Consider the following 72,089-nt stretch of genomic DNA (forward strand, 5'->3'; position numbering starts at 1 on the left):
GTGACAAGTCAGACACAGAATGAGAATAAATGAGCATCGGTAGCAGCCTCAGGCATAGTAGGAATATAACACTAGGATCTGACATTGATTAAATGAAATGTACGTGTTTTTGGGGCTGTATTCGCGAGAATAGTATGTGAATGGAGAAAATAGCAAAAAAAGAAAAAAAAAAAGGAAAGAAAAATCTTGAGCATTAAGAGAAAAATCTATAACGATTAATGTTACTCCTGGAAGTGCTACATTTACTAAAATTATTTTTATTTTCATCACGGCAGCGACAACAGCAACCGTTACGAACTTGTATCAAATGAAAAGCAGCCCACAGTTGCACTAAATTGTGTTTATTTTAAACCTTGACCATGGTAATAATATAGCCTTCTTAAGAGTGGTCGGTTTCCTGACCGATTAAAGTACTCGGTAGTGAAGCCACTTTATAAAAAGGGAGACAGGGATAATGTTGACAATTATAGACCTATTTCTATGCCATCGGTGTTTGCTAAAGTTATCGAGAGGGTTGTATATACAAGGTTACTGCAGCATTTAAATTCACATAATTTGCTGTCAAATGTACAGTTTGGTTTTAGAAATGGCTTAACAACTGAAAATGCTATAGTCTCTTTTCTCTGTGAGGTTTTGGACGGATTAAATAAAAGGGTGCGAACGTTAGGTGTTTTCTTTGATTTAACGAAGGCTTTTGACTGTGTTGACCACAAAATATTACTGCAGAAGTTGGAACATTATGGAGTAAGGGGAGTAGCTTACAATTGGTTCGCCTCCTACTTTAAGAACAGAAAGCAGAAGGTAATCCTCCGCAATATTGAGAGTAGTAATGATGTTCAGTCCCAATGGGGCACTGTTAAATGGGGCGTTCCCCAAGGGTCGGTGCTGGGGCCACTGCTGTTTCTTATTTATGTAAATGATATGCCTTCTAGTATTACAGGTGATTCAAAAATATTTCTGTTTGCTGATGACACCACCTTGGTAGTGAAGGATCTTGTGTGTAATATTGAAACATTATCAAATAATGTAGTTCATGATATAAGTTCGTGGCTTATGGAAAATAATTTGATGCTAAATCACAGTAAGACTCAGTTTTTACAGTTTCTAACCCACAATTCAACAAGAACTGACATTTTAATCAGACAGAATGGGCATGTTATAAGCGAGACGGAACAGTTCAAGTTCCTAGGCGTACGGATAGATAGTAAGCTGTTGTGGAAAGCCCATGTTCAGGATCTTGTTCAGAAACTAAATGCCGCTTTATTTACCATTAGAACAGTATCTGAAATAAGTGACATTTCAACACGAAAAGTAGTATACTTCGCATATTTTCATACGCTTATGTCATATGGTATTATTTTTTGGGGTAATTCTTCTGATTCAAAAAGGGTATTTTTGGCTCAAAAACGGGCTGTTCGAGCTATGTGTGGTGTAAGTTCGAAAACCTCTTGTCGACCCCTATTCAATAGTCTGGGAATTTTGACATTGCCCTCACAGTATGTATTTTCTTTAATGTCGTTTGTTGTTAGCAATATTAGCTTATTCCCAAGAGTTAGCAGCTTTCACTCAGTTAATACTAGGCAGAAATCAAATCTGCATGTGGAATGCACTTCCTTGACTCTTGTGCAGAAAGGAGTGCAGTATTCTGCTGCATCCATTTTCAATAAGCTACCACAAGATCTCAAAAATCTTAGCAGTAGCCCAAACATTTTTAAGTCTAAACTGAAGAGTTTCCTCATGGCTCACTCCTTCTATTCTGTCGAGGAGCTCCTGGAAGAGCTAAAAAATTAAGCAAATTCCAGTGTTACATTCTTGATTTTCTTTATTTAAACTAACGACTTGTCGCCTGAATATATTTCTTATATTTCATTTTATCTGTTTTTACAATCGTGTTATAATTTCATGTATTGACTCGTTCCATGACCATGGAGACTTCTCCTAAATGTGGTCCCACGGAACAATAAATAAATAAAAAAAAAAATAAGAAGTCATACACACTAATACATGAGAAATGTCTTAACCCAGCGGCTGCGTCAAGATCAATAAAATAACTTCAACAGACATAAGCCTGTTTCGAAGATAAGTAAAATTACATATGGTTACATAGAGGTAGTGGTGGAGAACATTCGGTGCCATATGCAATTTTACTTATGTTCGAAACAGGCTTATGTCTGTTGAAATTATTTTATTGGTCTTGACGCAGCCTCTGGTCTAAGACATTTTTCATTTATTAGTGTATATGACTTATGAAGAAGGCTATATTATTATAGCTGAAACCATGTCAAGGTTTAAAATAAACATAATTTAGTGAAACTGTGGGCTGTTTTTCATTCGAGACAATTTATTGAAGTCATGTAATAGTCCCATTACTTTCATTGATAAACCCGATATTTCTTCTCCGGTGTACTGCGGAAGAAACTCTCCATAATAATTTTAATGATTGGAATTGCCGCTTTCATCAAAATTCTCCGGGCAGTTATGTGGTGGTTCCACTGATTTTCTTGGTAAGACCGAGGTTTCGTCTCTACACAAGCATAAAATCTTGGCTTGTATATGCGATCGACTCACACAATGGCTCACTGCTGACTGAAGCTAACGCACCAACGGGAAAAAAATCGCAACACTAAACAATAATTCATGTAGAGTAGTGAAATTTCGGGAATACATTTGTCTTGGTAACACATTAAAGTGATTAACATTGCAGGATCACAAGTTAACGAAAGCGCGAGACAAGCCGTTGAAAATGCAAAATACTGGTAATTTATCACCGCCGTAAGCCCCAGAATGTTGAATGCAAGAAAGCAATTGTTCATGCACTGTGCCGGGTGTGGATGGAGTTCCATGCCTGTAGCACTTGGTTAATACAGGGACGGTTAATACTGTTTATGGAAGACGCTGGAGTTGTCATCTACGATGTCCCATATGTGCTCTATTGGAGACATACCTGGTCTTCGAATAGATAAAGGCAATATGTCGACACTCTGTAGAGCATGTTTGATTACAACAGCAGTACGTGGACGAGCGTTATTCTGTTGGAAAGTACCCCCTGGAATGCTGCTCACGAATGGCAGCACAGCATGTCGAATCACAAGACTGACGTACAGTTTTGCAGTCAGCGTGCGTGGGATAACCACAAGAGCGCTCCTGCTTTTATATGAAGTCGTGCCCAGACCGTAACTGCAGGTGTAGGTCCGGTGTTTCTAGCATTCAGACAGGTCGACTGCAGGCCCTCAGCTGGCCACCTCCTAACTGGTACCGTAGAACCAGCTTTCAACGGAAAACACAACAGACCTTCACCCTGCCCTTCAATGAGCTTTCGCTTGACACAAGTTGCATATGACCGTAGTTTGCAGTCAGAGGAATGCACACTACAGGGTCTCTTGTTCGGAGCTGTCATTAAAATAACCGATTTGTAAAGATTCGTTGAGTCACTGGTGCCAACTGCAGCTTAAATTGCACCTGCAGATGCAGTACGATCGGCTATTGCTATCGGTAGTGCCACGTGGCCGTACCGAGCCCGGTCCTCTTGCGACTGTACATTCTCGTGACCACCACTGTCAGCAGTCATGTACAGTAGTCATATTCCTCCAAAGTCTTTCTGCAATATCGCAAAAGGAACATCCAGCTTCTGGTAACCCTATTGCACGATCTCGTTCAAACTCAGTGACGTGCTGGTAATGGCGTCTTTGTGGCCTGAAAGATGTTCTTGACGAGCACAACTAATAACGTCCAACCTCAAGGGTAACTAATGCTGACGACCGTTACATCGTGTATTTAATGCAGATTTGCTTCCTCATAGTGGCGTTGCTAACCCCATTCTTATGCAACTGGCGCCAAGTTTGGATAAACATTTTTCAGATGTAGGAAGACTTTCGTTTATGGCGCACAACTACTTGGTATTACGATCTTTTTTTCTGTCAGTGTATTTGCTGCCGCGAACCTAAACGCAAGGACGTGACGTTGATTGTTTCTGAATTTCGAGATGGTCGCTGCACTTGTAAATACTTTTGATATCGCACAGTGGTGGGAGGCTGGTCACTGCTGCACAACCTTTTTCGATTTAACAAGAGCCAGGTAACATTAAGCTTCGCATTTGTCTATGCTGGTGTGTGTGTGTGTAGTAATCTCTATTGCATTCCTGTACAGTCTCTCGTAATATCAGCTCGTGTTTGCAAGGTCATAGGTCTTATCAAACGGAAGCTTGTGCTTTCCTTTCTGGAATGCCTCTCCCACAACAGCTCGTGTATCCAGTTCTTGCCTTCTTCAGTTGTGTTTACGGTCCTTTTTTCGAAGTTTTCTTCATAGTACCTACCACATCCTATATAGTACTTGATATGTCCACACTGCTTCTCATGGTTGGCCAGTGTTCTTGAACGACCTTAGATAATCTTATATCTTACATGAAAAAATTAGATACACAAGCAGCCACAAATGTTACGGGGCAGGATTTAACAAAAAAATCGTGAGTACAAATAACGCCAAAGCCGCCAAACCCGACCCTTTGGTCGCCAACTATACACTCGAACTGTCATTAAATTTCTTAAGTCTCTCACACTCAAATTCGTTACGAATAAGAAGCAATTAACGAAAAGTAATAAGGACTAGTAAACAAAAACTGGAACCTACGCACTCGAACATCGCAACGCACATACTGAAAATACAAAAATGTTTCTAACAAAATTCCGTCCTGTGCATATTTCCGGCAGTAAATGGACGTTAAAGATTGACAATCTAGTAACACTGTAATCACATGCACGGTAACTACGAGTGTCAGCAAATCTTTACCTTGCTTATAAGCAGACTAAAAATTTAGAAAAATATTTCCACCTCCATTGAAACGAGAATTTGTCCAATCTATAGTCCTGCCAAATATGTATTTACTAATTTTATAGTTCAACACGGCACACACAGGCTGATTCAGCTGCCCTTACCAATGTCGTTTTATGCAACCCTCAATGATAAAACTGCCCTTCAAAAACCACTTGGGGGATTATCATATTTTCTCTCTCGCTAGGCGCAAAGTATTAGTCCTACAGGAAAAGTGAACAACACCTTTTTGTAGGAAATTTAATGCTGTTATATTTTGTAGTGAGATACATTTCTGCTAGAGGCCATAGTTTTCGATTTATTTGGCAAAAGCGTGCAGAAGTGATCTCCAAACGCATCTACACTCCCACATTCAGCCCCCACCGGTCAGGATTTCTAGTATGTTGCTTATGGCACTTCTTCCAACCACTGTACTAAAATTAACGATTGTATGCATTGTTTTTCGCATTCAGCCTTTTCAGGTCTTCATTTACTGGCCTTATTACGCCACTGGCTTTCTCGAGTACTTACAAATTGTAAAATTGACGTTTGTGTAAATTTTACCTAACAATTTTCAGACTTGTAACAGCATAAAAAAGCAATTACAGTGTTGTATTAGCCAGGCCTTCTGACTACGAAACTACTGTGCTTGTAAGGATGAAGTTTAGATAGAATTGTCAACGTAATTAGTTTTAGCGTAACGTTTACAAAATTCAGTTTTCTTTCCTTACCCTCACGGGCGCCTTTAGATTAATAATGTTAACGAAATAGCCGACTATGTTGGTGGCGAAATAGCCCAGCCAATAGAGACCAAGAAACGTCAAATACCGGGTTAGCTCACGTTGTCGGATATTTTTGTACAGTGGTAGGAGGGAGTGCCATGAACAACAAAGTAGAAATCATTACTAGTGAGGGATGAGTAGAAGATGAAAATGCGTTTGAAGGCCACTTTTATACGGCTTTTTTTAATACATGGAAAATCGTGGCCTCCATCCAGAACTACATTAAATTTCCTACAAAAATGTCCTACTCATTTTTCTCTGTAGGACTACCAGTTTCTGCGTAGCGAGTGAGAGAATATTAAAAACAGGTGGATGGTTTTTGAAGGCCGGATATAACATTGAGAGTTGCATAAAACGAGATCGATAGGGTAATTGAACTGTACAGTGAAAATTCCAGAAGACTCGAGGAAACGACGAATCCTGCCATACGGTATGTCTGCACCATCCGGCTGTTTGACTGTATCACTCTTTCGTACGCTCAGGTCGGACGCGACCGGATAGGCGGCGAGATTTTCACACCCTCTGTTTACCCCATCTGTTTCTTAGCCACTGGCGTTCTCAATACCTCTACTCACCTATTAAATACTTGTCATTATTTCACAAATGCAATACCAGGATCGGATCCGTCCAATATCATGGATGTACTTTTGCGTAACTCTAAATTTTTTTCTCCATCTGCTTCTGCATTTCAGCCTCACGAGTGTGGATCAAATTAGCCTATAACCTGCTCCTTCTCCAAGACCTCTTCACATTCAAGAAGGTCAGCCTGCACACTTTTATGCTGTACGTGTCGCTTCACGTTTCCAGTTCACTATCACATCGGAAACAGTGGACCTAGGGATGTTTAGGAGTGTGTAAATCTCACGTACAGACGTATCAAACAAGTGACACCCAATCACCTGACCACGTTAGAAGTCCGCGATTTCCGCAGAGTGGCCCATTCTATTCTCTCACGATGTCTAATGACTACTAAGGTCGCTGATACGGAGTACCTGGCAGTAGGTGGCAGTAGAATGCACCCTATATGAAAAACGTATGTTTTTGGTGCTGTCCGGATACTTTTGATCATAGAGTGTACTTGTCTAGGGCATGTTGAATAGGCCTTTGAATTGTATGTTCTGAAATTTGTATCCTGTCACCCTTGCTGAGCAAATATATCTTCCTAGTGTTCTTAACATTCCTTGTAGGACCCGTCATCATAGATGGTGTCACAGCCTTATGATCACTGATACCTTCCTCTATGTCAATTGATTCAGTAAGTTCAGGTCTGTTCGTTGCCAGGAGGCCTAAGACGTTACCCTAACGAATAGGTTCTCTATCTGCTCAAGGTAATTTTCGGACAAGACATCCATAAAAATGCCACACAAATCCTTATCTCTGGACCTTGCTTACCTGTAACTCCATGAAATTAAGTTTTTGCCTTAGTTTGGCGTTCTATTTCAGTTGTATATGATAAAAGCCAGAGGACTTTTACATATAATTGTAATTAATTTAACATACGATTTACTACAGCTGAATGCTTCTAAATTCCGTTTACATAACTGTGGTTATGAGCCTGATAGTCTGCCTGCCCATGGATGCATGTTTGGTCATTAGGTTAAGGTCCTTTATAGTAATTATTCATAACCAAAGTTCGTGTAAACCCTAAAGCACCGTCGCCCATTGTAAAACTTGTATGCACGGCCGCCGGTAGTTGATTCTGTTGTCTTGCGTCTGTCTTAAATGCTTTTAAAGGTTTTTGAGTTGTGAAATTTTGCTCACTTAAGATTGGTCTGTGCTGCGTAAGGTGGTCTTTATGTGCTATTTAATTAGTTGGAAGAGCTCCACCGTGGTAAACACTTATCATTGGACCTTAAGCCGTTTGTACAGTTGCTAAGTGTAATTATTTGTTTGATCAGCTGAGGTTCATGACCTGTAGTAGTGTGTTGACGAGCAGGGCCATGTGGAAATTAATAATTCTTGCTGCATCTGCTTAGTATTTTAAATTATTTGGTAGGAAAAGAAAAGGGGTTTTGTTTTGTGATTGCAAAAGTACAGCGTTCTTCGTCTTTTTTTAAATTGTCATCTTTGACCAACGCATTTTAAAAATTGTATGTATTGACGTGGTGAGCCTCTGTCTTTAACAGCCTTATTTACTAATCAAGAGTGCTCCCACTGTTAAATTGCGTATTTTACTAATTGTAAAGTATTCAGTCGCTAACTGATAATAAGCAACTGTTTAAGAATGATACATACAATTTTGTTAACCCAGCAGCTTACCACTCCCCAACCAGCTTCGCACCGGCTCAACATTATTGTTATAAACGATTTTCAAAACCATTACCGTGGGTATCGATACACTTTTTTGCTCGACCGATCGTATTGAGAGTCGTCTGACGCAAAAAGTTCTTGTCGATTGCGTGATTTCTCGTAGAATATCCACCTTTACTTCATCAATATCGTGGGGATTAGATGCATAAACTCTCCCGCTTAAGTAGCCCCAAACGACAAAATCACAACCTTTGGGGGAACGTTCATATCTTTAAGTGAAACGTTTCATGTGAGGCACTTTGCTCCGTCTTGTTGGAAGAAGCTTTATTCTTTTTAATTGTCAGTTGGCGGACACGGATGGAGCCTCCCTGCAGGGTGTGAATATATCTGATCTAGAGCACATCCGGGCGTCCCCTGATAACGGTGTAACAGCCGGCTAATCCTTCCACTCCGAAGACATCAGCCACCGAAATGGCAACCCAGCGTGTTTCAAAATTGCCCATATCAGGGCCAGCTTTGACTATAGTCTCTGTTAATATAGAATGCTTAACCAACCGGTAGGAGGAATTCCTTAAGGAGCTGTGCCAGCGCAGTAGTCGTGACATACTCTGCATCCAGGAGACACATCGGGGCTTTCAAGCCAGGCGCTACAGAGTACTTGGCATGACGTCGCAGAACGATCCCATGGACAGTATGGCAGCACCATTTTTGCAAAATCCAGCTTAAATATTAACTCTACTCGAATTACTGCAAATAACAATATTGAAATCATAACAGTTGAGCTGCATGGTGTCACGGTAACATCCGTTTATAAACCTCCCACAGAAGACTTCATTTCTCAAGAAACACCTAATTCACATAGCCAGCCAACTAAGTGTGAAATAGACTACTTTAACAGCCATAGTACCAGTTGGGGTTATAGTGAAGATGACGACAATGGAGATGCAGTACTAAACTGTGCGGATTCTGGGTCTATGACACTTATACACATCTTTTAACTGTGCGCAATTGAAGCGTGGATACAATCCTGACCTCATATTTGCCAGCGACACCATCACACAACTGTTCAGAAAGACAGTATGCTCGCCGATCCCTAAATCTCAACATAGACCAATCATGTGTCAGATCTTGCCTGCAATACGTCTACAGTCTGCTCCGCAGCTGGTATAACTTGATAAAAGCAAACTAGAAGTTTACAACTCTTCTTGATCAAGAGGTAACACCTATCAGCCCACACGCTGAGCAATACGATCGTTTCGTAAGAGCTGTGAGCAAATGTTCTAGAAAGTCCATCCCTCGTGCATGTCGAACTAAATACGTGCAAGGACTCTCCCCTGAGTTAGCATCAGGTCTTGATCGCTACTACACAGTATTTGAGCAAGACCCTTTAGGCGAAGAAACAATATCTCGTGGATTGCAATTACTTGAATCAATATCAACCGCCAAGTTGGATAAGTGGATCAAGCTTATGGAGCAAACTGAATTCAGTAAGAACAGCCAGAAAGCCTAGAAACTTATGAGACGCCTTAATAATGACCCTGCTAGAACGACCCTCCAAGAAAAAATAACAGCCAACGATATTGCCCATCAACCATGGGAAATCGGATAACCGAAACATCAAGCCAAAGTCTAGTCACATGCGTACTTCTGTTACCGACCTGTGTAGATCTTCCTTTTCAGAAGAGCTGCAGAGAGCGATTAGTAAGTGTAAAACATGAAAGGCTGCTGGGCTAGATGATCTTAGGAATGGACAAATAAAATGGTTTGGTCCTGCAATACTAAAATGGATTCTAGATCTTTTCAACAACTTCGTATAATGTGGTAGGATCCCCAAAGCCTGGCGGAAAGCTCATGATATCGCTATCCTTAAACCTGGCAAAGAGAGCAATGACCCTAAGAACTACCGCCCCATATCTCTTCTTTGGCATTTGTATAAAATCTTGGAGAGAATGATTGTGTACCACTTGACAGAAGCAATTGACTCTGCGCTCATACCTCAACAGGCTGGCTTTAGCCCGGGTAGAAGCCGCACATTACAGATACTCAGTCTCACCCAGTACATCGAAGACGGTTTTGAATCACGTATGGTAGCCGGCGTGACCTTTGTTGACCTGTCTGCTGCATACGACACTGTGAACAATAAATTACTCCTGAAAAAATTTTATGACATCACTAATGACTCTACTTTAACCACCTTAATAGCCAACTTCCTTAGCAACAGGAGATTTATCGTGGGATTTTAAAGGACGACGCAGTAGATGGAGACTACAGAGAACTGGGCTATCCCAGGGTAGTGTTCTAGCCCTTATACTCTTTAATATGTATACGAACGACCGACCACTCCCACTGTACACCAGGAGTTTTCTCTATGCGTATCTTGCATCGATCACCCAGGGAATGGATTTACATAACGTCAAAAATAAGCTGTCTGAAGCACTGGTAGAACTAGGACGGTTCTACAAAAATAATAGCTAAAGGCATAACCCTACGAAAACGCAAGTCTGTACTTTCCACTTAAGAAACAGACAGGCCAACCAACAACTAAATATTTCACGGAATGGCAAACAACTTGAACATTCATTTTCCCCAGAATATCTTGGGGTGACCTTAGATCGGACCCTATCGTTCAAAACGCATTGTCAGAACACCAAAATGAAAGATTCCGCAAGGAATAATATCATACGAAAACTAAAGGGATCTAACTGGAGTGCGCAGCCAGTCAGTATTCGGACTTCGGCTCTGGGGTTGTTCTACTCTGCGGGCGAATATGCAGCGCCTGTCTGGCATAACGCCTACCATGCTATACGTGTGGACACCGCTCTGAATGAGACGTGCCGCATAATCACTGGGTGCCTGAGACCCACTAAAGTGGAGCAGCTGCATCATCTAGCAGGTATAGCTCCACCCTACATCAGGCGTGAAACAGCTGCTCAAGCAGAAGGACGTAGAGCCCTGACATCTGACGCTCACGCATTATTTGGCTATTCGCCATCACCGTCTTGCTTGAAGTCTAGAAAAAGTTTCGAGAGGGTCTATGTTAACAACAACAACACAAATCAAAGGCTAGACATGTGGAGAAAAAAAGAGCTCCTGGTGTACCTGGAAGTCTCTCAGTAGATTACGGTGTTGGGCGGTGTAAAGAAACTCTTGAAAAATGGGGATACGCTAGAGGACGCTCAACTTGTGAGCGTGGAGAGGAGCAGACGATGTCTCTCCTGCGCAACTGTCGTCTGTGCCCGTCATCATGCACCGAAGAAGTGTTTAAATGAAATAGCTCTGGGCACTATGGGTCTTAACATCTGACGTCATCAGTCCCCTAGAATTAGAACGACTTAAACCTAACCTAAGGACAGCACACACATTCATGCCCATGGCAGGATTCGAACCTACGACCGCAGCAGCAGCGCGGTTCCAGACTGAAGCGCCTAGAACCACTCGGCCACAACGGCCGGCGAAGAAGACTTGATGCTGGCCAGTTCTAAAGCCTTGGACGTTGCCCATTTCTGGGCGAAGACAATTTACGAGTAATTCAATGCCTGTTAGTCTATACTTAAGTGTATTTATGAATTTTCATTTATGTACAATTACTTCTAACTGTTTGATTACAGTAATGCTTCGAACGAAGCTCACTTTTGGGCAAAAGCAAGTTAATTATAGATCTCTTTGTCCTTTTTAATGTTTAAATGTTAATGTTAATTGTGCCAGGCCGCGGTGGCTGAGCGGTTCTAGGCGCTTCAGTCCAGAACCCCGCAACTGCTACGGCCGCAGGTTCGAATCCTGTCTCGGGTATGGATGTGCGCGTTGTCCTTAGGTTAGTTAGGTACGTTCTATGGGACTGATGACCTCAGACGTTGAAGTCCCATAGTGCTCAGAGCCATTTGGATCAATGTTCACTGTCTACTTGCATGTTTTATAACTGTTAATTTCTGTTAATTCCCTTGTAATTGACGTCTTTGACACGAATAAAAAAATTGTCAATTGATAGCGCATACAGGTCTTCGAGGATTCTGAAGTATGTTCGGGTGCCGATAATCCGATCAAAAAATATTATTCTCACTGTGCGGTTACGACTGTACCCGTGGTCTAGGGGTAGCGTCTTAGATTCATAATCGAAACGTCTTCGGTCCCGCGTTCGATCCCCGCCACTGCCTAAATTCTGATAAATAATCAGCATTGGCGGCCGAAGACTTCCGGCATAAGAAGTCAGCCTCATTCTGCCAACGGCCTTGTCAAAGAGGGCGGAGGAGCGGATAGAGGTTCAGGGCACTCTCTTGCCCTAGGGGTGGGAAATTGCCCCTAAAGGCGGAAGAATCAGCAATGATCAACGACATGAGGATGCAGAAGGCAATGGAAACCACTGCATTAAAGACACGTAACGTGTATCCACAGGATATGTGGCCTGTATTTGAAGAAGTGTCATGATGATCTCTCCATTGGCAAAAGATTCCGGAATAGTTCCCCATTCGGATCTCCGGGAGGGGACTGCCAAGTGGGAGGTTACCATGAGAAAAAGATTGAATAATCAACGAAAGGATAACGTTCTATGAATCGGGGCGTGGAATGTCAGAAGCTTGAACGTGGTAGGGAAACTAGAAAATCTGAAAAGGGAAATGCAAAGGCTCAGTCTAGATATAGTAGGGGTCAGTGAAGTGAAGTGGAAGGAAGACAAGGATTTCTGGTCAGATGAGTATCTGGTAATATCAACAGCAGCAGAAAATGGTATAACAGGTGTAGGATTCGTTATGAATAGGAAGGTAGGGCAGAGGGTGTGTTACTGTGAACAGTTCAGTGACCGGGTTGTTCTAATCAGAATCGACAGCAAACCAACACCGACAACGATAGTTCAGGTATACATGCCGACGTCGCAAGCTCAAGATGAACAGATAGAGAAAGTGTATGAGGATATTGAAAGGGTAATGCAGTATGTAAAGGGGGACGAAAATCTAATAGTCATGGGCGACTGGAGCGAAGTTGTAGGGGAAGGAGTAGAAGAAAAGGTTACAGGAGAATATGGGCTTGGGACAAGGAATGAAAGAGGAGAAAGACTAATTGAGTTCTGTAACAAGTTTCAGCTAGTAATAGCGAATACCCTGTTCAAGAATCACAAGAGGAGGAGGTATACTTGGAAAAGGCCGGGAGATACGGGAAGATTTCAATTAGATTACATCATGGTCAGACAGAGATTCCTAAATCAGATACTGGTTTGTAAGGCGTACCCAGGAGCAGATATAGACTCAGATCACAATATAGTAGTGATGAAGAGTAGGCTGAAGTTCAAGACATTAGTCAGGAAGAATCAATACGCAAAGAAGTGGGATACGGAAGTACTAAGGAATGACGAGATACGTTTGAAGTTCTCTAACGCTATAGATACAGCAATAAGGAATAGCGCAGTAGGCAGTACAGTTGAAGAGGAATGGACATCTCTAAAAAGGACCATCACAGAAGTTGGGAAGGAAAACATAGGTACAAAGAAGGTAGCTGCGAAGAAACCATGGGTAACAGAAGAAATACTTCAGTTGATTGATGAAAGGAGGAAGTACAAACATGTTCCGGGAAAATCAGGAATACAGAAATACAAGTCGCTGAGGAATGAAATAAATAGGAAGTGCAGGGAAGCTAAGACGAAATTGCTGCAGGAAAAATGTGAAGACATCGAAAAAGATATGATTGTCGGAAGGGCAGACTCAGCATACAGGAAAGTCAAAACAACCTTTGGTGACATTAAAAGCAACGGTGGTAACATTAAGAGTGCAACGGGAATTCCACTGTTAAATGCAGAGGAGAGAGCAGATAGGTGGAAAGAATGCATTGAAAGCCTCTATGAGGGTGAAGATTTGTCTGATGTGATAGAAGAAGAAACAGGAGTCGATTTAGAAGAGATAGGGGATCCAGTATTAGAATCGGAATTTAAAAGAGCTTTGAAGGACTTACGGTCAAATAAGGCAAAAGGGATAGATAACATTCCATCAGAATTTCTAAAATCATTGGGGGAAGTGGCAACAAAACGACTATTCACGTTTAGAATATATGAGTCTGGCGATGTACCATCTGACTTTCGGAAAAGCATCATCCACACAATTCCGAAGACGGCAAGATCTGACAAGTGCGAGAATTATCGCACAATCAGCTTAACAGCTCATGCATCGAAGCTGCTTACAAGAATAATATACAGAAGAATGGAAAAGAAAATTGAGAATGCGCTAGGTGACGATCAGTTTGGCTTTAGGAAAAGTAAAGGGACGAGAGAGGCAATTCTGACGTTACGGCTAATAATGGAAGCAAGGCTAAAGAATAATCAAGACACTTTCATAGGATTTGTCGACCTGGAAAAAGCGTTCGACAGTATAAAATGGTGCAAGCTGTTCGAGATTCTGGAAAACGTAGGGGTAAGCTATAGGGAGAGACGGGTCATATACAATATGTACAACAACCAAGAGGGAATAATAAGAGTGGACGATCAAGAACGAAGTGCTCGTATTAAGAAGGGTGTAAGACAAGGCTGTAGCCTTTCGCCCCTACTCTTCAATCTGTACATCGAGGAAGCAATGATGGAAATAAAAGAAAGGTTCAGGAGTGGAATTAAAATACAAGGTGAAAGGATATCAATGATACGATTCGCTGATGACGTTGCTATCCTGAGTGAAAGTGAAGAAGAATTAAATGATCTGCTGAACGGAATGAACAGTCTAATGAGTACACAGTATGGTTTGAGAGTAAATCGGAGAAAGACGAAGGTAATGAGAAGTAGTAGAAATGAGAACAGCGAGAAACTTAACATCAGGGTTGATGGTCACGAAGTCAATGAAGTTAAGGAATTCTGCTACCTAGGCAGTAAAATAACCAATGACGGACGGAGCAAACAGCATTGTATGGTAGTGAAACATGGACTGTGGGAAAACCGGAACAGAAGAGAATCGAAGATTTTGAGATGTGGCGCTATAGACGAATGTTGAAAATTAGGTGGACTGATAAGGTAAGGAATGAGGAGGTTCTACGCAGAATCGGAGAGGAAAGGAGTATGTGGAAAACACTGATAAGGGACAGGATGATAGGACATCTGCTAAGACATGAGGGAATGACTTCCACGGTACTAGAGGGAGCTGTAGAGGGCAAAAACTGTAGAGGAAGACAGAGATTGGAATACGTCAAGCAAATAATTGAGGGCGTAGGTTGCAAGTGCTACTCTGAGTTGCAGAGGTTAGCACAGGAAAGGAATTCGTGGCGGGTCGCATCAAACCAGTCAGTAGATTGATGACAAAAAAAAAAAAAAGCGGTTACAGGAAACCGCACAACTGCACATCAAACAAGTGGACTTTCGAATATCTCTTGAGGATTCCGCAGCATCTAGTACATTTTATTCCCCGATTGACCAAAGCCGGATAACTGAAATAATGCCTCATCTGCCGTAAAATACATCAGGTTTATCTGTCTACCAACAGTGTTTTCGAGAAGCCAGTTGCAATAACTAATTCACAAAGAAGTTTAGGCATGATATGCACAGAGGGGTCCAGAGAAATGTAGATACTTTTTAATAGTCCATATTAAATGACATGTCGTTACAATTCTTGCGCGGGGGGAAGGCTATTTTATCTACTCAAGGTAACCCCCATTGGCAGCTAAACAACGTCGATGGCACTGAACTACTGACTGATCTACGGCTGTCAGTGTTGCCTCACGGGGCGCCTCGATGGTTTCTTGTAGCGCGTTCATTGTCGCTGACTTCTGGTTATATACTTCATTTTTCAAGGTCCCCATAGGTAGAAGTTAAGAGGTGTAGTTCTGGTGGATTTTCAACAGCTCCTTTTCGATATATCCATCGAACAGGTTCATTTTCATCCAAGTAAGCTTTGACATCTCTGTGGTAGTGATGGGGAGTGCTATGTTGAACATAAAATCTTGGATTTCCAAACGCCTCTCGGATGGCAGGTAAATTGTTGTTTGCAGCACCTTACCTGCACGGTACCTTCAAAGAAGAATGGGCCAATCAAACTGCGCGATGGCATGACCACACTACACCTTAACACCCGGTAGAGTACCATGTTTATCCACGTGAACTTGAGGATTTTCAAGAGACCAGTCCTTGCAGTTGTGGCTGTTTACAGTACAGTTCAGTCTGAAATGCGCCTCGTCAGACCAGATAACCAACCTTGCAAATTGTTCATCCACGCGAAGCATGCCTTCAGACCACCCACAGTACTCCAACCTTCGATCCGGGTCGTCCTCGTTCATATCGTGCATTGATCTTCAACTTTGCAGCCTTCAGAATTTGTTGTAAAGTTCATCGGCCGACCCGGCTTTCACGTGCACCCTGTTTTATAGATTTTTGAGACGACCGAGTTAAATGTCACAACACAACGGCCCTGGATGCTAGACTTGTTGATGTCTTTGGTCGGCCAGACCTTTCCTCATGCACATCCTGAATAGTACCGTCGGCTTCAGATTTATCCCTAATCCCATAAACTGTTATACGTGTTCTTTGCTGAGTTCATACACATAACGCCATTGCCGTTGTACCTCTATCATGTTTTGGCACTTTCAGTACCACTTGCGCGTTGCTCAAGTGAAAATCATACATCATTCATTGATGCACTGCCATCTGCTGCAAAACGCGCGTCGAGACCTGTTGAGAAAACAATGGAGTTCGCTACCGCGAAAAATTTCAATGATATGTGACTTTGTTCCAAAGATATTAACTGTCAAAGAGTTCAACAGTTTTCTGGACCCCGCTGTATTTAACACCTAGTTGATGGGATAACTTGGAACTGATGTTTATGGGTTGGTCTTAAGTCTCTTTCTATTACCGGCAGCGGTCTGTGGATCTGTAAAGGCAGATTGCCTATTTAGTTTTGTATTTAAAATCTAACCTGTTGTACACAGTTTTTAGGGTAAGGTCTACGGTCCCTTGGTGATGAAACACATTTTAGCTTCTAAGTCAATGCATCCAAATGATACGGTGATTTATGGCATATATTCTGATACTCGCAAACTCATTCATCAAAACCTATATGGTACTAAAAGTTGACCTAGATTCATGAAATTTGGCGACAAGCAAGGTTCCACAGTACAAGAAAAGGAAAAAATTGTAATATCATATAAGAATATCATTGTACCATTAGAACTTACACCGCAGTTATCCGCCATCAAAAGCATAACAGAAAAATATTACTGCATGCAAAAATGAAGTGTGTTATCATGTTTTAGTAAGTAAATAAAATGTTGTATTACATGTTTTGTATCTTATATGTAAACTGAAGTCCCATGCTCGCTTTTTTTGTATCTTCGCGCTAGTCTGAGGAACTAGTGTAAAGATTTTGATACGGTCTTGGAATTCCCGGGGCCGATATTTTGCCATTATCGATAAAAGAGAAAAATTTTTCAGATTCTTGATTCTCGGCAAGAACAATAATAATGAGCGTATGGCATTGGTGGCCGGGAGACTCCTCGCGGGGCGGTTCGGCCGCCGCTACACAAGTTCTGTAACGCCACTACGGCGACTTGCGAGTGAATGAGGATGAAATGATGATGAAAGACACACAACACCCAGTCATCTCGAGACAGAGAAAATCCACGACCCCACCGAGAATCGAACGCGGGACCCCGCGCCGCGGACTCGGCAAGAATGAACTATATACACTCCTGGAAATGGAAAAAAGAACACATTGACACCGGTGTGTCAGACCCACCATACTTGCTCCGGACACTGCGAGAGGGCTGTACAAGCAATGATCACACGCACGGCACAGCGGACACACCAGGAACCGCGGTGTTGGCCGTCGAATGGCGCTAGCTGCGCAGCATTTGTGCACCGCCGCCGTCAGTGTCAGCCAGTTTGCCGTGGCATACGGAGCTCCATCGCAGTCTTTAACACTGGTAGCATGCCGCGACAGCGTGGACGTGAACCGTATGTGCAGTTGACGGACTTTGAGCGAGGGCATATAGTGGGCATGCGGGAGGCCGGGTGGACGTACCGCCGAATTGCTCAACACGTGGGGCGTGAGGTCTCCACAGTACATCGATGTTGTCGCCAGTGGTCGGCGGAAGGTGCACGTGCCCGTCGACCTGGGACCGGACCGCAGCGACGCACGGATGCACGCCAAGAACGTAGGATCCTACGCAGTGCCGTAGGGGACCGCACCGCCACTTCCCAGCAAATTAGGGACACTGTTGCTCCTGGGGTATCGGCGAGGACCATTCGCAACCGTCTCCATGAAGCTGGGCTACGGTCCCGCACACCGTTAGGCCGTCTTCCGCTCACGCCCCAACATCGTGCAGTCCGCCTCCAGTGGTGTCGCGACAGGCGTGAATGGAGGGACGAATGGAGACGTGTCGTCTTCAGCGATGAGAGTCGCTTCTGCCTTGGTGCCAATGATGGTCGTATGCGTGTTTGGCGCCGTGCAGGTGAGCGCCACAATCAGGACTGCATACGACCGAGGCACACAGGGCCAACACCCGGCATCATGGTGTGGGGAGCGATCTCCTACACTGGCCGTACACCACTGGTGATCGTCGAGGGGACACTGAATAGTGCACGGTACATCCAAACCGTCATCGAACCCATCGTTCTACCATTCCTAGACCGGCAAGGGAACTTGCTGTTCCAACAGGACAATGCACGTCCGCATGTATCCCGTGCCACCCAACGTGCTCTAGAAGGTGTAAGTCAACTACCCTGGCCAGCAAGATCTCCGGATCTGTCCCCCATTGAGCATGTTTGGGACTGGATGAAGCGTCGTCTCACGCGGTCTGCACGTCCAGCACGAACGCTGGTCCAACTGAGGCGCCAGGTGGAAATGGCATGGCAAGCCGTTCCACAGGACTACATCCAGCATCTCTACGATCGTCTCCATGGGAGAATAGCAGCCTGCATTGCTGCGAAAGGTGGATATACACTGTACTAGTGCCGACATTGTGCATGCTCTGTTGCCTGTGTCTATGTGCCTGTGGTTCTGTCAGTGTGATCATGTGATGTATCTGACCCCAGGAATGTGTCAATAAAGTTCCCCCTTCCTGGGACAATGAATTCACGGTGTTCTTATTTCAATTTCCAGGAGTGTATATCCATAATTAAGTTTGTACCGAACACTCAGTGCGCGAACCCTACTCACACTTGGCCAATTTGTTCAGTAAATCGTGTATGCTACTCTTCGCTGGTAACTGACATTCCGAATTTTTCCTACGACGATCACTTGACGTTTTTAATTCAAACGACTGTGGACGAATATAGGCCTCAACTATAGACATCCTCTTCGGGATAGAATAAGACATATTACATGACCACAGCTGCACGGCAGCAATAATCAGTACTAATGTATTTACCCGCAAGTCGCACTACTTGTCTTAGAGTCTTTCATACGTAATGTCAGATAGCGGTTTCATTAGGGATTCGCTTTTATGTTTTTCACTCTGTACTATGTTCTTGTATCTTCACTCTTCTCCATCGAGGGCGACTTTGTCTCTTACCGGGCTAACCATGTAATGTTCTGGACTGTTAGCAATTCTTTCTTCCACTTCGCTCACAAATGTTCTATATGATTTTATGTCACTAGTAATGTGGAAGCTAACAGTCATAGACAGTTCATAGAAGGTCTGAAAGGTTATACAGGATACTCATACACTTGAGGATGGGATGGCAATAATGGAGTATATACTCTGATGTTGGCTTTGAATCCTGTACATTGGTAAGGCATATTCCTCATCAATCTCACGATGCTGTTCTCGGTACTCGTTGAAGTCCTGTAGATCATGTGTTTCCCTCGTTTACGGTTGCAGGCTAGCTAATTGATTTATTCTGCATACATGAAGATGGATAATTCTGAATGTCTAAATCCTATTACTTATTTATAACGGCATATTTTTCAGTTAGCCTTACGTTACATGCTACTGGACAATGTGTTTACTGCATTTAGTTGTACGAATTGCTTTCTTGAGGACGCCATCGTAAACTGATGGCCGTCATGGTCTAGTAGGTAGATTATTGGGCTCCAGCCAGGAGATACCAGGTCGAGGATTTATCCCGTTCCATCCCCTCTAGGACGGCCGCAGGTCCACTAAGCCTGCTGTCAAGATAACTATTGGGGATGTCTCCCTGGGGTAAAAGGCGGCTGGGGTGAGTCGCCCATCACCCCTAACCCTCCTAGTGCCACGGTGAATAGAGAGGTTCCAGGTAACCGACTTGAGACACAGATTTGACCTTTTGCCACCAAAAATAGTCTTTTGGAGCTGGCTTCCCTCTGTGATATCTACCGGAGATTCCTCTATATTTTTCTATTTAATGCAGGCAACTTTTGTTGGTTTTCCACTGGGACTGATATTGAGAGAAAATCACGAAGTACGATATGTGACACACTTTTATTGGTATTTCAACTAGGCACATCAAAGTGTTGGTACAAAATATGTGTTGAGCGAGAGAGAAGTATCTACGTGATGACATTGCACATGGGATCCGTTTCGTCTTCGAGGCAGTCGACCCAGGGCACCCAGGTGTTGTTCCAGCGCTTGGGGTCGGCCAGGTCGGTCTGCGTGATGTTGGCCCCTGGCTGCGGCATCAGCGGCTGCGACAGCGTCTCCAGCCGCTCCAGCAGAGTGTCCACCAGGCCCTCCGGCATGTCAGCAGGCGTACCGTCGCCCGCCTCGCACGGGTCCTGCCTGATGTTGAAGACGCACCAGCCGCTGCTGCTCGTGATGTTGCACAGTCCGTGGGCGGGCCGCTCCGGGCAGGACACGGTCGCCTCAGCGCGCAGCCGCAGCACGTCCTCCGCCTCCGGGGACGCCCCGACCACGCTGGAGAGCGCCTGCCCCACTGGGCTGGCCAGCACCTCCTCTGGGTCGTAGGCTGGCGTAAACAGCGGGTCCTCAGCGCCGCTCGCCCCAGCGTAGTAGTCGTTGTTCTGCACACCTGCCGCACCAACACAGCTATTACTGCTGTTGTCCAAACTACTTACAATATCATGTACATTATCTGATAAAAGTGTCCTGCCACATATTACTGGACATTAATATGCGGCGTGTCCACCTCTACATTTATGACGGCTTGAACTATTCTGGGACCATCTTCAGTGAGGTGTCTGAATATCTTTGTAGGAATGACAGCCCATTCTCCCTCCAGAGCCGAAGCCAGAGAAGGTAATGATGTTGGATGCTGGGGTTTGGAGCGAAGTAGGTGATCTAACTCTAAAAATAGATAAATGTAAATTATTGCAGATGAATAGGAAAAAGAATCCCGTAATGTTTGAATACTCCATTAGTAGTGCAGCGCTTGACACAGTCACATCGATTAAATATTTGGGCGTAATATTGCAGAGCGATATAAAGTGGGACAAGCATGTAACGGCAGGAAGGCGGATAGTCGTCTTCGGTTCATTGGAAGAATTTTGGTAAGATGTGGTTCATCTGTAAAGGAGACTGCTTATAAAACACTAATACGAGCTATTCTTGAGTATTGCGCGAGCGTTTGGGATCCCTATCAGGTCGGATTGAGGGAGGACATAGAAGCAGTTCAGAGGCGGGCTGCTAGATTTGTTACTGGTAGGTTTGATCATCACGCGAGTGTTACGGAAATGCTCCAGGAACTCGGGTGGGAATCTCTGGAGGAAAGGAGGCGTTCTTTTCGTGAATCGCTACTGAGGAAATTTAGAGAACCAGCATTTGAGGCTGACTGCAGTACAATTTTACTACCGCCAACTTATATTTCGCGGAAAGACCACAAAGATAAGATAAGAGAGATTAGGACTCGTACAGAGGCATATAGACAGTCAATTTTCCCTCGTTATGTTTGGGAGTGGGACAGGGAGAGAAGATGATAGTTATGGTACGAGGTACACTCCGCCACGCACCGTATGGTGGATTGCGGAGTATGTAGATGTAGATGTAACTCAGGCTAAAGGTGTTCTATTGCGTTCAGGTTGGGATTCTGGGTAGTAAAATGGATTTCAAGAATGTTATTGTTCACCAGCCATCGCCCCACAAATACTCCTTTACGACATTGCGCAATGTCGTGCTGATACAATCACTTATCATCTATGTCCCCTACTGTACACAATACACAATTCTGGAAAATGTGTTCATATCCTTCTCCATTTAGCGATTGCTTAAGTTCAATAAGGGTGCCACACCCTAACCACGAAAGACACCTCTATATCATACCATCACCTTCTCTGTATTTCACTGTTGGCACTAGATGTCATGGCTCGAAACGTTCTCCAGGCATTCGCCAAATCCAAATCTTTCCACTGGATTCATACAGGGTGTAGCATGATCTATCTCTTTGAATGGCTCGTCATCCAATGTCCAGTCGTGTCGTTCCTTGGACCACCTCAAACTATGTTTAACACTTACTTCGGAAATGAGTTGCCCGCACAAAATCCCTTTCCATCAGTACATGAGGTTTACCTGGTCTTAGTTTAGCTGTAGTTATTCCTTGACGTTTCCATGTCGTTGCCAAAAGTCAACTTGGACAGCTTTGCAAGGGTTGAAATGTCCGCAGTGGATTTGTTTCTCAGGTGATGTGCAATGACTAGTCCACGTTCAAAGTCTCTGAGCTCTCTCGACTAACCCATCGATACCACAATACTGCCCATATCTTTTTATACTGGAGGATCCACCTGTCGTGGTGTCTAGTGGTCAATTCTTCTTTACATAGGGGTGTCCGAATACTTTTTACCAGATTGTGTATACACTAAATGCAACTGCCCAACATCATGTCGCTATTACTTCTTCATATACTCTCGCTTCTTGCTCTCTTACAAGTTTTTGTCTTACATCATCTGAAAATTACGGTACACATTCTATGGCTTGAGATACATACCAACGTCACAAAACTATTCAGTCTATGTTTCGTACTTCCCTTTCTAATTGCTCTGCCAGTTAACTAACTGCTAAAGAAAGTCATAGATGTTTCTCTGTCCTCTGTCAATCGTTTTTCTGGTATTAATTCGAATTCATGATTGCTTTTTCTAGAGCTAAATCCTACAGTATCCTTTCCATTCTTCTCCACACTTTTGGCTGTACGAGCTTTCTTATCTTTCATGGCAGAACTCTGGTAGCAAAATATCACTATCATACAAATACCTGAAGAACTACTTGCATCTAAATATCTCTTGTTCCTGCCGATGTACCGCTGGATTGGGTTCTGGAGACAATTCGTTATGAACTATTCTTCGACCTACGAAATAAAAACTAGCTCTTAACACATAGTAGTTATATCTCTAAAGGACACATCAGAGTTATCTATTCTGGTCTCTATGGTCATTGGAACCACAGATTGTGCAACATATCTCTGAACTTGTCTACTTACTGTGCCTTTGCACCGTTAGTACTGTTGTTACACGTGGAGTGGTATTCCAGATAACGCCAGCGCGGACCGGGCTGCTACTGACCTTTGACGAGCTTCCAGTCGCCGACGCGGACGGCGCCGTTCTCGGCCACCTCGTCGTAGTTGAGGAGTATCTCCGTGCGCTGGCTGGGCTCTCCAGAGACCAGCCGCGGCCACATGTTCACGCCGTCCAGGTCGTCCGGCAGGTCTGACGCATTACCTCCTGGAAAAGGCAGCTCCGTAAGGGTATGGGCCTACATTCAGGCTTCAGTGTGCACATACAGAAGAGCTGCATTGGATCTAGCTGCTATGAAAATTACAATAAAATTTAAGGACGTTTCAATATTAATGCAGAATGAACAGTTCGCTACGATACGTTCACACTTTAACTCAAAGGACCTTTGTTTTTGGTTACAGAAGTTGTTCTTTTAAGAGGTAGTTTGTGGTCTTCTGTTCTAAGACTGGTTTTATGCAGCTCCCCACCCTGATCTCTCCTGTGCAAGCCTGTCTATCTGTACATGACTGCTACCTTCAGCATCCATTTGCACCTGCTTACTGTTTTCAAGCCTTGGTCTCCCGCTCCGCTTTTAATCCTCCCCCCCCCCCCCCCCCCAGTTACTTGGTGCCTCATAATGTGCCTTTTAAAGCGACTCCTATTTTAAATCAATTTGTGCCACAAATTTCGCTTGTCCACTGATTTAATACCTATTTATTAGCATAAAATCTTCAGCATTATTCTGAAGCACCACATTTCAAAAAGATCTGTACTAAAAAGAACGTCAAAAAAGTAAATGAGGGGTAACTGAGTGAGGCTGAATTGAATCATACGCTACTTAGGGGGCTAGGCTGGGAAATGGGAAACTAACAGCAGCAGATTAAGCTTGGTAATTGGGCAGCAAAATAACTGATGCTGGCCGAACTAGAGAGGTATTTGTCAAGTGTAGCATTGTACGGAAATGGAATATGGATGATGCATAGCTCAGGCAAGAAGAGAACAAGAGGTGTCCAAATGGGAAACTACAGAAGAATTCTCGAAAGTAGATTGGAAGATCGAACAACTAATGAGCGCTGTTGAATCGAACTGTGAGTAAAAGATATAAATGGCACAGTTTGTCTAAAAGAAGGGATCGGTTGACATGTTACAATCTGACAAGGAATGCCTTGTGTGTAGGATCGCAAAAGACCAAAGATGTTCACGGCGTTCGTCACTCCACACATTGTCTACCATGAAACCACAGCATTGGTTGCCAATGGCAGCAGGGGGTGGGACTGCAGATACCCAACGGTGAGCACAGCGTGAGACTACGGGAGCGTAGCTGAATTGCTTAATCCACGAGTAACTCGCAGCAGTGCTACAGTGCTAGTGGAGCTGATACAAAGCAGAGCAATGGCAATGATAATCAAAGCAAACATTGCATTATATCTACAAAAAGAATTGTAGTAGTTGACATTTCATCAGAAAGGAAGCCAAGAAATTTCGCTGAGTGGAAAAGAAGTGGCAGATGATGTATTAGTATTTCTTCAAGGTGAGTCAGTGGGATGTGTGTGGTTTCGTATACCCTCGACTGTTCGGACAATATACTGAGGAGTAAAATCACGACGAAACGTGCTTAGCAAGTGAAAGTGATGTAGAAAAATGTGTAGAGCCATTAAGTTTATAATCCTTGTCGGACAGGAAGCCACAAATCCTGTCTCCAGTGAAACGTAGAAAAGGACAGTCGTTGTTCAAGGAGCAGGTACTATAAATAAATACGTACATACAAGGTCATTCTCTGCATAGTACAAAAACAGTTATGAGTAGATTTTGAATAAGTTCGCAGCAATGCGTCATTGTAGTGCGTTAGGAAAATTACGGATGTTCAAGGGAGGACAAGGCGCACTTGTTACAAAAACTGGTGTTTGCGCGTTTCAGGGATGCTCGACACAATTTATAGGATGTGTATGACAGTGACCTGCTACTTTATGCTCACCAAATCGGTTACGACATAGATTATAGTGATTTCAAGGGAAGCAGTGGGTCCGCAGCTGGTGGTCTAGTGGCTAGCATTGCTGCCTGTGGATCACGGGGTTCCGGGCTCTATTCCCGGCCGGGTTGGGGATTTTTCTCTGTCCGTGGACGGGATGTTTGTGTTGTCCTCATCATTCCATCACCATTCATGAATGTAGCCCGTTTGGACTGTGTACAGATTGGGTATGAGTACGGGCGCTGATAACCACGCAGTTGAGAGCCCCACAAACCAAACATCGCCATCATCATCAAGGGAACCAGTGGATAGTTGCATAATAGTGCTACAGAATTGCAAGATGTAAGATAATGACATTTCAAACCAACCGTCAACTTAACGATGCATAGCAAACTGCGGAATCCGCCCGAAGATGATATAAACGAACTTATCGTTCAGTAAAGAAATTTGCTTTCAGTTCTGACCAATCCGTATTTGAAGAGGAAATGCTTATGAAAGGATTCCAGGAAATCTGAGGTACCAAGAGAGTTGTATCAAGATAAGTAGCATCAATGACTTGATGCATTTCTATACATTTATGCCGGCTGTTAATCTGAATGGTAAATTGGCTGGAAAGTTACTTATTGTGCTGCGAGAAGTTGGAGGAGCCCCGCCCCCTACGATTCTTTCTCGTGTGCGTGATCTTGCAAGGGCAGAGAGGGATATTTACCTTACAGCAAGCAATAGTGGGAAAATGGGCGTAAGACAACTGCGACTATGGTATGAGCACTGCTTCTCACCAATAGCTAGTCAAAAAACTTGTTTTTCCTTGATCCCTGGTCTGCATTTAAAAATCATACTTCAAAGAGAAAACTGTCCCTCCTGAAAAGTGTGTGACATTGCAGTTCACCTGGAACCACTGGACAAATTCAGCCAGCTTCCCAATAAGCTCCTCGAGAGACAGTTGCGCATTCGGTCGCATGCCATCCATTCCACCAGTTCTCAGTTACACAAAGTTGTCTGTGTAAGCATTCTTTAACAGTGGATACCAAACTGGACGTCCTGCAGGGTTTGTAACTGCCAAGGAGCACGTCTTCGCTCTTGATGGTGCGAACATTTATGATCACTGTGGCGCGCTATTTTTTATTCAGTGTTCAAGGTGCAAGTTAATGGTTTGTTTCGAACATTGCTTAAACGTCGACGATGTCCATTTTGTGAAATATGTTACATACATACCGTAGAAGGTTGATCTCTTCCCCTTGCGGACTCTCATTTTCTGTCGCCCTACTAATGCACATGGAGACTCATTGGCAGCCAACATTTGTCCTGTCATAAGTGTTTTCTTCAAACGAACCTTACTAAATATTGAAATTTCGATCTGGCATTCAAGGGTTCCTTGTGAGATGTTAATGAATTGTCAGATTCGTATGGAGGGAAGTGTGGGGGTAAAAATTCAAGACCATGATTGGAATACAACAAGTATGTTCAAGTGGATATAGGTTTTAGTAGTAGAGCTCAAGGGGCTTGCACAGAACTAACTAGCATAGGGAGCTGTATCGAACCAGACTTCAAAGTGAAGACGACAACAACCAACCACAAGGATGGGACTCCCCAGTATGGCCAACATTTGTCGTGACCGATCTGGTGGCCAGCTCTCCCAACAAATGAGCTCCACCCCTCCCCCCACACTGCTCTGGACGTACCTGTGTGGAAATACTGGCATTACATGCGAGTGGTATTGACGATTGCATCAGATGCGACCGTTTCCCTGGGTGCCCTCCCAAATGAGCACCCTGCCCCCTCTTCCCACCACCTCTCTCCCCTGGACATACCTGCTGCGGCGTACAGCGTGGGCAGCCAGTCCGATATGTGCATCAGCTCGTGGTCCACCCTGGACGTGATCTGCAGCAGGGGGCTCCACACGGTAGCCACGCCGTGCACCGCACCCTCCCACAGGCTGTTCTTTATCTGCAAACAAAGCAACGCGACACGTCACAGCATGACACGTACCGTATTACAAATTGCATATAATGTTCTATAGCTAAGAAATTAAATGCAGCGTTTCGGGACACAGTACATAAGAAAAACAATTGTTTCACTCAAATACGGCAAGTGTACATCTCTTCAGGCAGACACAGATAGAATGTGTACTGCACATACTGCAACTACATTATTGTTCCGCAAACCGCCGCAAAGTATACGGAGGAAGCTGTGAAGTACGTACACATGTATTATGCATCTCCTTCCCCATTACGCTCTCGAGTGTTGTGTGAAAGAATGTTTTATATCCTTGCATGTATGGGATTCCCTCCAGTCTCCCTATGATGAACACTACTCGGTTACTATATCGTTGAAAGTAATATATTGTGCCTCTCACAAGGAGCCTTCTGGTATTTCAAAATTTGTTCTGTACTTGCTGACCACCTTAGTTTCAGCACATGGAGTTGCAGGCTTCTGCGCATATTTCTGGCACTCTTGTATTGCATATAATGGGTGTTTCAGAGTCATTGCGACAGACGTTTAGGGCCGATAGATAGCGCCATGGGGAGAAATATTTGTTAGCGACAAAATATTCGCTGAAGTTTTCCCGGCTAGGTTAGGCTTCGTTAAGACTGGTTATGCACCTGATAGGCAGCAGGGCACAGGCATTTTGCGGCACTCGTATGCAATGTGTGTTGCCTATCAACCAGACATCTGTTCCGTGTGAAAGGCGGTAGAACGAACATAAATGAAATTACTCATTCACTTCTAAAATATCTTCCCCCGGTTAGAGACACTCACAGATTTTCTTGTTGAAAATCTATGTTTACTGGGGTAGATAGTGTGCTCCACACATGGTTAATAGACTTTATTAGTTCGGTGAAGCTTCTTCTTCACAGTAACAGTGAATGCTAAGGGACTTCTGGCGTCTCTGGGAGGTGTCAGCGAACATTTTCTCTCTAACAAAAGTTGTTTCGCATGACGTGATCTGTCACCCCTTTGAAACACCCTGTGACGAAATATAACATGTACTTTGAACCCACTCAATCTTTTTTTCACAATACCTCTGAACGAAATTTAGGTAGTAGAACAATATCTGAGAAACACACTGCTAAACATTTTTGAAAAATACAGTTGCGTTGGCTTCCGTGGCCAGAGTCAGTCGACATAAAGGTTTCCTGGGTATGGTACCGCGTCATAATGTAAAAACTACTGCTGCTGGAGAAAAAACCAACGTTTCGGCCACGACTGCAGTGGCCTTTTTCTGGGTCTGATGGTTTTTGAAAAACTCTTACTTAAAGAAAATTGATTATGCTTCCAATGAATAGATAACTTGGGAAGAACCACCATCATTCTTAGGAAATCGCCGAATCTGGGGTTTTCTGACCATTGAAAGGACACAAGTTGGCCAGAAAATATAACACCATACTCTTGAAGCAGTTCTCTGTGAACAGCTGTAATTTGAAACATGACATTTTGCAAGGGACAGGTGAGGCAATACGAAAGCGATTAATCTGGAAATTTCAATTCGAGCCACCAGCAGGTTGCAGAAGAAGAAGATCCAACGACAATGTCTTGGGCTTCCTGGAGAAGCCAGCGGCGGGAACGATACAGAAGTATCAACTGAGGAGCGATTGGCACAGTCCGTTCAAGGTGGTTTTCCCGTCTGTTTTGGCAAGTGAGGCCGCTGGGCCATATGGAGGACGCTGATGGCCTCACGTTGGCTCAGGCAAACAGGTACGTGCCACCTGTGGAGAGTTGTCCCTGACGGCAACCAGCCGGCTGGCGTGTCTACTTCAGTTTTCATTCCGTTGGTGCGAGGAACACTGAGCGATTTGGTGCCGGACTTCCACGTGTTGGCGGAGCAGTAATATAACATCTTATTGTATTCCTCTCATGGCAGTTACTTGCTGTTAGGGTCATTTGGTGCTTGGAGTAATATCATTGAATAAGTCATTTCCATAGTCACCACAGTCACCACTTACTGTGGAGAGTAGCGTTTCATTCTGTTGGATAAATTTTGTTCGTGTCTTTGCCGATATTTTTTCGTAATATCTCTAATCCAAGCTGGCCTTTTATATAAGATTATATTGTGATCATTAAACATTATTAACAGAGTCACTACTCAGTGACGCAAATCTTTAAGACAGTGAACTAGGCCACTATTTTCAACAATATAATTTTTTCTGAATGATTTCTTGAAGCCTTTACTTTCCAATTTCTTTATTTCTTGTACGACTGTATCGGCCTTACGCCATTTTCAAGTATTTTATGGATGAATTTTTGGTAAGCTTTCAACAACTGCTCAAAAGTAACGTGCTCCTAAAATAGCGTGAACACCTCGAACTAATTTATGAGCATAACATGATGTCATAGGAGCAAGGACGTATATGGCATAATCTGTTACCAAAAACTTGTCCATAAAATACTTGAAAATGGCCTAAGGCGGAAATTGTACAATCGTACAGGAAATAAAGAAAATGGCAGCTGAAGGCTTCAAGAAATCATTCAAAAATTCATCGCAGCTGCGGACGCTATCGCACTGAAAATTATAAAAAAATATGTAAGATTACTTTATGATTTTCGAATAATTACAGTGTCACAGAGTTCATCATTTTGAATGGAAGTTCTCTGAGTCTCATATTCTGATTTGTTTACTGGCTGAACTCCTAAGTTTAATCAAATGTGGCTGTTTGATACGAGTATTGTAATTACCTTTCGTAATTTTTGCTGTTTAATAAATCAGTTGTGAAATATTGTACGATATATTTCCCTCTGAGAGCGGTTCTCACATTCCTCTTCTGCTCTGTGCCACCAACGTAGACAGGGTTGCCTATAGCTTTTGTTGCATATTTCCAGAGGAACCATCAACAGGAGGAAGAGAGCAATAACATCTTCCTATACCCGCTGTAAGAGTTTTATGGTCCTTCCAAAACCAAGAGTGCAACCACTACGTTGCAATTAGGACACTTGACGCTATAGAGCAGTAAAAACGTAAATGTATGATATCGTAGACCTGAAATCCCACTGTTTCGGCTCAGCCTCCTGTTGAAAATGTTGTTCTTCCTCCACACTCATTGGCGCCTTTCCTTACGGAGAAACGAGAGGTGTTTCACACGTGTCTATATAGAGATTAAACTAAAAAACTAAATTCATTCCGAACAGGCTGTGGAGGCCCAATACTACCGACCGGCCGCCGTGTCATCCTTAGCCTACCGGGGCCACTGGATGCGGATATGGAGGAACATGTGGTCAGTACACCGCTCTCCCGGCTGTATGTCAGTTTACGAGACCGCAGTAGCTCCTCAGTTGGCCTCACAAGGGCTGAGTGCACCCCGTTTCAGAACAGTGACAGGCCGACAGCGCTTAACTTCGGTGACCTGACGGGAACCGGTGTTACCACTGCGGCAAGGCCGTTGGCTCTATATAGAGGTTAGGTCAGTGTAATGCAGGCTTGTACAGCTAGTGTTATATTTATCTTGTACGATGATGAAGAGAGAAGGCAGAAGGTGAAACCTGGTGCCGGCAGATATTTTTCTCTCGAATAGCACCAAATAGACCAGGATTCGAACGAGTCTGCCTCAGAGTCAGCTCCAGGACAAAAACGTGTGTTAGCGATCTCGGCTACGGAGGATGGCTACGAAGGGGATTACATTTCATTAAGAAAATGTGTCCAATATAACACAACACAATTCCGACTTCAGACTGTACGAGAGTATAGGAGGATTTAACTCACGCCTCTGAACGGGAAGTTGGACCCCCAGTTGACGTCGCTGCCCGCCCCGTTGTCGGCGACGAACACTATGATGGAGTTGTTGAGCATGTCGCGCTCGTGGAGGGCTGTCACCACACGCCCCACCGACTCGTCCATCTTTGCCATCACCGCTGTCAACATAAGAATATTCCCACTTATTATACCATAATTTACAGACCTTGGTGTATAACAATATCTGAGTCATATTAATACCATAAGCAATGAACAAGACGCTGAAGTGCCACTTTGGACACCGAATGTTCCGTCCCAGTATCACCTCACTGATGGTGAAGGTGTTCATAGGACGGAAAGCAGTAAGAGAGTGTAACCAGCGCTGCGAAACGGCTCACCTGCGAGTATGCGGCGGTCGGGGTGCGAGATGTAGGAGAAGCTGTTGATGAGGTCCTGCGGGGCGTTGATGAGCTGCGAGTGGTCCCCGGGGTGGCAGGCGAGGTGCGCCAAGTAGAGGAACAGCGGCCGCTCCGTGTCGTGCTCCCGGATCAGCCGCTCCGCCTCCTCGGTGAACACGTCCGTCGCGTACTTGCCGTTGTACTGCCACGCCGTCGTCAGGTTCTCGCGCAGGTCGTACCCGTGGGCACCCTGCCGGGGGAAACGCATCACTCAGCTACCGACGGGACATTGTCTCAGAGAAGCTCGTGTTGTTCTCCGCGTCTTACACACTGCATGTGAAGGACAGTCGGTAGTCAAGAAACCATCTAGTGAAAGGATATCACTCAGCCACAAGTGTGATGTGGTTTTACTCAGAGAAGCTCATTTACTCTCCACAATAACAAGAAATTTTTATAGTTCTTGTAACAATCCTATCAAAAAACGAATTAGTGATCGAGAAAAAAGATCACCTCTGGTCAAGAAGCCATTACCGAAGGATAATCGCCTGTGTCGTCGTAATATGACACACGTCAGTCTAATGCCCACAATGCTTTATAATGTAAGGGAGCGCAATGAAATTACGAGTTCAGAAACTAAAATCACCAAATTCATTACACACCTGGCTGATGTACCAAAAATACACAGAACGTTTTGCATCTTATGGGCGGGCAATAAGATCACAGGTGTTTGTCCATTCATGATATCAAACAGAGGCCATTCCGAGACAATGAAAGTAACGTGGAACTTTTTGTCTAACGCAATGTGGAGATATTATGTAAGTTTGAAACCAACGTTGCACGTATGTACCTGATGACATTTGTCAGAGGCATTGTTCAGTGCGGAGTAGAGACTGACATCAAGAAGTGTCTCGTTATCGCATCAGGAGAAGCGTCTGAGCCTGTAGTTAAGCTGTGGTAGTTAATACATCGTCTCTACAGAAAGCTCAGTGACTGATTTTATTCCTGGCGTATACCCGACGTCAGCTCAATAACTACGGCGGTAGCTTGAACCAAATACTGTAAACAAGAGACGTGTATTCGGCAAGTCGGTTGTGTGCTGACAGAGTTGAACCGTGGACGTGCTACTGTAGTACGTCAACGTTGTTGTATCTCGCAACATCTCTAAATCCACGTTCAAGACATTCTACACAATACTTTGAAGAAGACACAATTGAAAGAAAACAGCCCTCGGTCACTATTTTTAACGAATTAACCGGGTTTCAACACTGTCTTCCTCAGAATTTATGTCAAAGACTGGTCTGTTCAAATGTGTGTGAAATCTTATGGTACTTAACTGCTCAGGTCATCAGTCCGTAAGCTTACACACTGCTTAACCTAAATTATCCTAAGGACAAACACATACACCGATGCCCAAGGGAGGACTCGCACCTCTGCCGGGACCAGCCACACAGTCCATGAATATAGCGCCTGAGACCGCTCGGCTAATCCCGCGCGGCCAAAGAATGGTCTATAACATGGTCACAGAATTATGACTAAAGACGTATGATACAGAGTATAAGAGTATAAGTACAGAATCATCGTGAAAGACTGGCAATTCTTATATGTCATTTATAAAATAATAAATATGCCAAAAGGGCATTAGTCACCAAATCTGTAACCGCGCAGGTAACGAGGAGCCCTTAGTGGCTCGCCATCACAATTTTATCTTAAATATCTTTGTGACTAATGCCCTTTTGGCATATTTATTATTTTATAAATGATATATAAGTATTGCCAGTCTTTTACGATGATTCTGTACTTATACTCTGTACCATACGTTTTTAGTCATAATTCTGTGACCATGTTATAGACCATTCTTTGATTTAAATTCTGAGGAAGACACTTCTAGCAGTGTTGAAACCCGGTTAATTCGTTAAAAACACTGACCGAGGGCTGTTTTCTTTCAGTTGCAACTATTCACGGTCTCTGAACGTGCAGCCATGTACAAAACTTTGAAGAAGAGGAAAATGCGTGCAGAGTTTGTCCAGCACACCTTTCAAACAAAAACAACGATGCATGGATGCCTGCCACGACTTGATTGAAATGTAAAACAAGCTTTTCTGAAAAAAAAAAAATCATCACGAATAACGATTATCAACACGAACCTACCACAAAACAACAAAATGCCGAAATTCACATGAAGGGGCAACGCTTTGACGAAATAACCGACACTCAGGCCAACGTGACGCTTGAGTTGAACAACATCTCAAAGAAGGGCTTTTATAACTATTTCACATGATTCTAAGAAGGCTCAGTGCATGGAGGGCTATGTAAAACGCCAAAAGCGTTAAAACCATCAGCTTAAGGATCTTATACTATTGCGTTAGGGGCCCAAGCGCACAATCCCGTAATCCAAATAGTTTCGAGACTGAATTATAAAAAAAAGAGGTGACTTGTAGTGCAAAAAAGAAGCCGACTGGTTACCTGGTCTGCAAATATGTAGTCGTAGTAGCCGACGCCGGCGTTCCAGTAGCCGAGGTGGGAGTCGAACCCGCGGTATGTGGGCGTGTAGACCTTGGAGTAGTGTCCCAGGTGCCACTTGCCGATGGCCCTGGTCACGTAGCCCAGGTCCTTGAGGTACTGCGGCAGGATCTTGCCCTCGGGCAGCGCGTGCACCTCGTCCCCCAGGATCACGTGGCCCTGCATGCCTGCAACAACACGATGTGTCTAATGTCACAGCGCACACACGTAGATGGAAAACCAGTGGAGCAATCCATCTGCTGGTAACGCAACAGCATTTGCTCTCTGCAGTTAGCTGAGTAAACAAAAGGGGCTTGAACACACAAATATCACAATTACTGACGAGGTCGTAGGAAGGAAGTAGGTTACAATTCTACTTCCAATTGAAGAAGAGGTATCAGAAATTGAGAACCAGAACGAAAACTTACACAGAGGTAACATCAAAGGGACTATACACGAAGCAAGTTTGAGAGACACTAGAGGAGTTTCCTGTGATCAATCTTCTCACATGGCATTATAATGAGAAAGCGCTGGTGCAGTGCTAAGCACGGACCGTCGCTGACGTCAGACTCACCCAGCCGGACGGGGTACTTCCCGGTCATGATGGCCGACCGGGACGGCGTGCAGACTGGCTGCACGTAGTGGCCGTTGAGGATCACCCCGCGGTACGCCAGGGCGTCGATGTTGGGCGTGGGCACCTGGTCCGAGCCGTGGAAGCTCACGTCGTTCCAGCCCTGCAACACGTTTTGCTACGTCACACACATTCTTTAGCTCATGAGCACACGTCTGTAATGAGACTACCATATTTTATTATTAATCATTTGGGCCTATTTTACACAGGTATTACGGTGGATTAACAGATTAAAGATACAGTGGTACTGAGGGAAGCGCCATTAAATATAAAGACAAAATGTCATCGATTACATCTGTTTACCACTGTTCCGTGTCACGCGTTTGAATAAGCTGAAGAAATCTCTGTTTACTCCCTGTTTGGCTATTAAATCGCGAATCCAACAAAGCTAGTCTTCAGCTTCATAAGACGTTCCAAACGTTTCGTACTCCACAATTTCTGTACCGAAAATCCAGACATTCTGATACATGAAATTTTTAAAGCCTTACGTACTACCACCCTTCAAATAGGATCACCTTCTTCTTTCCCCCGTCCTTTTATTGTTCACTTTTAATTTATAACATAATGTTCTCCAAACCTTTATCCTTAATCGTTATTTTAAAATTTGACGCAATGTGTTTATATTGTAGACTACATTCTCATGAAAGATTATCTTCCTGCTCTTTTTCATTTGAAGCATTCATTTCTTCCGAATAATCTTCAAAATTTACGATATTATTTTCCAATATTACGCTACTGGCCATTAAAATTGCTACACCGCAAAGATGACGTGCTACAAACGCGAAATTTAACCGACACGAAGAAGATGCTGTGATATGCAAATGATTAGCTTTTCAGAGCATTCAAACAAGGTGGCGCCGGTGGCGACACCTACATCGTCCTGTCATGAGGAAAGTTTCCAACTGATTTCTCATACACAAACAGCAGTTGACCGGCGTTACCTGGCGAATCGTTCTTGTCATGCCTCGTGTAAGGAGGAGAAATGCGTACCATCACGTTTCCGACTTTGATAAAGGTCGGATTGCAGCCTATCGCCATTGCGGTTTATCGTATCGCGACATTGCTGCTCGCCTTGGTCGAGATCCAATGACTGTTAGCAGAATATGGAATCGGTGGGTTCAGGAGGGTAATACGGATCGCCGGACTGGATCTCAACGGCCTCGTATCACTAGCAGTCGAGATGACAGGCATCTTATCCTCATGACTGTAACGGATCGTGCAGCCACGTCTCGATCCCTGAGTCAACAGATGGGGAGGTTTGCAAGACAACAACCATCTGCACGAACAGTTCGACGATTTTTGCAGCAGCATGGACTATCAGCTCGGAGACAATGACTGTGGTTACCCTTGACGCTGCATCACAGACAGGAGCGCCTGCGATGGTGTACTCAACGGCGAACCTGGGTGCACGAATGGCAGAACATCATTTTTTTCGGATGAATCCATGTTCTGTTTACAGCATCATTATGGTCGCATCCGTGTTTGGCGACATCGCGGTGAACGCACATTGGAAGCGTGTATTCGTCATCGCCACTACTGGCGTATCACCCGGCGTGATGGTATGGGGTGCCATTGGTTACATGTCACGATCACCTCTTGTTCGCATTGACGGCACTTTGAACAATGGACGTTACATTTAAGATGTGTTACGACCCGTGGCTCTACCCTTTATTCGATCCCTGCGAAACCCTACATTTCAGCAGGATAATGCACGACCGCATGTTGCAGGTCCTGTACAGGCCTTTCTGGATACAGAAAATGTTCGACTGCTGCCCTGGCCAGCACATTCTCGAGATCTCTCACCAATTGAAAACGACTGGTCAATGGTGGACGAGCAACTGGTTCGTCACAATACGCCAGTCACTACTCTTGATGAACTGTGGTATCGTGTTGAAGCTGCATGGGCAGCTGTACCTGTACACGCCATCCAAGCTCTGTTTGACTCAATGCCCAGGCGTATCAAGGCCGTTATTACGGCCAGAGGTGGTTGTTCTGGGTACTGATTTCTCAGGATCTATGCACCCAAATTGCGTGAAAATGTAACCACATGTCAGTTCTAGTATAATATATTTGTCCAATGAATACCCGTTTATCATCTGCGTTTATTCTTGGTTTAGCAATTTGCATGGTCAGTAGTGTAGTCTTCAGTTTTATGAGACGTTCCAAACATTTCGTATTCCACAATTCCTGTACCGAAAATCCAGACACTCTGATACAGGAAATTTTTAAAGCCTTACGTAGAGTCACTCTTCAAATGGTGTCACCTTCTTTTTTCCCTTTTCCTTTTATTGTTCACGTTTAATTTATAACATAATTTTCTCCAAACCTTTATTCTTAACCGTTGTTTTAAACTTTTACGCAATTTATTTAGGTTGTGGACTACATTCTCACGAAATATTATCTTCCTGCTCTTTTTCCTTTGAAGCACCCATTTTTCTCAATAATCTTGAAAATGTATGATATTATTTTGCTATCTTAAGACTGTAATGCTCCCATTCCAGTTTTCACGGCTGTTCCGGTACTGTCCTCCGTAACGCTGGAATTGTTCTGTGTTCGAACCACAGAGTAGAGTGCTATTTTCCCTATAGAATATTTCATTTTCTCATTTTCTCTGTTTATTACTAAAGACCTTTTCACTTAGTTTCCGTCCCACAGTTTATTCTTCTCGTCCCTATGTCTATTGCGTACTAGTGTCGAACCTCGTAAACCGATTGAATAATAAACAGACGTTATGGCTAAGGTATTAACATATGCAGTTTTTGTGGGATCAGAGGTGAGACTGTGCCTAGCACATGGACTGCAGAGGATATATGAGTCAGTAGCAGATCTCAGTCAGTTCAGAGCGCCATTTTGTTCTGATCCTCTGAGATATCACAGGATTTTCCATTTAAGGAATGTAGGCCGATGGAAAAAATCAGATTTTCATGATTTTGCGCGTCCAGATTGAAAAACAAAAGGAGTGCTTAGATAGACCAACACCAATGAGGAAAGAAGTGACTAGCCATAGCAAACTACAAGAATACTATCTGCTATGGCGTTACCTCTTACTTAATACGCTGAAAAATGACTTGCACTCTTGTTTTTGGAGGGGCGTCCGCCTTGAGCTACACACCATTTTTTTCTTTCCTTCTGTAACTCAGACGCGTTTCGCTGTAATTTCACCGTCGTCTGTGAGCTTCTATTTCCTTTTTACTGAACACGAAAGATATTCTTTAATATGCATGCAAATATAAAATTGGGTCTTTAAGCTGGTATTTACAAATCTGAAAAACAGACGAATTTCTGTAGATGTACAGGTGCACCTTGTTAACACATGCTGTGGTTTTCTGGTTTTTATGTTCTGGGTTGTACTTGCTTTCCTTTCAACAGTTTGCTATCTGCAACCATATAGAGCTTAAAGTAGAAAAGCCATTTAATTCGAAAGTTTACAACTACAGATGTTGTGGTTGTTGGTAGTTTAACAATAACTTCTCTTTATTATTCAATCGATTTATGACGGTTGTCAGTAATACGCCTCAAACCTAGAGACGAGACGAATAATTTGTGGGATCGAAACTAAGTGAAAGCTTTCACTTTCTATTCCACTGCCAGTACAATCTTTCGATCTGTGCTTAATAATAAGAGAGATCGTAAACTTAACAACTCAGTTCGCTTTGATCCTACCTGGTTCCCAGATAGGCAAAAAGTAAAGTGAACTATTAACTTTGGAGACCATAGTCATGACATTGTGATTCTGATGAGTCGAGTTCATTCTACTCCATGTCACACAGTATAAGGTTGCCTTACATGTGATAAACTTGCACGATCTAATAAACTGCGATAGAAATTTTCAGTATCCAAAGAGGTCATAAAATGCTGCCGCAAAACGTGTCCCATAATTCTAACAACTGATGTCAGTGATGTACTCCTACAGCTATAGTTGAGCGCATCTGTCCGACAGTCCCTCTTGAAAACTTAACAAAAAAGGATTTCAGTGCATGGCGACTCACCATGTCGTCGGCGACGATGAAGACGATGTTGGGCGGCTTGGCCCCTGCCTGCCCCACGGCGGCCACCAGCCACACACTCGCCACCACCACCAGCAGTCGCATCCTCCCCAGATGTCTCTGCCAACAGTCAGACACAGAACAGCTATCACTATAATGCCTTGTTCTGCTGGAAATGTACACATGGCTGTCACAGCAATGACACTCATGTGTAAGTCTCTCAGGGCCCCATTCTGCTACAAGGCACCACCTTACAACATACAGCGAGCAAGGTAGTTGGCAACATGTTTCTTTGTAGCTCCAGAGTATGTAGTTGTTACTGTTAGCTCTCAATCACACATTCAGTGATCTTCGTATTACATAATTACACTCACTATGACCTCTCCATTGGCAGACATCCCACTTTAGTCCCCCATTTGGATCTCGTGAAGGGTACTGCCAAATGGGAGGTGACCATGAGAATAAGATGGAATAAACAACGAAGGAGTAACATTCTACGTGTCACAGCATGAGATGTTAGAAGTTTAAACCTAATAGGAAAAGGGAAATGTAAAGGCTCAATCCAGATAAAGTGGGAGTTAGTAAAGTGAAATGGAAAGAAGGCAAGGATTTCTGGTCAGACGTATATAGGGTAGTATCAATACGAATAGCAAAGCGGGGCATAGAGTAAGCTACTGTAAACAGTTCAGTGACAGTGTTATTCTTAACAGATTCGACAGCAAACCAGTGCCGACTACGATAATTCAGGTATATACGTCGAAGTCGATAGAGAAAGTATATGACGATATTGATCAGGTAATTCAGTATGTAAACGGAGATGAAAATCTAATAATCATGGAGGATTGAAGGGAGTTGTTGGGAAAGAAAAGAAGAAAGGTTTATGGAAAAATATGAGTTGACAGCAAGAATGACAGTGGAGAAGACTAATTTCAGGTGGTAATAGCGAAAACTCTGTTTAAGGATCACAAGCGGAGGAGGTATACTAGGAGAAGACTCGGAAACACGGGACGGTTCCAGCTAGATTACGTCATGGCCATACAAAGATTCAGAAAGCAGATATTTAATTGTAAGGCGTTCCCAGGGACAGATATAGATTCAGATCACGATTTCGTAATGATGAAGAGTAGATTGAAGTTGAAGAGGGTCGTCCGGAAGAATCAGTGTGGGAGGAGTAGCATACAAAAGTACTGAGGAACAATGTGATGCGTTCGTTCACTAATGATGTGCACACTGCGGTGAGGAATGTCAGAGTAGGCAGTTGCGTTGAAGAAGAGTGGACATCACTAAAAATGGCTAGAATAGACAAACATGCTTACAAGGATCGTAACTGCGAGGAAGCGTTTGGTAACAGAAGAAATAATTCTGTTGCTAGAAAAGGTCGTACAAAAATGTCCAGAAAAAAACAGGAATGCAGCAATATAAATCAATTAAGAGAGAAATAAAAAGGGCAGCCAATGCGAAATGGCTGCAGGAAAAAATGTGAAGAAAACGAAGGAAAAAAAAAAGATCGATGCGAGGACAGATTCAGCACATAGAAAAGTCAAAACAACCTACGGTGAAATTAAAAGCAAGGGTGGTAATATTAAGTGCAGTGGGGTTTCTACTGTTAAAGGCGGAGAGAGCGGGTACGTGAAAGGAGTACACCGAAGGCTTCTATGAGTTGGAGGTGGTGTCTGATGAAGCGACAGAAGAAATTCGAGTCGATCTGGAAGAGATAGGGGATCCAATATTAGAATTTAAAAGGACTGTGGAAAATTTGAGATCAGATTGGAATCCCAATTCATTTTTACGAAGAATGGGCCTCTTACTTAGTTTGCATTTATCGCGAAGCTCTCAGCCAGCGCAAAGCGACTGGAAAACGCGCAGGTCACTTCTGTATATTACAGGCTAAGAGAACGGACCTGCAAAATTAGGGACTAGTGATCGTAACATCGGTCCGCTGCAGAGTTCTAGAACATATTCTGAGTCCTAATGCAATAAATGACCTTGAGATCAAAAAGCTAATGTCCACGAAACAGCACTGATTTAGAAAGCATCGCTCGTGCGAAACCCAGAAACGTAATATACTGCGAACTGTGGATGAAGGGCAACATGCAGATTTCCGAAAAGCATTAGACACGGGACCTCACTGTAGACTGTTTACGAATGTACATGCATACGGAATAGGCTCCCAGATTTGTGAATGGTTCGAAGACTTCTGAAGTAATATGACTCAGTATGTTGTCCTCGGCCGGCCTGGGTGGCCGAGCGGTTCTAGGCGCTACAGTCTGAAACCGCGCGACCGCTACGGTCGCAGGTTCGAATCCTGCCTCGGGCATGGATGTGTGTGATGTCCTTAGGTTAGTTAGGTTTAAGTAGTTCTAAGTTCTAGGGGACTGATGACCTAAGAAGTTAAGTCCCATAGTGCTCAGAGCAATTTGAACCATTTATTTGTTGTCCTCGACAGCGAGTGTTCATCGGAGACTGGGGTAACATCAGGAGTGCCCCAGGAGAGTGTGATAGCACCGTTGCTAGTCTCTATATACATAAATGATCTGGCAGACAGAGGGGCAGTAATCTGCGGTTGTTTGCTGATGACGCTGTGCTGCATTGGAAGGTGTCGAAGATAAGTGACAGTAGGTTAACGTAGACAAAATGTCTTGTTGGTGTGATGAATGGCAGGTGGATCTTAGTGTAGAAAAAATGTTCGGATACAGCATTGGCTGAGACCTGCTTGACACAGTCACGTCGTTTAAGTATCTGGGCGTAACACTGCGAAGCTATATGAAATGGAACGGGCATGTGATAATTGTGGCTAAGAAGGCGAATGGTCGACTTCGATTATTGGGAGGATTTTAGGAAAGTGTTGTTCATGTGTAAAGGAGACCGCATATAGAATGCTAGGGCGATCTGTTCTTGAGTACTGCTCGGGTGTTTGGGATCCGTACTAGGTCGGATTGAAAGAATACATTGAATCAGTTCAGAGGCGAGGTGCTAGATTTGTTGGTGGTACGTTCGATCAGCATGCAAGTGTTGTAGATGAGCTTTGGGAGCACAAGTGGGAATCGCTGGACGGAAGAAGATATTCATTTCGAAGAACACCACTGAGAAAGTTTAGAGAACCCGCTTTTGAAGCTGATTGCAGAACTATCCTACTGCCGCCAACATACATTTCGCATAGAGACCACGAACAAAAGCTACGAGAAATTAGGGCTCATACTGAGGCGTATAGACAGTCGTTTTACCCTCGCTCTGTCTGCGAGCGGAAAAGGAAAGGAAAACTAGTTGTGTTACATGTACTCTCCGTCACGCACTGTACGGAGTATGTATATAGATGTAGATGTAGCTATAAGGCAGAAGGGATAAGAAATGGTTCAAATGACTCTGAGCACTATGGGACACAACATCTGAGGTGATCAGTCCCCTAGAACTTAGAACTACTTAAACCTAACTAACCTAAGGACATCACACACATCCATGCCCGAGGCAGGATTCGAACCTGCGACCGTAGCGGTCGCGCGGCTCCAGACTGAAGCTCCTAGAACCTCTCGGCCACTCCGGACCGCCAGAAGGGATAGAATATATCTCAGTGAAATTTGCAAAATCTCTGCGGAAGTGGAAACCAAACGATTATTCAGTTTGGTGTGTAGAATTCGTGAGACTGGTGACATGTCACCAGTCTATCGGAAAAATATCGGCCGCTCAATTCGGAAGATAGCAATGGCAGATAAACGCGAAAACTATCATTATAAAGACTTGTAAACCTGTCCAGAACATTGACAACGCTGCGTAAAAGCATTATGTCTCATTTGACAGAAACATACATTTGATAAATCCAACAGATTTAATAACTCGAAGGTACTACCCCGAAGCACACGTAAATGACGCTTATGGTTTACTTTTATAACTGCTGTTTTTTACTTATTCATATATACAAATAGTACTGCACTTACTAGAATGTGAAACACTTCACGAGTCTTTTAGAAATTGTGAGAGATAGAAATGCATCAACCACTGACATTAAAAAACAGTCATTATGAACTAAAATTTTGTAAAGTTGTGGGACACTTACAGTTCACGTCAACTGTAAGATGTTTGCAGGCTACTGCAAGCCCATAGTGTTCTGTCTGTTTTGCGATGATTTATATACGTCTTGTTTTTGTAATTATCTTGAACGAAGGATGCAGTGTCATTACATTAATTTGGTGTTATTTCAGATACGAGATTCTTAACAAATGGAGTAGAAGCCATTCTCACGGGTCCCATGATAAATCAAAATATCGTCACTGTGCGGTAACGAGGTGTTGTCAGGATGACGCGCTGCGTAATCTGAGGAAAGTTTTTACAGGGATCGGAGTGACTTGCGATAGCCAACGCTCATCTGTGAGTCAGCAGCTGAGAGAGAAATAAAAGAGTGGGCACTAAAGGACTGCGAAGAAATTTTTTCGAAATGAGTTTTGAAGAGACTAATACCGAACTAGAACAACTGGTAAGAAATGCTAGAGCGACTAAGAGCAGTACAATATTAGCTCTGGCACTACACTCCTTCAATAACGCCGGAAAGTTTGGTTGGTAGCTGCTTCCATTATTATTGGTGAGCACGTTGAAAGCCGTGTACGGTTCTTGTATTGGGAACAAAACCAGCTGTGCATAGGCTAGGAGATTCCCAGACTTGTCACTTGTGATATTGACGTACTCGAAGCTCATAGGCAAGAAATCAGGACAGTACACTCGCTGTGATGTGCCGTAATCACCAAAAGTGAACAAGAATTCATTAATGGAGTATAGCGTATGCCAATAGATGGGTACAGTATGGATGAGAGAAAGAAAAACAAGTACGGTAACGGTGTACGCAGCAGGAGGACACGTTGTATGGTTAAATATTAAACTTGTTCAAGTAGCTCTTGAAGACGGTGACGAATTTTGCTACCTCGGAAGTACAATAGATAAACGAGGAAGACCCAAGAAAGGCATAGGAGAGAGGATTGCGCAAGCTAAAGGGTTATTCCATAAAAAGAAATTTTTACTAACTGAATTTTGACATCAGAACAAGATTTATAAAAAACTGTGATTACAATATGCGTGCGAAATCTGGTCAGTGGGAAAGACAGAAATCAAATCACTGGAAGACTTTGAGATTGTACTTGGCAGGAGACTGGTGAAGATGAAATGAAATTGTCGTGTAAGGAATGTGAAATTTTCCTGTACTGTTGGCACTTTCGTTTCTTCCCATTATACTGTACTTTTACTGGATCACTACTTTACGCGGGTCTGCCCTAATCAGTTTTGATTAATCGATGTAAGTTCTGCAGTAATCTCTTTGCGTGGTCACTGAAGCAGTTTCACATCTTTGGGGAGTCGCTTTGTTTTCGACCAACACATGAGACCATTCTTATTTGAAAGAATATTCGCCAGTCTAGTCTATTTTCTGTTCCCGATTCTGATGGGATGCTATTTGGTGGAGTCATGTTCGGAAAGAATTCTACATTTGTCTGGTGGAGGTCCGTGCTGTTGTTGAGATTGTACAATACATAAAGGGTTGGGTGAGACTATTTGGATTTATTTTCCATGGTGAAGCTCAGTGAAAGTCGTGAGTTATTCTGGCAGGGCTTGATTTTGATTACTCCACGATAGGGAGTGGCGCCTTGTAAAACGGAAGCTAATAGGCTGCTCATACTTAGTTGAATCGATGCCGGTTATAGCGCCGTACATTACTTTTTAAATTCGCCATGCCGTAAATTCAAATTTTTCACCCTCTCCTGAAGCATAAAATAGTTTTTGCTTTGTTTAAAACCGTGAAATGTGTACATGATGTTCCAGTTTTCTCGTGTTAGTCTGGAACTTGGCCTTTTAGATTTGAGTACCCATGCGATCTTGTAAACGAATTTCTTTCTGTTCAGTTACAAGATAACTGTTTATCGATCCACTTCTTTCGGATTTCTTTCGTATTCTTTATTATTGCTTGTATTATGGCACTCTATAGTGCCACGTTGCAAGACCACTCTCTTGTTGAATATTGCCGCCGGGCTTCGTGATCCACAAATATTCAGACCATATCACAAATAAAATATTGAATTCAAACCTTACAAGAAATTGGTACGAGGACGTGCTGAAAAGTAATGCCTCCGATTTATTCTGTGAAAACTATTTTAAATAAAACAAACGTTATTAATATTCTACATCAATACGGAATTGTGGGTCTGCCTTGATTCAAAACACTTCTATTTTATTTTATTTTCGAAACTAGTTTTAGCGACAATATCGCCATCATCAATGTGTTTCACTTTATTCCAAAACACGCAAAATTAGCGCCAATATATACGTTATAAAAAGTAATGACTTGTGTACTGTTTTCTTCCAAATATTGTTTCGTGTGAATACCTTTAAATACCTCATTTACTTTAAGTCACAGTATGGTTTTTAGTTTTGTTTCAGTAATTTATGTCACATTTTTTGTGGTTGTCTTTTTTGCCGTTTCTTCGGCATACTGCTTGTCATCTGTAACTGTATCAGCGGCTGAAATTAACAAATATGAAATTGTGAACTTCGGTACATCAGTGTTATGCTATTGGGAATTGCGATGACATTGTAGATATAATTTTGATGTGCGTTATGCTGTTACGCAATCTATTATGTACTCACGTTCGTTGGTTACTAAGGCAACGAGCGTAGAAACTATGCTTTGTTAAAGGAAATAAGGTTTTATAAAAGTATTCCCACAATGTAATGTCTTGACCAAACAATTAACATGTAATAACGTTTTGTACTGTTTATAACGACGCTATTTTTGCATGTTTTAGAATAGAGGAAATGATATTTTCGCTGAAACTAGTTCGGTAAAGAAAATTAAACAAAAGTGTGTAGCATCAAGGGAGGCCCACAATCCCATATTGTTGTTTTTATGCAAACATGGACCAACGGAAGAGTTTCAAAATACATCCATAAATTATCTTTACAACTTCAGACTTTCAACAGTGCTCGATGTCTAACGTTCACAGGCGACGGCCATATCCCTACGAGCTGCAGCTGCTTCAGGCGTTAAAGCCTGCGGGCAAACCTCAGTGCGAACAGTTCGCAGATGATACGCTAGGCAAGATTGTCGAAAACTATGGAAAAGATTTATTTCGCCGATGAGGCAACGTTTAATCTATCTGGCGAATTGAAACCTCATAATGTTCATATATGGGTTTCACAGCATCCTCGAGTTACACGTGAAATGGAAAAGGCAGTCTCAAGGTCAATGTTTGTTGGGGACTGAAGCATGATTGCATCATTAGCCCATTCTTTTTAATCACCTGGGCATCTTAGTGGAGTTTGCTGTGCCATAATTGGAACACCTACAACCAGATGTCATATTCCAGCAGGATGGGGTACCACCTCACTGCTAATTAAATGTCCACCAGTGTCTAGATAAAAGGTTTCCGGATAGGTGGATTGAACGAGATGGTACAACTCAGCGGTTGTCACAATCTCCTGACTAAACACCATCAGATTTTTTAAGGGATATTGTGTATCGAAGCAAGGTTAGAGACCTACAGGACTTGATCTTACGGATTTGTAATGCATTTTTAACATGTCACCGTAGAAATCTTGAACCGTGCGAGGAGGGAAATGGAATTCCGACCACACATTATCCGTGCGATTAAGGGTGCACACATTGATGTGTATGAATGAGGAAACAAAACTTTATGAGTTTTCACATGTTGAAAACCATTTCTTAATATCTAGTATAGTTTTAAAGACACTAAAGTTTTAAGTTGTAAAGATAATTTATGGACACTCTGTACATCTTTGTTTTCAAGTAAAACTAGAGGGTTCCAAATTGTAGCGTGTAACATCCAGGTTTGTAACAACTACGTTGGTGCGAGGGGAATAGCGTGCTTTAATCGAGTTTCGCATACGAAGAGTTCGTCCGCTCATGGAGCATTTTCCCCTTCAGCATAATAACGTCAGACCACAAACGAGCGATGCGCCATCTGCAACAATCCAGCGTCGTGGGTTCACTGTCACTGACCATCCTCAATACAGTCCCGATTTAGTGCCGTACGATTTTTATCTGTTCCCAAGGTTTGGAAGACTTCAATTTGATAGTGATGAATCGGTGCTAGCAGAGGTGAGGTTGTGGCTTCGTCAAGAAACTCATACACTCTAGAATAACGGTATCATCAAACTGGTCTCCCATTTGGGGAAGAATAAACACGTGGAATGTTAATAACGTTTGTTTTATTAAAAAAGTTTTAAGGGTTTTCACATACAAATTTCGGAGGCATTACGATTCAGCACGCCCTCGTAATAAGCAACTTTTCTCTGTATGCTGTTACGTTCCAAGTGCAGCTAAGCGGGTTGATGGGTGTTTGGCCGACTGCTGTTTCGTACATATCGCATGGAAGGATTTCGCAGATTACTATGATGTTAAATAAAGACAATATTTAGAAATTATATGTTCTTTCAGATGATTTACAAATCCTTTCTGTTCCAGGTCATTGCTTCCAAAACTGAGGAATCGTCATCGTCGCACAGCTGAACGCTATAAGCAGAAAGATAACACTTGTTCGATTTGGTTCACTGTTACTACGAGCCAACACTCACATTACAATATTCAAATAATAGCTACGCAAGCCCATTTTTTTCAGGTGCGCTGAATTATGAAAGTACGTGTCTGTGACTATTTCTGTTGAACTTCACGAATCAGACAGCCTTAGCAAACTGTTTTTCTGAGGCATGACTATTATAAATTTTGCACGGCTTGAAGGTTACTGGGCTTGATCACCACTGCTAATGGGTGTAGTCCTCTCTTTTTTCATAACACACGCCCTTGAAAAGGAAATGTCCTGCAATGAATTAATTACAAAAATACGGCCAACAAAGAACACAGTGAATGAAACAGATAGAAAGGTTGCCCATGTGTTACGAGATGAGTCGTAACTAATACTGTAGTTGAAGGTATTATGAAAGAAAAAAATTGATTGGGTATGTCTTGATATGTGTATACATGACAGTATTAAAATCTTGTAGTGACTCGGTAGCGCCCTCACTGAGTTAACTTTGTAAGGAGTCATTCAATTAAGACGTATTGTGGTAGCAACTAGCCTCTAAAATTATAGATATACGTTCCTTATTTCAGAGGGTAGCTTACTGAAGGGTAGCGAATCATGTTTGTGGAAACGACATTTTAACAACAACGCATTTTCAAATGACAGAGCGCAGCAATCAGTCGTCCTTTTCTTTAAGATTTTATTAAATGGTTCAAATGGCTCTGAGCACTATGCGACTTAACGTCTGAGGTCATCAGTCACCTAGAACTTAGAACTAATTAAACCTAACAAACCTAAGGACATCACACACATCAATGCCCTAGGCAAGATTCGAACCTGCGACCGTAGCGGTCGCTCGGTTCCAGACTGTAGCGCCTAGAACCGCACGGTCACTCCGGCCGGCCAGATTTTATTAGGCAAGTCTAGATTTCGGCTATTGCTTACCTATTATCAGTGCACTATTTCATGGTATCAACGCATGTCGTAGTACGTCACAGTTCTTGAGTCTTGAACAAGCAGTGACAGAAGCCAGAACAACAAGGGACTGACGTACTAGAACATGCTTTGATACCATGATATATTGCGTTGATAATGACTAGACACTTGCCGATTATAGATTTGCCTAATGAAACCTGAAAGAACAGGACGACTGACTGCTGTGCTCTGTAATTTGAAAGTGATTCATAATCGTTAAGTGCACCCACATTCTTAATGGAAGGTAATTTGAACATTTTATTTTGCTTCCCAATATATGATCTCACGAAGCTCCATGTTCGTATAGCTTGAAGAATTATCTTGTTCACATTTTTTGTAACGTTGCCAACTCTTTCGACTGTAAAAACTCTCCCACAGAATCTAATATGGTATGACGTTAAGTGGAGTCATAAACAACACAACGCAGAGGGTCATATTAACAACTGACTGGACAGAAAGGGCCTATATCGGGAATGGGGAAACATTAAATATGATGCCCCGCAATTTTCGGTGCTTAATTCGCTCCTGTTCTTGATCTAAATAAATGATTCATCGGGGCTGTTCTAGAACTCTTACAAATCTGCCATATTTGCTGTTGACACAAATATACTGATAAAGGGTCCAAACGCGCCCGTATGAGACACACTCCAGAGAATTATGGAAACAGCTTGCGACTCCTTCACAGCAAGTATCTAAACCTTTAGTTTTATAAAAATTCATACTTGACAATTCCAGTCAAATAAAAATGTGTTGCAGGCACCATAAGTAGAACGCAACGAGCAAACATTGGATGAGACACTATTTGTGAAGTTCCTAGCAATCGGGATGGTTAAGAAATTCTCGTGCCACCAGGACGTCGATAAGTTCTGCCCGTTTTGGGCTTTGAAATGTCTGTCATTGTGTTAATTTGTGTAATTACACTCAGTATAGTCAGGTGGTACGATCTTCTGGGGTATCGCAGCTCAGCACAAGAAATAATTATCCTAAATTACTTGCAGTAAGACTATTGTGAAAATTGAGTAACTGAACGTCTCGCAGAATCCACGTGGGGATTCTTACACTTACTTGCCAGTACTTAGACATATTAATCACTTTGTGATTAATAGCTATGGTGACTTTGGGATGAGCTGCGGAATTCGCAACCATAATAACGGAAGTAAAATTAATTTCCAACCTGACTAAACGTCCAGATCTAGTGTTCAGAATTAAGTTTTAAAGTTCTAAATCTGGTGAAAAGTCTGAAACAGCATTAAGTAGATATCAGACAGGAAACTGAAAACCTCATATGTTCAAAATAATCTAAAACAATAACTTATTAATTAGCTCTTCTCTAATGTCAGAATATTTAAACTCGGGTATGTAAACAGTGCCTAATTCTAATGTTTGTATTAAATGGACCTTGACTTTGGCTTTGTATAGACAGGTGCAATTAACCTCTGTGAAGTTTGCTTGAAGGGACAGGTAAAAACAGCATCTGATTGTACAAGAAGAGAAAAAATGGCTTTTTTTTTCAAAGTATGTTTTTTTCCTGACATACGAGGGTGAGTCAAATTAATACCTTAAATTTGTAATAACAAATCGAAATTTCGCGCCGTTATCCTGTAGGTTCGTTAGCGTGCTACAAACAGCTTGCAGAACGGCTTGTAGGTGGCAGCATAGTGCAGATGCACACATACCGTCGCAATATCAGTATAAGGATGACCCCCTCACTTGCGACTTGCACCAGGGAAGCACAGCGTTCTGTTGTCCGGTATTTGCGTAGTGAAGGTGTGAAACCTATTGAAATTCATCGACGAATGAAGGTTCAGTACGCTAATGCATGTTTGTCACAGCAGCAAGTCTACGAATCGAGTAGGAAATTCGCAAATAGTGTGACTTCAGTGGAAGGTGCTCCTCGTCCAGGTCAGGCACAACGAGTTGTGACTCCACAGAACATTGCAGCGGTTGAAGTCATAGTGAAGGGAAACCACCGAGTCGCACTGAATGACACTGCAGCATGTTTACAGATTAGTCATGGGTCAGCACACCACATTGTGCATGATGTGCTCCAGTTTCACAAAGTGTCTGCAAGATGGGTGCCACGGCAGCTGACTCCTGAAATGAGAGAACGACGTGTTGATGCTTGTGAAGAACTTCTTTGGCGCTTTGAACAAGAAGGTTATGGCTTCCTTGGAAGAATCGTTACTGGGGACGAAGCCTGGGCTCACTTCCGCCAACCGGAAACGAAGAGAGCGAGCAAGGAATGGAGCCATTCCTCATCACTAAAACGAAAGAAGTTTCGAACAGAACCATCAGCAGGGAACGTTATGCTGACTCTCTTTTGGGACGAAAAAGGCGCCATTTTGGAGCATTAAACGCCTAGAGGGACCACTGTCACCAGTGCATCATACACAGATCTCCTAGAAAATCATCCGCGGTCTGCAATCAAATCAAAGCGACGTGGATTGCTGTCAGTGGGTGTCCTTTTGCAGCATGACAATGCAAGACCCCACACTGCCCATACAACAGTTACAACAATCACAGACCTGCATTTTGAGTGTCTTCCTCATCCATCATACTCACCAGACCTTGCCCCAAATGATTTCCATGTGTTTAGACCACTCAAAGACGCAATGGGAAGAAAGAAGTTTCGTTCTGATGAAGAGGTACGCCACGCGGTGCATGAGTGGTTGCGCGGACTACCAACAGAATTTTTCTCTAAAGGAATTTATGCAATTTGTAAGCGCTGGAGGACTTGCATTGAGCGTGGGGAAGATTATGTCGAAAAGTGATACAGCTTTGTACCACTTCTGCACAATAAGTAATATTAAAAAAAAATATTTAAGTTTTTCATTTGACTCACCCTCCTACATATTGCAAGGTTCAGTGGGCTGTGACCATTATTGATGAAGGATGACGAAGAGGGAAGCACGGGGGTGACGACCTGTCTGGCTTCCTGGGCGCTAATGAGACAGCACTAGCGGTTTAGACATTTTAGTTTCGGTTTCAGTTACATGCCGCAGCTCGACGACACCTTTCAGTAAGGCATACTTGTGGATACCTAAGAAGTGCCCCAGAAAGCTTCCAGCAGCTCTGCATGGACGACGGTAGTGGTACGTACATCATAGCCTTCCCCCAAGAGGAAGACCGTTGACCCCAGTGTCCTCTCACATATGTAAGTTGGGTGGCAGCAGCAGCAGCAGCTAGCGCGCCTCCCCTGTACAGTGACATTTTGACAGTGTACCAGACACCACCAGTTTGGACCCCAACGAACTGGTGCTGGAAGACTCCATGTCTTCACATCAGTTTGACTGAAAGTGAGTTGGTAGTAGAAATGGAGGGGTCGGCAGCTCATGCTACTGAGTCCAGCACACAAGGCTGCCTGCAACCTCGAACATAGTAGCCACCCGGCAAATGGTAGTCAGCATAGCATCAGTTCTGTCTTGAAACTGGCTCACTGTAGCTGGAATACAGAAGGGCTTTGCAGCCTGAGTATTTGTAGCTGTCTAGCAGAGGCAATGGCGTCATGAGTCGATGAGGATGACCGACTGTGGCCTCGTTTTTGGGGTTCATCAGTGTTCTTCGCCATTCCTCAGTGCTCAGTTGTGGGTTTCAACTCTTCAGCTTGGCGCATTCTGTGATAACGGGAGACTGTCGGGCGTTATTGTGTAAGATTTGTGTGTTATTATGGCACATTGCAGTGCTGTCAGAATGAGGTTATATTAAATTCACAGTGAGATCACATTGCTGGATTGGCTATTCAGACGTCTCCATCTAGAGATGTGTAGCGGTGATCTCGGCAGTATGCCACGATGTTTGAGTATCGGATCTCCTGCCTGTTTGACATTCTGGTTGTGAAACTGCACTTGAGCTTGTCTTTGTTTGGCTTGGCCTGATTGGGGAAAATTTTAAAAAAATTTCAATTGCCTGATATATCTTTCTGCAGTGCAACAAGGTAATTACAACACAGTTTAGATGTAATTCTACAATTATCAATGTGAATAGGGTAGCATTAATCATTATTTGCTGTTGCATACTTTACAGAAGTATCATTTACACACGTCTGAAGGCATTTCTTCGTGGTGGGATTAATGGAACACGATTTGCGAATGAGTGAGTGAATAAATGCATGAATGAGTATGGTGTGGGATGCAGAAGTTTTGATCAGATTAAAGCATTAGGCGCTAGGAGACAGCAATGCAGAATTGTGTCAATCGAAATTGAGGATAGATGTTCGAAAAAGCACTTAGCAACACACAAAATGATGCATCCTCCTTGTTGCTGTACTTTACACTACTGGAATGATCTCTACCTGCCAGAGAGGTCATTGTGACATCGAGCATGGCAGACAGGCCCGAATTCGCCTGATCTGTGTCTAACAGAGGGGCAGATCAGCCGGCTTGCCCCTGTACTAAAAGCGAAGGCTGCTCGAATGTTGCCAAGTAAGTTGTGTAGTGCCGTTTAGTGTCAAGAAGTCGCAATGGGGAGCAGAGAATAGGGATGGTGGGGTACAGGTCTACTTACGCTTTGGGTGAGTCAGTCGGAGACAGGTCCACTGTCCTGAATAGAATACTACTATTTATTCGTATCAATAGTAGAGGACACCTATGGTAAAACCTCTGTTTATGGCGTATGAAGAAGAATGGAAAGTGGTAGATACTCTTCTGTTATTAATCACCGCAAAAACGACAAAAACGGTATCGGGACAAACAATTAAAAAATGACATATATATATATATGTGTGTGTGTGTGTGTGTGTGTATGTTCTCAGAAGTATCACGACACATTGCTGAAAATGACTTATAAGTTCGTGACGCCCTCCATCGCTAATGCTGGAATTCAATGTGGTGTTGGCCCACCCTTGCTTTGATGACAAATTCCACTCTCGCAGGCATACGTCCAGTCAGGTGCTGGAAGGTTTATTGGAAAATGGCAGCCCATTCTACGCGGAGTGCTGCACTGAGGAGAGGTATCGATATCGGTGTTCCAAAACATCCCGAAAGTGTTCTATAAGATCAGGAGTCTGTGCAGACTACTCCATTACAGGGATGGTACTGTCGTGTAACCACTCCACCTCTGGCCGTACATTATGAACAGGTGATCGATCGTATTGGAAGATGGAACCACCATCCTCGGATTACTCTTTAGCAATGGGAAGCAAGAAGGTGCTTAAAACATCAATGTAGGTTCAAATGGCTCTAAGCACTATGGGACTTAACATCGAGGTCATCAGCCCCCTAGAACCACTTAAACCTAACTAACCTAAGGACATCACACACATCCATGCCTGAGGGAGGATTCGAACCTGCGACCGTAGCAGTCGCGCGGTTCCGGACTGAAGCGCCAAGAACCGCTCGGTCACAGCAGCCGGCATCAATGTAGGCCTGTGCTGTGATAGTGCCACGCAAAACAACAAGGGCTGCAAGCTCCCTCCTTGAAAAACCGGATCACACCATAACACCACCGCCTCCCAATTTTACTGTTGGTACTGCACACGCTGGCAGATGACGTTCACCGGCCTTACCCATACCCACACCCTGCCATCGGATCGCCACATTGTACACCGTGCTTCGCCACTCCACACAATAGTTTTTCCATTGTTCAATCGTCCAATGTTGACGCTCCTTACACCAAGTGAGGCGTCGTTTGGCAGTTACCGGCGTGATGTGTGGCTTATGAGCAGCCGCTCGACCATGAAATCCAAGTTTTCTCACCTCCCGCCTAATTGTCATTATACTTGCAGTGGACCCTGATGCCGTTTGGAATTCCTGTCTGATGGTCTGGATAGATGTCTGCCTATTACACATTACGACCCTCTTGAACTGTCGGCGGTCTCTGTCAGTCAACAGACGAGGTCGGCCTGTACACTTTTGTGCTGAACGTGTTCTCCTACGTTTCCACTTCACTATCACATCTGAAACAGTTGACCTAGGGATGTTTAGGAAATCTCGCGTACAGACGTATGACACAAGTGACACCCAATCACCTGACCACGTTCTAAATCCATGACTTACGCGGAAGGCCCCATTCTACTCTCTCACGACGTCTAATGACTACTGATGTCGCTGATATGGATTATCTGGCAGTAAATGGCAGCAAAATGCACCTAATATGAACAACGTATTTCTTGGCGGTGTCCGCACACTTTTGATCACATAATATATAGGCGAGACAGCCAACGATCCCTTCAGTACAGACGACGCACACCACATCAGGCTCAAACTCTTATGGGAATCAGTGAAATGCAGCATTAATAACTATAATGAACAAGTAGCACTACATTAATGGTGTGTGGACAAGTTGATAATTTAGATCTGATAGGATGCGTGCTAGTGTAGACTACTGTGTTGAACAGTGTTTGAACAGTTAGGAAAGCATCTTTTGATTTGTGAAGATGCTTCTTCGCGCTGTCAAAAGAAATGTTGTTCCAGCGAACGACTTTCTGATGACTGCCTTTCTTCACAGGTATTGCCAACTTTTATTAGCTATTACGAAATCGTCTATCCATGGCCTCGACGATTAACTGGAAGGATGTATGAGTGCAGCAGCATCCGCTCTGCCCTACTGCACCATGTAAGTACTCCACATGCTGACTTCTAAGGAAACACTACATGCCAAACTGATGACAACCGACCAGGAACTCAGTCGGGACAACTAACCAGAATGCCAAGCGAAAGTGAACATACACACAACACCAAATGATAGCACCCAGTCTCAATTGGTACGAAAGAAGAGTGGGTTGCTCATGCACCTTTTCGATCGCAGGTCACCAGATACAAAGCTATAAATTCGGTTTTTCCAATCTGTTTCCTTTGGAGATATGTGTAGAGAATTTCGCCCTGATAAATCACTTGATACGGCTTACTGATCTTTGAAGTTAGATTCTCTCCTAAATTATCAAAAAATGGCTCTGAGCACTATGGGACTTAACATCTATGGTCATCAGTCCCCTAGAACTTAGAACTACTTAAACCTAACTAACCTAAGGACATCACACAACACCCAGTCATCACGAGGCAGAGAAAAATCCCTGACCCCGCCGGGAATCGAACCCGAGAACCCGGGCGTGGGAAGCGAGAACGCTACCGCACGACCACGAGCTGCGGACCCTAAGTTATCCTAACGCACATCTTCTCTATCCGTTGTTTTCAATGATCATAAGGTGAATTTTTTGGCTGATTACTTCTTGTATTAGGGGCTCCAAAACCACACTTCTTTTGATGTCGACTTATCATGTGGAGAAGAAGAGAGACGCTTTGAACTACCATTCGGCCCAGAAGCAACGCCAACGCTTGAGTATCGTCTGATACGTCCAATAACTTTTACTTTAACGACAACTGGAAAACCAGTTGATCGTATATCGGAAATCTTTGGAAAACATCTGAATACTTAAAAAACTCGAGGAATATATTATAATCGACAACCAAGGTAATAACTGAGATCCAGTGAAGACTTCGAAATTGCCTAACTATCTTCACACGTAGTAGAGAACTGAATCGATCTTCTTCTTAGGAGAAAACTTAGTGTCAGTGAGAAAACGAGACGCATTTCTTCTTACTCGGTGAGATGGTGAAACATCTTTCCTCAAATGTCACTAGCTGTGAGTGTGATGAGATGTCCATAGCACCAAGAAGGTCAGTTTGAAGTGTCTCCTTGTGCTGAAGTGGCCTCGCTAATGATGATGTAGACTTACACGCGTTTCCAGATATAACTTTCGCTTGTAACTTACATTATAATCGGAAGATTCGCAAATGGGCCACTTATAATAATCGTTAATCAGCACACAGTACTCTAGGAGGTTATCTAATCATAACATACATCTGGAGCGAAAAAGAAGGTTTGTGTATCTCGTTATAAGAATAATTTATTTCAGTTAGGTAACTCGCATTTGTGAACTCATCTGGCGTAATTTGTTACATTTACGTGTTTGATATGCTTTACTGTATGATTAAATGATGATGGCGTCCTCTTGGGTAAAATATTCCGGAGGTAAAATAGTCCCCCATTCGGATCTCCGGGCGGGGACTACTCAAGAGGACGTCGTTATCAGGAGAAAGAAAACTGGCGTTCTACGGATCGGAGCGTGGAATGTCAGATCCCTTAATCGGGCAGGTAGGTTAGAAAATTTAAAAAGGGAAATGGATAGGTTAACGTTAGATATAGTGAGAATTAGTGAAGTTCGGTGGCAGGAGGAACAAGACTTTTGGTCAGGTGATTACAGGGTTATAAATACAAAATCAAACAGAGGCAATGCAGGAGTAGGTTTAATAATGAATAAAAAAATAGGAGTGAGGGTTAGCTACTACAAACAGCATAGTGAACGCATTATTGTGGCCAAGATAGACACAAAGCCCATGATTACTACAGTAGTACAAGTTTATATGCCAACTAGCTCTGCAGATGATGAAGAAATTGATGAAATGTATGACGAGATAAAAGAAATTATTCAGGTAGTGAAGGGAGACGAAAATTTAATAGTCATGGCTGACTGGAATTCGTCAGTAGGAAAAGGGGTGAGAAGGAAACATAGTAGGTGAATATGGATTGGGGGGAAGAAATGAAAGAGGAAGCCGCCTTGTAGAATTTTGCAGAGAGCATAACTTAATCATAGTTAACACTTGGTTCAAGAATCATAAAAGAAGGTTGTATACCTGGAAGAATCCTGGAGATACTAAAAGGTATCAGATAGATTATATAATGGTAAGACAGAGATTTAGGAACCAGGTTTTAAATTGTAAGACATTTCCAGGGGCAGATGTGGACTCTGACCACAATCTCTTGGTTATGAATTGCAGATTGAAACTGAAGAAACTGCAAAAAGGTGGGAATTTAAGGAGATGGGACCTGGATAAACTGAAAGAACGAAAGGCTGTAGAGAGTTTCAGGGAGAGCATAAGGGAACAATTGACAGGAATGGGGGAAAGAAATACAGTAGAAGAATAATGGGTAGCTCTGAGGGATGAAGTAGTGAAAGCACCAGACGATCAAGTAGGTAAATGACGAGGGCTAATAGAAATCCTTGGGTAACAGAAGAAATATTGAATTTAATTGATGAAAGGAGAAAATATAAAAATGCAGTAAATGAAGCAGGCAAAAAGGAATACAAAAATGAGATCGACAGGAAGTGCAAAATGGCTAAGCAGGGATGGCTAGAGGACAAATGTAAGGATGTAGAGGCTTATCTCACTAGGGGTAAGATAGATACTGCCTACAGGAAAATTAAAGAGACCTTTGGAGAGAAGGGAACCACTTGTATGAATATCAAGAGCTGAGATGGAAACCCAGTTCTCAGCAAAGAAGGGAAGGCAGAAAGGTGGAAGGAGTATATAGAGGGTTTATACAAGGGCGATGTACTTGAGGACAATATTATGGAAATGGAAGAGGATGTAGATGAAGATGAAATGGGAGATACGATACTGCGTGAAGAGTTTGACAGAGCACTGAAAGACCTGAGTCGAAACAAGGCCCCGGGAGTAGACAACATTCCATTAGAACTACTGACGGCCTTGGGAGAGCCAGTCCTGACAAAACTCTACCATCTGGTGAGCAAGATGTATGAGACAGGTGAAATACCCTCAGACATCAAGAAGAATATAATAATTCCAATCCCAAAGAAAGCAGGTGTTGACAGATGTGAAAATTACCGAACTATCAGTTTAATAAGTCACAGCTGCAAAATACTAACGCGAATTCTTTACAGACGAATGGAAAAACTGGTAGAAGCGGACCTCGGGGAAGATCAGTTTGGATTCCGTAGAAATGTTGGAACACGTGAGGCAATACTAACCTTACGACTTATCTTAGAAGAAAGATTAAGAAAAGGCAAACCTACATTTCTAGCATTTGTAGACTTAGAGAAAGCTTTCGACAATGTTGACTGGAATACTCTATTTCACATTCTAAAGGTGGCAGGGGTAAAATACAGGGAGCGAAAGGCTATTTACAATTTGTACAGAAACCAGATGGCAGTTATAAGAGTCGAGGGGCATGAAAGGGAAGCAGTGGTTGGGAAAGGAGTGAGACAGGGTTGTAGCCTCTCCCCGATGTTATTCAATCTGTATATTGAGCAAGCAGTAAAGGAAACAAAAGAAAAATTCGGAGTAGGTATTAAAATTCATGGAGAACAAGTAAAAACTTTGAGGTTCGCCGATGATATTGTAATTCTGTCAGAGACAGCAAAGGACTTGGAAGAGCAGTTGAACGGAATGGACAGTGTCTTGAAAGGAGGATATAAGATGAACATCAACAAAAGCAAAACGAGGATAATGGAATGTAGTCAAATTAAATCTGGTGATGCTGAAGGAATTAGATTAGGAAATGAGACACTTAAAGTAGTAAAGGAGTTTTGCTATTTAGGGAGTAAAATAACTGATGATGGTCGAAGTAGAGAGGATATAAAATGTAGACTGGCGTTGGCAAGGAAATCGTTTCTGAAGAAGAGAAATTTGTTAACATCTAGTATAGATTTAAGTGTCAGGAAGTCGTTTCTGAAAGTATTTGTATGGAGTGTAGCCACGTATGGAAGTGAAACATGGACGATAACTAGTATGGACAAGAAGAGAATAGAAGCTTTCCAAATGTGGTGCTACAGAAGAATGCTGAAGATAAGGTGGGTAGATCACGTAACTAATGAGGAGGTATTGAATGGGATTGGGGAGAAGAGAAGTTTGTGGCACAACTTGACTAGAAGAAGGGATCGGTTGGTAGGACATGTTTTGAGGCATCAAGGAATCACAAATTTAGCATTGGAGGGCAGCGTGGAGGGTAAAAATCGTAGAGGGAGACCAAGAGATGAATCACTAAGCAGATTCAGAAGGATGTAGGTTGCAGTAGGTACTGGGAGATGAAGAAGCTTGCACAGGATGGAGTAGCATGGAGAGCTGCATCAAACCAGTCTCAGGACTGAAGACCACAACAAACAACATGGTTCTCTTATATTTATAAGATGTAAGATTATTCAGTCTTTATTGTTTGAGTTGGAAATAATCTTGTCAATAAATTTAATAACATTGAAATTATTTATTTTGAAACATGACATCTTCCTTGCACTGGAAATATATTTTGTGTGCTCCACCTGTGGACCAAATCTTATGATAATATTTGTTTAGTGTTGGTAGTGTTACGCCGATCCTACGATGTACACAATTTTTTACCGCAACGCAATATGAGCTCAACATTCAAATATATTCACATAGCTGGAAGACGTGATCTGTATTGCGTGTCATTTTTAACTTAACACGAGCACTTGTACTCGAAGTTTGTCATCTTATCTTTATGCTGTATCCTATATTTAGCTGGATTTTCTTTACAATTAAAACAGTCGCCTAGGGACATCAAGGCATGTCTTAGTGAGGCATCACAGTGAGATTACGGAATCCACGCTGTTGTGTTCTCATAGATCAGGGCAAACTGATTCCAGCAGTGAAGCGGTACTCGTCATGGATATACTAAAAAAAAAAAGATATTTCACTAGCTAAAGATGAATGGTGGAACGAAAGAAATTAGTGATATAAAACTGTTCAACGATAAACCCGCTGTTACATTTTCACTTGTTAAAGACTTTCAGTAAATGTATCAATCAGCCACGCTGACGTGCGCTAAGTAGCCCTTGCAGATGCTGTGGGGCGTCTTTAGGAAGACACGTTTCTCCTGTACATATTTGAAATCAAGATCTAGGTAAAAAACAAGAGAATACGCAGTAACAACATGCGTTCAGGACATCAACACTAGAACAATATGCAGGATTTGTGAATAGTCGAAAGACCAGCAAATGAAATGAATGATTGCTTCGATGAGGTGAGTGAATAAACCATTCAGAGTTTTAAAACACCAGGTATACTAATTTTGTCATCAGCAAAGTGTGCTTTCCCAGTGAAGCAGCAAGGCACGTGTCTGTTGTGTGCTCCTCTAAATTGATTCAGAGCTGGAAGAGAACGTTGTAACTCAAAGGATATCTCCACGCTGGACAGGAGTATGTCCTACTACTGCTGGGTCGCTTATGTCCTACCACTGATATACGACAGATAGCCTCAGCTTCTGGATGGTTGCGTAAAAACTGAAGGTACACTACACCTCACTACGACAATTCAATAAAATTCAGCTATCGCTTGATGTACAGCTGTTTCTAATATCTGACATACCTCAGAATACAGCAATGAAATATCTCCTCTTGCCGTGCCAAACAGAGAAAACTTCTAGTACACTTTCTGCGCTACATAAACACAAAAATGTTACTGGTCGTTCAGTTTCAGTATCCCAGGATTTCTTTGAGGCGACGTTCTTTTTTGTTTGCATGGATATAGAAAAATGTTCAAATGTGTCAAATCTTATGGGACTTAACTGCTAAGGTCATCAGTCCCTAAGCTTACACACTACTTAACCTAAATTATCCCAAGGGCAAACACACACACCCATGCCCGAGGGAGGACTCGAACCTCCGCCGGGACCAGCCGCACAGGTGGATATAGACCTACCAGCATATACCAGTGATTGAAGCTCTGTTTTCCAATAGGATAAACAGAAAATGATGAATATGACACTGGTAGAAGCGTCGCTGTGTTTAGACAGAGCTACCCAGATGGAAACCAGAAAGCTTTTCATCAGTGTAGTCTGCTACGCGCTGTATACTGTGAAATATTTGCTTCCATACCTTTGCTGATTTCATTAAACACGTTATTTTGGGTTTTTAGACTTCTCACTACACGCAAATTTTTTTCTGGGTCTTTTAATTGATGAGTTTCACTTAATATCTTTCAGAGAAGAACAGTGTTCTGTTATTAAAAGGTGAACTCCATCTCCTTACACAGGTCTTTATTTAGTCGTTGCGACTGTGCGTTCTGCTTAGAGACCAGAACTAAATAAAGGTGCGTGATGGCATTTCACGGTCGATACGTTTGGCTAAAACCTAGGATAGGCCATCAGACATAACCCAGTGAGAGATATACTGATCAGCTACTGCTGAAAATCAATATGCAATTGCTGTCATGATAAGAATGGCAAAAAAATACTGTTTCAGACACTGCGCCGTTATAAATTACGAAATAAAATATTTTATTTCACAACGTGTGGTTTGGTAGGGTGACGTCAGGGTGATAAATAATTTCAGCGCTGAAATGCAAAGTTTACTAACCTTGTAAAATTAGCAAACGTATGATCACTCCTGGCGCGCACAGAAGTAACTGCAGGTCTGACGCAGCACTCAGTGGTCCAAATTCAAAGTCGCCTAAACCCAACCCAATAATAAAAACCGAATGAGTGAAGGTACAAAGTAGAGAGTACTAAGGACAGAGAGGACTAATCATATCGATTAAGCACGTGTAAAATGAGGGTCAATCTGTATGGGCAGTACTCAGTTTATATGGAGCGCCTAAATGTGTTGAGTTCGATGTTTAAAAAAAAATAGCAACTTCCCAACCAATTATGCAACTGAGACGAAGTATACGATCAGCGCTATCAAATGACCAGACCAGATTTGTTATAAAATTAATGCAATACAAATAAAAGTCAAACAACTGATCGTACACCACTAAGTGACGAAACTTGCACCTTATCTAGAAGCAGTTTATCGTAGCTCACTGTATCAACTGAAGGCAGCAAGCGACTAGACAAAGTACAGACCATTTTCAAGGTGTAATAGAAATCGAACACTACAGCCGTATTGTTATAGTATTCATTATTCAGACGTCTACTTTCAACGTCACATTTCCGTCATCTTTAGGTCCTACTATTAACCAAATAAGTACCTCGTCGTTGGCTCATGGATCAGAACAGTAACTATGTGCCGTGGACCGCTATTCATCAGGTGTGCATATTCCGAACGCGCATTCACTGCTCATTCCCCCGTTCGGATTATAGACTCCTGGCGAAAATCGGTTCACGACACACAGTTATTGTACAGGTCCTAACATAATTGAGCCATTGACTGGAAATGTTTCTTTGGTTAATAGTAGGACCTGAAGATGACGCGAATGTAGCGTTGAAACTAGTCGTCCGAATAATAAATACTTTGAAAATACGGCTGCGATGTTGGATTTCCATTACTTAGATTGTCAGTATCGTCCCAGGTTCAGAAGGAATAACTTTCACAAATTTTGAAGAACATTTGTCGGACAGGTGGACGTAATTTTATACCTGCATGGATGAGGTCAAGCTGTGAAATTTTGGAAAGTGTTTTACGCTCACGTCACTTTCTTGTGAATTAAAATCTCAAGATCACCTTGGGTTCCATAACCTGAGTTCGCTCTGTTCCTCCATGAAATCCAGAGTACCGTTGACATCGGTGTGTAGATTGATGTCGTATTCCTTGACTTCTAGAAAGCACTCGATATGGATCTTCTCTTTCATTTACTGAACGTCCGCAGCTCGTGGTTTCGCGGTCGCGTTCTCCTTTCCCCAGAACGGGGTCCGGGGTTCGATTCCCGGCGGGGTCAGGGATTTTTACCTGTCTCCATGTGACTGGGTGTTTGTGTTTCCCTCATCATTTCATCTTCATTCATGAAAGTGGCGAGACTGGACTGAGCAAAGCGTGGGCATTTGTACGGGCGCTAATAACCGCGCAGTTGAGCACCCCACAAACCAAACATCATCATTTACTGAACCAAATACTAACTTACATAGTATCAGATCAGATGTGGGGCTGCATTCAGGACTTCCTAGCAGAAAATCTACGGATAATGATGCTCCGAGGATAGCACAGGGAAGTGTTATGTGACAGTTACTATGTACGAAATATATAACAGATCTAGTGGATAAAGACCGAAACTTTGTGAGGATGTTTGCAGATGATGCTGTTATCTAGAAGAAATTTCAAACATCAGGTGAGTGTAGCGAAATGCAGGATGACCTGCGAAGGGTGGATGATTGGCGCGGGGTCTCAGCTGACGGGAAACGTCAATGACACCACTGGTGGGTAAATACAGGGTGACAATTATCGAACTACACTCCTGGAAATTGAAATAAGAACACGTGAATTCATTGACCCAGGAAGGGGAAACTTTATTGACACATTCCTGGGGTCAGATACATCACATGATCACACTGACAGAACCACAGGCACATAGACACAGGCAACAGAGGATGCACAATGTCGGCACTAGTACAGTGTATATCCACCTTTCGCAGCAATGCAGGCTGCTATTCTCCCATGGAGACGATCGTAGAGATGTTGGATGTAGTCCTGTGGAACGGCTTGCCATGCCATTTCCACCTGGCGCCTCAGTTGGACCAGCGTTCGTGCTGGACGTGCAGTCCGCGTGAGACGACGCTTCATCCAGTCCCAAACATGCTCAATGGGGGACAGATCCGGAGATCTTGCTGGCCAGGGTAGTTGACTTACACCTTCTAGAGCACGTTGGGTGGCACGGGATACATGCGGACGTGCATTGTCCTGTTGGAACAGCAAGTTCCCTTGCCGGTCTAGGAATGGTAGAACGATGGGTTCGATGACGGTTTGGATGTACCGTGCACTATTCAGTGTCCCCTCGACGATCACCAGTGGTGTACGGCCAGTGTAGGAGATCGCTCCCCACACCATGATGCCGGGTGTTGGCCCTGTGTGCCTCGGTCGTATGCAGTCCTGATTGTGGCGCTCACCTGCACGGCGCCAAACACGCATACGACCATCATTGACACCAAGGCAGAAGCGACTCTCATCGCTGAAGACGACACGTCTCCATTCGTCCCTCCATTCACGCCTGTCGCGACACCACTGGAGGCGGGCTGCACGATTTTGGGGCTTGAGCGGAAGACGGCCTAACGGTGTGCGGGACCGTAGCCCAGCTTCATGGAGACGGTTGCGAATGGTCCTCGCCGATACCCCAGGAGCAACAGTGTCCCTAATTTGCTGGGAAGTGGCGGTGCGGTCCCCTACGGCACTGCGTAGGATCCTACGGTCTTGGCGTCCATCCGTGCGTCGCTGCGGTCCGGTCCCAGGTCGACGGGTACGTGCACCTTCCGCCGACCACTGGCGACAACATTGACACTGACGGCGGCGGTGCACAAATGCTGCACAGCTAGCGCCATTCGACGGCCAACACCGCGGTTCCTGGTGTGTCCGCTGTGCCGTGCGTGTGATCATTGCTTGTACAGCCCTCTCGCAGTGTCCGGAGCAAGTATGGTGGGTCTGACACACCGGTGTCAATGTGTTCTTTTTTCCATTTCCAGGAGTGTACATGAAAGAAAATCGTCATAACTTCTGAACGGTTTGCGGTAGGATGTTCAGACTACACGGTTGGCCGTGGGGTATGATGCGCATGCACACGCGTAGCCCACTTTCATTTGGATGGGTTCGTCAATAAGCAAAACTGGCACATTTGGGGGTGTGGGGGGTGTGAGAATCCGCATTTCACGATCGAGAAGTCTCTTCACCCTCAACAGGTGACTGTGCGGTGTGCAATGTTCAGTAACAGAATAATCGGTGCGATATTCTTTGATGGCACGATGACTACCGAACGGTACGTGAAAGTTTTGGAAGATGTTATCATCCCTGTTATCCAAAGTGATCCTGATTTCAGCAATATGTGGTTCATGCAAGTCGGAGCTCTACCCCATCGTAGCAAGAGGGTGTGTGATGTCCTGGAGGAGCAATTTGGGGACCGCATTCTGGCTGTGAGGTACTCAGAGGCCACTGGCACGGACCTCGATTGGCCGCCGTATTCTCCGGATGTCAACACATGCGGCTCCTTTTTGGGGATAAATAAAGGCAATGTGTACAGCAATAGCCCCAAAATCGTTGCTGAGCAGAAACCAGCCATTCAGGAGGTCATCGACAGCATCGACGTTCCGACACATCAGCGGGTCATGCAGAATTTCGCTATTCGTGTGCAATGATGGCAGACATATCGAACATGTCAAAACCTAAATCCGAACATCTGTAGTGACGGTCACATGTTGAATAAAGTGTGTGCACGCTGTAGTTTGTAAATGATTTACGTTTTTTTTTTCATGTAGTTCAATAATTGTCACCCTGTATCTACTAGTGACCTAAACTGGGATGGCCACATAAAACTAGTTATAGGGTAAGCAAGCGGCGGACTGAGATTTATCGAAAACATCTTAAGGAAATTTAATTCATCCACAAGATGAGTGACTCAGAAATTAGTTCGATGGGTGCTTGACTGTTGTTGCTCAGTGCGGAGCTCTTGGATTAGTAACCACCAGAGCGTTACGGAGTTGCTCTACAATCTCGTGCGGCACACGCTCTTCCCGTGTAGCCCTTGCTAGTTAAACGAGGATGGAAGAGACGTGCTAGCGATGTCACAAGTACCGTCCAACACGCACCTTTAGGTGGTTCGTGCAGTCTAGATGTACATGAAAAAAAAAGACCCGTATTGTGGCTATACGTAAATGTATTAACATCCATTTCTATTAATGAAGCTGCACCTTGACCTGAAATATTTTATAATTATATATCCTGAGAAATATAACTCTAAAAAGGTTCTCTGATATCGGAGATATACAAATTAGTAAATTAAGTAGAGTAAATCGTGTGTTATCAAATGTTCAAATGTGTATGAAATCTTATGGGACTTAACTGCTAAGGTCATCAGTCCGTAAGCTTACACACTACTTAACCTAAATTATCCTCAGGACAAACACATACACCCATGCCCGGGGGAGGTCTCGAAGCTCCGCCGGGACCAGACGCACAGTCCATGACTGCAGCGCCTGAGACCGCTCGGCTAATCCCGGGCGGCGTGTATTATCAATCACGGGGTAGGTTCTTCTGAATGGAATGAAATACCGCCAAATTCTTTGGGTTTAAAGATCTTAACTAATAGTACATTGGTAAGTATAATTAACATTTAAAATAATAGGGTATCTAATGCTAGTTTATTATTTAAATTTCACAGATTCATAAAAAGAGCTACAAATAAATTTCAATTTTCACCTTACAAATATATATGTTAACCCAAATAAGATAAACAACTGTGTTAACCAATAATATTCACTTGTATCAATCGTATAACCGCCGCTGCTTGCACGAATTATGCCGATACTAAATCAACTGCTAAATCCAAGATCACTTGATAATTAAATCAAATTACTGCAAAATGAAGATTTAGTTTTTCCCTCCAAGTCAAAATAACTAATTTTTGAATGAAAAATTTTCCAGTCTCCAAAGCAATGCCATTTAGCGCTGTATAATTAGATACTTGTAACGTTATCTAATCAGTATGATACTGCTAAGCCAAGAGAGTGCGAAACCTTCAATTTTGGGTAGTCGCCGAAAAACACTACCGTATCATAACAGGTCTTGCGTAGTCCAGTATCTAGGCTTCTAATCGTTCTGCGAGACGCGAATAATGGAGTATAAGACAGTTTATTCTTTCTGACGAAACTGTGTTGTTGCGGAAAATTGGAGTATCAAACTGTCTTGCACCAAAGTCCGTCGGAAACATTTGTGACAAGACAGTGAATATTGTGTCATACAAGGCGACTAAATAGTGTCACGTGATTTCTCGAATTTTGAAAGTTCTCGAAACGTGAGCAGACGAAAGCTTTTTGTAGCTATAGAATATACACTGACAGTAATTACTCCATTATTTTCTTAGTGGCCAATGACAGCACGGCAGAAATTGACGAGTCTTGGGCAACCTGTCTACTGCGTTGTGTAACCATCAGAGAAACTCCTCTCTCTGCATCATTTGGTTTTCTGTCACAGTCATGATTTGATTGACGCAAACCTGTTAGATAGAACTTCCTGACTAATTGACGTGTGATGTATCGCTACGATAACGAGTATATCAGTTCAAATCGGTGGGTCATAGCTCTAGTTGTTGGAGAAAGAGCAATATACACCACTGGCCACTAAAATTGCTATACCACGAAGGTGACGTGCTACAGACGCGAAATTTAACCGACAGGAAGAAGATGCTGTGATATGCAAATGATTAGCTTTTCAGAGCATTCACTAAGGTTGGCGCCGGTGGCGACACGTACAACGTGCTGACATGAGAAAAGTTTCCAACCGATTTCTCATACACAACTAGCAGTTGACAGGCGTTGCCTGGTGAAACGTTGTTGTGATGCCACGTGTAAGGAGGAGAAATGTGTACCATCACGTTTCCGACTTTGGTAAAGGTCGGATTGTAGCCTATCGCGATTGCGATTTATCGTATCGCCACATGCTGTTAGCAGACTATGGAATCGGTGGGTTCAGCAGGGTAATACGGAACGCCGTGCTGGATCCCAACGGCTTCGTATCAATAGCAGTCGAGATGACAGGCATCTTATCCGCATGGCTGTAACGGATCGTTGCAGACACGTCTCGATCCCTGAGTCAGTAGATGGGGACATTTACAAGACAACAACCATCTGCACGAACTGTTCGACAACGTTTGCAGCAGCATGAACTATCAGCTCGGAGACCATGGCTGCGGTTACCCTTGACGCTGTATCACAGACAGGAGCGCCTGCGATGGTGTACTCAACGACGAACCTGGGTGCACGAATGGCAAAACGTCATTGTTTCGGATGGATCGAGGTTATGTTTACAGCATCATGATGCTCGCATCCGTGTTTGGAGACATCGCGGTGAACGCACATTGGAAGCGTGTATTCGTCATAGGCCCCACTGGCGTATCACCCGGCGTGATGGTATGGGATACCATTGGTTACACGTCTCGGTCACCTCTTGTTCACATTGACGGCACTATGAACAGTGGACGTTACATTTCAGATGTGTTACGACCCGTGGCTCTACCCATCATTCGATCCCTGCGAAACCCTACATTTCAGCAGGGTAATGCACGACCGCATGCTGCAGGTCCTGTACGGGCCTTTCTGGATACAGATAATGTTCGGCTGCTGCCCTGGCCAGCACATTCTCCAGACTCTCACCAATTGAAAACGTCTGGTCAATGGTGGCTGAGCAACTGGTTCGTCACAATACGCCAATCACTACCCTTTATGAACTGTGGTATCGTGTTGAAGCTGCACGGGCAGCTGTACCTCTACACGCCACCCAAGCTCTGTTTGACTCAGTGTCCAGGCGTATCAAGGCCGTTATTACGGCCAGAAGTTGTTGTTATGGGTACTAATTTCTCAGGATCTATGCACCCAAATTGCGTGAAAATGTAATCACATGTCAGTTCTAGTACATTTATCCAGTGAATACCCGTTTATCATCTGCATTTCTTCTTGGTGTAGCAACTTTAATGGCCAGTAGTGTATTAAGTATAGAGAATGACTTACCTTTGCCGTAAGGTGCAAGAGATACTGTGAAGGCCGTCTTGCTTCTGTTATTGAATCAACTGATTTCTCACAGCTTAGCATCTAGGATTGTGTTATAGCCTGCCATTATGTCCCATCGCAATATACTAGCAACAGGGGGGATAATACGATGCCGGCCGGTGTGGCCGTGCGGTTCTAAGCACTTCAGTCTGGAACCGCGTGACCGCTACGGTCGCAGGTTCGAATCCTGCCTCGGGCATGGATGTTTGTGATGTCCTTAGGTTAGTTAGGTTTAAGTAGTTCTAAGTTCTAGGGGACTGATGACCTAAGAAGTTAAGTCCAATAGTGCTCAGAGTTATTTGAACCATTTGATAATACGATGGTCCTGGCTGCAAATCGTCATCGCGTTCCATAATTTGTTAGACATGGTCAGTATTTACAGGAATCTTTTTCTGAACCTCTATTGAAATATCGGTGGTCTATTCTGGTGACACATAGTTACATATTCATCTCATTCTCTCGTTAAAATTTGTCTTTTTCTCATACTGAGTTTTCTGTAGCTATGAAAACTTAGAGTGTGTGTCGGAATTTCTTGTCCTGGAGGTCATCCATTGTTCATACGAAGGCTATTCGGAAAGTAAGGAACGATAGGGTGGGAAATGGAATCTAGAGTGAAAATCAAAACTGTTTTATTTGCAACAGTTAGCTACAACTTCCAGCTACTTATCTCCACAGTCGCCGATTCGACTTAGACGTTTGTCTAAGGGGAGATTTAGGGAAATCACGGAAAACCTAAATCAGGATGGCCGGACGCGGGATTGAACCGTAGCGTTGTACCAACTTTCCAATATCATCGTTATAGAAGGCAGCTGCCAGTACTTTCCGCCAATTCTCTACGCTGGCCTACAGCTTGTTGTCTGTGCCGAAATGTCTTCATAGCCAGCGGTTCATGCGAGCAGAGGGAGACAATTACGGGCTGTATTGTCGGTAATCAAACATTTCCAATTGAAACGATGCGAGAGCATCTTCATTGCCCCTGCAGAATGCAGCTGAGAATTCTCTTGAAGAAGAAAACGCACGACAGTTAGGTAATGTTGGCTGCATAGCTTCAGGCGAAATTCCTCACCAGGCCCTCGTACTTGGCGGGAGACACTATTGTTCTAGGTATCTTTATGTGCTCCCTGTGTGCTCAGAACTAAAAAGAACGACGTAACGCGATCGACGGGCATACTAGAGCCACTGCTCAACACACCTGTGCAAAACTTCATCGGATTTTCACTGTGGTTTCCATTTCGCGACTGATCGTTCCTTACTTTCCGAATAAACCTCGTATACTGGGCTGGGTTGTTTGGGGAAGAGACAGCGAGGTCATCGGTCTCATCGGATTAGGGAAGGATGTGGAAGGACGTCGGCCGTGCCCTTTCAAAGGAACCATCCCGGCATTTGCCTGGGGAGATTTAGGGAAATCACGGAAAACCTAAATCAGGATGGCCGGACGTGGGATTGACCCGTCTTCCTCTTGAATGCGAGCCCAGCGTGCTATCCACTGCCTTGTATATTGCAAGCGACGTGTTGTTACTGAATTTTGACATATGTATTTTATTACTGGCTATAGACTTTACCTGTGTCTCTGTAGAAATGAATAGGAAAGAAAGTCTAACTTCCACTACTCATTTCTTTTCTTTGGCTAAAATGGATTTAATCGCTGCAAAATCAGAGATGTTCATTAATAGTCTCCCAATTTTTTTTCTAATGCATTTTTAAGTTTTCCAGCAACTTCTTCCTCGTCCTATACAATGAAAAACTTTTCAATGAACTTTGTTATATATTTCAGAAATAATCAAATGCAATATATAAGAAAACGTGTTATCATAAACGGATATATAATACTTTCAGTCCTGTTAACAATTTGGCAATTAGAACAGAGTTTGGCAGATGGCCGTAGACTAACCTATTTGCGATCTCACAACGTTTCGTCTTTTATAATAACACATTTATTTTTCCTTAACACTACAGAATAATTAAATATAACTTATGCAGATGGTTCCAGTGGCGTCTTCTCTTGTCGGATGGCCATCGGCTGGTTGGTTTTCCGCGACCGTTACTGACCAGACGCTGGTCCTCTCTCCTCTCCTCTCCTCTCGGTAAGTTGCACGCAACAGACAAAATAAAAAAAAGTTACGTACTTTAACACTACTTACAATAAAGACAACACTTAAAAATAATATAAACTAAGCGTAACTCAGTTCACCAGTAACGTTGTGCACCGAAAAGTCTAGCACGCTGCATCACATACACTGATATCCAGGAGTTACGGCCACCGTCCCACTATTGATACAAACTGATCCAGGCGATAGCAACGTCACTTGGTGAGGAATGGCTGGTAGCAGTCACACGCACGTTGCATGTAGTACGAGCGAGCGTGCCGTTGGTGTGTAGGATGGGAAAGGTGTGCGATCTGTTCCTGTTTGACCGGAGGCTCGGCACGAGCATTACGGAACCTGCACGACTTGTCGGGTTTTCGAGGAGTGCTGTGATGGACACGTGGTGAAACCACATCGGCAACTATGACTGAAATGGCTGCATACCATCGGCACTGGACATTGGCTTAGGGGCACAGCACTGGATGGTCTAATTAATTCCGATTCATTCTTCATGAGACCGATAGAAGGGCGCGACCCCGTCGTCTTCCAGGGGAACAACTCCCTGACACCTGTACTGCGGGACGAAAACAAGCTGGCAGTAGCTCCATTATGTACTGAGGAACATTAACGTGGGCATTCACGGGTCCGCCGGCCGCGGTGGTCTAGCGGTTCTGGCGCTGCAGTCCGGAACCGCGGGACTGCTACGGTCGCAGGTTCAAATCCTGCCTCGGGCATGGGTGTGTGTGATGTCCTTAGGTTAGTTAGGTTTAAGTAGTTCTACGTTCTAGGGGACTGATGACCTAAGATGTTGAGTCCCATAGTGCTCAGAGCCATTTGAACCATTTGAACCATTCACGGGTCCAGTGCAGCTCTTGCAAGGTACCATGACTGCCAAGGAGTATTGTACCCAGGTTGCAGACCACGTACAGCCTTCATGATGACCACATTACTTTCAACAAGATAATGCTCCATGTCACCAGGAGTGTGCCCGTCCCTGGTAGCTGAGTGGTTAGCGCGACGGAATGTCATACCTAACGGCCCAGGTTCGATTCCCGGCTGGGTTGGAGATTTTCTCCGCTCAGGGACTGAGTGTTGTACTAATTATTGTCATTTCATCCCCATAGACACGCAAGTCGCCGAAGTGGCGCACTAGGCGAACGGTCTACCAGACGGGAGGCCCTAGGCTCATGGCATTTCCATACCAGGAGTGTGATGGAGTGGTTCGAGGAACACAGTGGCGAGTTTCAGCTCATTTGCTGGTTTCTGACTCGCCAGATCTGAACCCGTTCGAACGCATCTGGAATGTGACTGAACGTGGCGTCAGAGCTCATCGCCCCCCTCCCTACAATTTACAAGAACTGGATAACTTGTTTGTGCAGATGTGGTACCAAATCCCTCCAACGACCTACCAAGGCCTCATTACCACCATGCCACGATGCGTCGCCGCTGTTATCCGCGCTAAAGGTGAACATACCGTGTGTTGGATGGGTGGTCACAATGTGCTGGCTGATCAGTGTACGTACTACCAGAGTTCTGCAAATATCTTTCGCTTGTAGCTGTCTCATAATAAAAGGCGCGAACGAAAGCATTGACCTGCCAGAAGTCATCTGATCTCAAATGAAATATACGTGAAACATTAAGAATAAGCTGACACCTTCTTCACCCCCGCTCCCCTGTCCCTCTCAACTGTTATTGGTCAGTCACTATTGTGGAGAGCGCCTCCATAGCGTCGCTGCCTTCGGCGTACCACAAGCCGCGTTCAATATCCTATACCTCATCGGTCCTCGGACTTCTGTGAGGGAGGGAGGTCTGGAACGATGTCAGACTAAAGTCAGTGGTGGTCACGTCTACGTTTATACTAGCGTAGATAAACTTATTTCATCCTATTTAATAAACTACGAATTCAGCAAGTTGACTAACCACGTTAGCTGCTACGTTCTAACACAACTCATTCCGAAAGTAAAGCTGTGTTTCTTAGAATATTAAAGTTATTACTTGGCTGATAGCTCCCG

The 72,089-nt window shown here is 43.5% G+C and overlaps 1 protein-coding gene across 1 annotated transcript; it reads right to left on the reverse strand.

The window, feature by feature from the left end:
- Nucleotides 1-20,257: 20,257 nt before the first annotated feature.
- Nucleotides 20,258-38,399, reverse strand: LOC124545660 (arylsulfatase B-like). The gene is made up of 8 exons (XM_047124608.1): nt 38,298-38,399; nt 34,252-34,411; nt 33,642-33,865; nt 31,179-31,428; nt 30,811-30,959; nt 26,927-27,062; nt 23,216-23,374; nt 20,258-20,736 (listed from the first exon to the last, which is right to left on the reverse strand). Exons 1-8 carry the CDS (start codon nt 38,397-38,399, stop codon nt 20,258-20,260), a joined length of 1,659 nt encoding a protein of 552 aa, XP_046980564.1.
- Between the last annotated feature and the right edge of the window lie 33,690 nt (nt 38,400-72,089).

Source organism: Schistocerca americana, chromosome 8 (assembly GCF_021461395.2).
Source record: "Schistocerca americana isolate TAMUIC-IGC-003095 chromosome 8, iqSchAmer2.1, whole genome shotgun sequence".
Lineage (NCBI taxonomy): Eukaryota > Metazoa > Arthropoda > Insecta > Orthoptera > Acrididae > Schistocerca > Schistocerca americana.

Coding starts and splice junctions, on each gene's coding strand:
- LOC124545660 (XM_047124608.1), bottom strand. CDS start 38,399: ATGCGACTGCTGGTGGTGGTGGCGAGTGTGTGGCTGGTGGCCGCCGTG. Junction 34,412..38,297: donor TCATCGTCGCCGACGACATG/GTGAGTCGCCAT, acceptor AACGTGTTGCAG/GGCTGGAACGACGTGAGCTT. Junction 31,429..33,641: donor ACTACATATTTGCAGACCAG/GTAACCAGTCGG, acceptor TTCCCCCGGCAG/GGTGCCCACGGGTACGACCT.